This window comes from Watersipora subatra, chromosome 8 (assembly GCF_963576615.1).
Source record: "Watersipora subatra chromosome 8, tzWatSuba1.1, whole genome shotgun sequence".
Taxonomy (NCBI): Eukaryota; Metazoa; Bryozoa; class Gymnolaemata; order Cheilostomatida; family Watersiporidae; genus Watersipora; species Watersipora subatra.
In genome coordinates, this window is record NC_088715.1 from 33,227,360 (window position 1) to 33,299,448 (window position 72,089).

The 72,089-nt window shown below is 35.5% G+C and overlaps 1 protein-coding gene across 1 annotated transcript; it reads right to left on the reverse strand.

Annotated features, from left to right (window-relative positions):
• Positions 1–41,343: 41,343 nt before the first annotated feature.
• On the reverse strand, positions 41,344–53,321 carry LOC137402475 (uncharacterized). Its single transcript, XM_068088977.1, has 6 exons — positions 52,842–53,321; positions 50,720–52,691; positions 49,932–50,350; positions 49,003–49,811; positions 47,813–48,273; positions 41,344–41,420 (listed from the first exon to the last, which is right to left on the reverse strand). Exons 1-6 carry the CDS (start codon positions 53,319–53,321, stop codon positions 41,344–41,346), a joined length of 4,218 nt encoding a protein of 1,405 aa, XP_067945078.1.
• Between the last annotated feature and the right edge of the window lie 18,768 nt (positions 53,322–72,089).

A 72,089-nucleotide genomic window follows, 5' to 3' on the forward strand; every position in this document is an offset into this window, starting at 1 on the left:
ATAATTGTATACCTGAAATAAAATTTTTATATGTATGCAATAACAACTTATGAAGTTGAAACATTTGCTCTGTATTTGAAATAGAACTCATTAGAACTGTATAGAGTTGTACAAACAAACTTAGCATGGCAGAAGATAAAAAAGGTGTAAAATGTGTTTGCATGTTTATAATATTGACCAATACAGTAACAAACTTGTTAAAAATGTTGGAGATTGCCAGCTAATGACATTTCAAATCTTATTGTTGTTATTTAATAATTGCATTTTAATTAAATTTCAATAAAGTGAAAATGCAGAAGGTAGCTTTAAAATTTCTCCATAAATCTTAATAAGCTATTAAATATATGCATACATTTAGCATAGATTTAGCAATATTGTATTTGGTACTAAAAGTGTTCTGAATACTTTAGGTTGATAAGCTAAATTTTTATAATTTTTGTTAGTTTCAGTTGGAGTAAACAAACTACACAATTTATTGTGTAAATTTGTATTTAAGGAGCTCATAGTTGCAGATGAGAGTATAGTTCACTTCTGTACTGTGCAAAGTTTTTCGTCAGGTGCATCATTGTGTTTATTAGCTGGACTCACTCACCGATCCTATACATAAATAGTTATAAAGTTGTTGCAACTGTTGATTATTTTAAATGTTTGTAGTTAAAATGATTTTATCCACTCCATTCCATAGAACGTTTTTTTGTTGAATCACAATTTGGGCAATTGATGTGAATTTTAGATCATGCTCTAACGGAAATAGACATCCTAACAGACGGCTTGACATGCTGTGGATTTACTCTGCTCCAACTTCATGAAGGTTATGATGGAAGTCAACTAAATTTTAGTATCACCATACCGTGGCTATCTGCAATGCTTGAAGAGCTTTCTAGTCGCTGCGGCTTTTTCTTCCTCAGCTTCAGTATGCACGGGTTTCAAGGTCATCTCTGTGACGCAATTAGCCATGAAAGGATTCAACAGTTTGTGGAACTGGTTAACAAGCACCTCAAATGGACACCAAAAGTAATTTCTTGTTTCCTACTGCGTGATAAACTGTGTTTGAGTGTTTCAGCTTGTCTACTTACAGTGCATCGCTTTTTTTAAAATACTTTGTATGCAAAGTTATTAACAAATTGGCAAAAATTTTATTATGAGAATGTTTAGTAAAGTTTAGTCAAGTTTTTCAAGTTTTTAAAACTTTCTCAAATGTTGGTGCGCCATATAATAACATCTTAGTCATCTAAAAGATAAAAAAACATTTAAACTTTAAATTTTTAAAGTATGATATATGTATATCATATGATATATGTAAATGCATGCCCGAAAGGACAACACGATAGTCATAAAAGACTAATGATTTGGCTAGCACAGCTTGATGCAACACCCCATGTTTACCGGCTAGCAAAAATATAATCCACTGTTTTGGTGCTTTGAATGTTTCATCCTAGTCACTAAACTTTAGATACAACGGAGACAACTCCCAATCAAATGAATAGGTCACTTTTGATGCTATTTTCAGGTATAAACACATCTGCAACCACATATCTATATATATGAATCTCAAAGTTTGTTCTCTGTATGTCCTTCAATATGTCCAGGTATGGCCATTAAATTTTGGAATTAATAGCTCCATTTTTATTTGAACTCACGCAGAACGCAACCGAAGGTTAATAATCCAATTTCCTAACCACAATATATTGTATATATATGTCCTTTTTATTCGATTAGACGGGCTAAAGGACATATTACATGTAATTCTATTAACTCTATGAAACACAATGCTTTTTCTATGTTTTTGTGAACTTCTATTTCTGTTTTTTTCTAAGATTCAATTGCTAAATCGCAGTCAAGGCTTTTTACACAAACAATTGTATTATCTCGAGTAGGAATAGCCTCTACAGTCTTTCTCCATTCGGTCAGACAAAGAAAGTCTGACATCTCACTTTTACATTTGCACTAGTATCGAGAGGTACAAGTATCATCGTATTCAAAGTTTTAATAGATAGCTTCTGCTGGAACAATAACCTTTTTTACACGCACACATGCACACACACTCAAAGCAAAGTTTTAGAATGTATTTTTAACTATTTAGCTGAATTTCTACTTTTTATCACTAAAATGTTATCAGTTTCTGTCTAAGCTTTTACTATAACGCTTAGCAGATCAGTTAAAAACTTTCTTCAACCTAATTCAACACAAAAAAGCCCAAGCACTACTGTTTTCGTAATAAGTGGATTTTTTGCAGGTAAAGGTAAGTTGTCTAACCATCAAATTTTTGTATGAGGGATTGCAACTCCAACTTGGCTGCAAGTTTTAAATGGAAAATATTATCGTTTTACACATGAAAATTGCTGAACTCAAAAAAATTGCTTATTGTGCCTCTTTAACGTGTTGCAAAAATGTTTTCAGCGAAGCATTTTGGTGTCTTTGTTATTTTGACGTATGTAATAAGCACACTGACTGCCAAATTTTAACTTCGGTGAAAATTTTGTTGAACTCAGATGGTGAAAATAAATTGGTATGGTGAGATGAAAAACAATCATCACGTTCCACATTGTTAGGTGAGAAAAATGTATATAAGGGTAATCGTATCTTGAGGGTGCCTTGTAATAGCATAGCTGCCCATCTGACAGTGTGGATCTTCCAATAATTAATGTGATGGTAACACAAAAATATGCATCAAATATTTTCTCCAGCTGTTATAACAAAACTATGAAAATTCTACAGCTCAAATAAAAACAGTGAAATTTCATCATTTCACTGTTTCCAACAGGGTCCATAAAACCAGTAAAAATAAAAGCCTTGTGCGTCATAAGCTTTATATTGTTTGCTGGTCTATGTTACAGGTTGTGGCAATACAGGCGTGCAGGCATGTTCCTGATGACTGCTTTAGCGCCTACGACAGACAAAGGCTGAACACTATTAGCCATGAGCTAGAAACAGCTGTATACCTACAAACCAGAAACATGATGGTAATGATGGCAGAAGAGGTCGGAAAGAAGTATTATTCTCCTGAAGGCAAGAACAGCTATATCAGCAAGTTAGGAAAAGCAATGCTGCAGGCAACACGATACAACAAGCCGACCATGAACAAGTTTCATCTTCAAGCCCATGATGGAGACCAACTGAAAGCTGACAACTTAGCTTACCATTCTTATCCAGGACGGGATATTATTATGCCGCTAGTTGATATGTCCGTATTAGCATCTAATCAAGCGAATCCACAAGAACAATAAATCTTTACACTCTGTTATCTATGTTACTAATTAACCAAAGAACCTGACATTTTTATCTGTTCATACAATCTTTTATGTTTATATAGAAAGCTGTGAATATACGTACAATATATATATATATATATATATATATATATAAAAATTGTTTCCTCACCCCGGATACCCCGTATAGGTAGTAAATTCTGCTCTAACTCGGGTCTCCTACTAGAGACCTGGGAGTTTGAGCACTCGCCTCAAGATCTTAGCTGTTCCCGATAGCACACTTTTCTGCAACTCACCTGAGTTGATTGTTGTTGGTATTTGGGCAAGCCACATTTTATGCGCCGGTGTTATTGCGCCCAGTGCCCCAATGACTACTGGGATTACAGTTGTTCTTACATTACAGCATTTTTCAATTTCTTCTCCAAGAGGGAGATATTTTTCCACCTTTTCTTTTTCTTTGCTGGCTATATTGTAGACATTGGGTACTGCTATATCTATTATAGTAGCCCTCTTGTTCTCCTTGTCTACCACCACTATATCTGGTTGGTTTGCTAGGACATGCTTGTCAGTTTGGATGTAGAAGTCCCAGAGGATCTTAGCGCGGTCATTTTCATTGACCTTACCAGGAGCTTCCCACCAATGTTGTGGTTTATTAAGGCCATACTCATCACATAGACTTCTATACACAATATCTGCGACATGATTATGCCGCTCAGTGTATGCGTTCCCTGCTAGCTGCCTGCATCCACTGATGATGTGTTGGATGATCTCAGGTGCATCTTTGCACAGTCTGCATCTAAGATCGTCTCTAGTGTGATAGATTTTCGTTTGGAGTTGCCTTGTTGAGAGCACTTGCTCCTGGGCTGCCATGATTAGCGACTCTGTATTGGCCGTTAGGTTTCCTTTGTTCAGCCACATATATGTCTGGTGAAGATCGCCAACCTTAGATATTTGTTGGTGGTAAGCACCATGAAGAGGTTTCGCGTGTCAGTCAATTTCCTCATCATCAGGGCGTAGGTCCGTTGTAAGAGCAGCCGATTGAAATTCAGCTAGCAACTTATCTGAGATGGCCATGGATGCTGCATACGCTTTGATGCTTTGCTCCTCCTCTTTCACTGTCTGCTGTACACTTTTGAGTCCCCTACCGCCATCTTTCCTATCAAGATACAATCTACTAGTATCAGATTTTGGGTGGAGTGCTCCATGCATGGTCAGCAGTTTACGAGTTGCTATATCTGTTTCTTTGATGGCTTCCTCAGTCCACTGTATTATGCCTGTTGGATATTTTATTACTGGCAGTGCGTAGGTATTTATTGCCATGACTTGGTTCTTGGCATTGAGCTGGCTCCGTAAGACCTGCCGAAAGCGTTTCTTGTATTCGGTAATGGCTTTGTGACGTACCGCGGCTTCGTGGTTGATGTTGCTTTGCATAATCCCCAAGTACTTGTACCCTTCTTCTATATCTTTGATGGTACCATTTGGTATTCTTAGGCCATCTGTGAGCATAGAATGGCCTTTCTTAAGAATTAGCCTTCCACGTTTCTCAATACCAAAGGTCATTCCGATGTCCTTGCTGTATACCTGAGTGAGGTGTATTAGCGAATCAATGTCCCTTTCTTTGTTAGCGTACAGCATGATGTAATCCATGTAGAAGAGGTGGTTTATCTTGGTGCCACTCTTAAATTGGTACCCATATTGAGTCTCCTCCAGCATATTGCTTAGAGGGTTTAGGCATATGCAGAAGAGCAGCGGTGATAAGGAGTCACCTTGATAGATGCCTCGCTTAATTTGTACACTCGCCAGCTTTTTGCCATTAGCCTCCAGTTCCGTCTTCCATTTGGTCATTGACATCTTGATGAATGCCACAAGAGCAGGGTGAACATTGTACATACTGAGGCACTCAAGTATCCAACTATAGGGAATTGAGTCATAGGCCTTTTTGTAGTCAATCCTAGCCATGGCAAGATTGGTTTGCCTTTTCCTGCTGTCTTGACAGACCGTCCGATCCACCAGTGACTGATGTTTGGCTCCTCGGGTGTTGCGCTTAATTCCTTTCTGAGCACTGGTCATATAGTGACTCATGAGCTCTTCCAGTTTGTCTGCAACTATTCCTGAAAACAGTTTCCAGGTGGTGGGCAAGCACGTTATTGGTCGATAGTTTTTGGGAATCGGCCCCTGCTTTGGATCTTTTATCAGAAGTACAGTTCGTCCTTTGGTCAGCCATTTTGGATGGTCACTTTGTTCTATTAGGCATTCCATCTGCTTAGCCATTCTAGTGTGAAGTGATGTCAATTTCTTTAACCAGAAGGCTTGAATCATGTCATGGCCAGGTGCTGCCCAGTTCTTCATAAGCTGCACTCTGCACTTGATGTCCTCTTCGCTGATGGTGAGTCCTTGCTGAGCCACAGTGTGTTGATGGCTCTCTTTAAGCCTTTTCAGCCAATTTGCAGTGGTGTTATGGGTAGTCTCTTTCTCCCAGATGTCCTTCCAGAACTTTGAAATGCTACATCGGGGAGGCTCAGACATTGGCCTCTGCAGTTCACCTTTGAACTGGGAATACTCTCTAGATGGATTATTGATGAACAGTTTGTTCATTCTCTTGTTATCCCGTTCTTTGGTGTACTGCTTCAGTCGTGCCGAGAGTGCTACTAGCTGCTGTTTGGCAGATTCTAGAGCTTCTATTGTGGCTTCCCTTTTTGGACGCCCCAAACTGTGGTTAGATCTCTCGCTGAGCCTACTAACTTTCTTGCGCAAGTCTTTGATCTTGTTTTGTAGCCTCAGCTGCCAGGATGGAATGGCTTGAAGCCTTGTTGGCAGTGGCTCAATACCCATCTCCTCCAAGATGACAGTTGCTGTACTGTCTATTAGGGCATTCGTCTCACTTATTGATCCAGTTGAGATCGACTCCAGTGCCAAGTTAATGTCTTCTAACAGCTTCTTAGGTATGGCCTTGCTAACTCTTTGTAGTGTACCCTGCTTCCATAATCATTAGCAGCTGGCATCTTGTTGATGATATTTTCCGCAAGCTCCTTCACCCTTGAGTCAAGGTCCAAGTGCATGTTTTCTTCAACCCGTGAGTCAACACATGATCGTGTATGTGTGACAGTGTGTGTTGATATGCACTCCTCGTTCGTCGAGGTTACCTGGGTAAATTGTTCCCTAATTTCATCTACCTCAAGTTCCGATATGAGGTGCCGCTTGATATGTTACTCCTCTGATAACACGGACCTCTGAGCTACCAGTTGCTTAGCGGTTAGGGGCAATTCAGGGCGCATGTTTATCCACAGTTGACGCATCCTTCCCATGTAGTCCCACTTTTGAGGTTCACTTATAAAGTAGCACTGCATGAGGTCCGTGTTATCAGTCCGAGTCCATTTCATCCGTTTTGAACCAGTAGCCCATTTTTCACTGCCTTGTCCTGGTTCAGCTACAGGCAGCGCGGACCTTGTTTGACCAGGCGACGTCCGAGCCGGCATGGCTTTGGTTATTGCACTCATCATAGAAGTTGTAGATGTTATATAAGCAAGGGTCTTGTCTAAGGACCGCCAGAAAAGTGCAGTTGTTGGGATTTGAACCAAAGACCTAATGATCACGGTCCCGATACCTTACCAACTGCGCTATCTGTCCTGTATATATCTATATATATATATATATATATATATGTATATATATATATATATATATATATATGTATATATATATAAATATATATATATATACATATATATATATATATATGTATATAAAATATTTATAAGTGGAACTTCACTCTATAAGTTAAACATTTTATTACTAATAGTTTCATGTGGTACACTCAGTATCACACTCTTCAGATAAAATGTCTAAAATGAATTTCATACTCCAGTATTAAATACGCTGTTATGCAGAGTTAGATAAGCTGATAATTGGATGAGTGTACAGAAGCCAAAAGCCAAATAGTTAAGTGATACAATTACGTAGCAAGAACTTAGATGAATGTCTGCAAGATGATAATAGCTCGTTACGTTTATTGAGAGTGCCTAATGATGGTCTGTAAATAATAAAGAATTTCTCCCATAGGCATAAGTTACACTTGTTTGAGATAGTGTTGTATGCTTTAGCATACCGTAGGGTCTTCCATGATATTGCGTAGTTGGTATTATTGCCAATAATACCAACTACGCAATATCATGGAAGACCCTACGGTATGCTAAAGCATACAACACTATCTCAAACAAGTGTAACTTATGCCTATGGGAGAAATTCTTTATTATTTACAGACCATCATTAGGCACTCTCAATAAACGTAACGAGCTATTATCATCTTGCAGACATTCATCTAAGTTCTTGCTACGTAATTGTATCACTTAACTATTTGGCTTTTGGCTTCTGTACACTCATCCAATTATCAGCTTATCTAACTCTGCATAACAGCGTATTTAATACTGGAGTATGAAATTCATTTTAGACATTTTATCTGAAGAGTGTGATACTGAGTGTACCACATGAAACTATTAGTAATAAAATGTTTAACTTATAGAGTGAAGTTCCACTTATAAATATTTTATAATTTAGCTCTGATTTATCATTGAGCACTCTGTAACGAACTGTGCAGCGTCCACTTTGTCTATATATGTATATATATATATTTATATATATATATATATATATACATGTATATACTGTATGTATATATGTATATACTGTATATATATGTATATGATGTATATAATATATATGTATATATATACTAGCTGCATTACCCATGTTCGGGAACAGATTTACGCAAAGCAATAGTTTTATTGAGAGTTGTCTTTCATACCGTAAAACAACTCCAAATATGAAATCTACTGAAATTTTTGTGCTGATCTGACTGCATACACATATGCAGTTGTATATGTCAATAATGTTGGAGACCAATGGAAATATGCGATGTGTTTTACAGCTAGTCTACAATGCATCAGTCTCGAACCACTCAAATCGGAATTGTCCTAATTTTGTACACAGAACTGATAATGAAATTGACATTGCTAGGCAAACTGACGTTTTTCAAACTGGCAGTATTGAAAAGTTTTACATATTTTAATAAATTCTAGAAAATATTTTGCTATTGCACTGCTTAGCTATCGCCAGCATTTATTGAGTTGAGACTTCTGCATGTTTGAAACACTAATCATGACTCACCAGTTCATCGTTTATAGCTTGTGTTTTGACATGGTATATACAAAGTGTGCAGCAGTAATGCGGTTGTTGATAAAATTTATTATCAACAAAATCTACTATATAAGCTACATATATGGCCTCTCGCCTTTCCAACGTAAGGCATTACATCTGGAGCATTTTTGGACATTCATCCCATAAAAAAATTCAACCCTATACTGTGTTGCAGGACTGTAGTCAAGTGCGAAGTTTTCTGTCCATACATGGCGCCTGGTAGCAGCTGCTGTAGTTAGTGCATCTCGCTGTTGTCGCCGTTTCATCTGCTCTGAAAATTCAGCTCGCCGAGCAGCTGTTGTAGCTAGTGCATCATGTTCTAGTCGCCGCTGCATCTGCTCGGAGGTTTCTGCACGTCTGGCCGATGTAGCGGCTGCTCTGAGCCGCTTGAGCCGCTGCTGGGATCAGTTCAGTAGTCTCTGCACTTCTAGCGGCTGCAGCATCTATTCTGGCCTGCTCTCGATGTACCTGTGTTTGTTCGGCGGTTTCTGCTCTTCTAGCAGCTGCTATTCTGTTTCGTTGTAGGCGTAGCTGGGTTTGCTCTGCAGTTTCTGCACTTCTAGCAGATGCAGTAGCAGTTCCGCTTGGTTGTGGGCGTAGCTGCGTTTGCTCTGCAGTTTCTGCTTGTCTAGCTGCTGCTTTGCGAATTCGGTCTCTTTTTCTACGGGAATCAATCTGTTCTTGCATTTGGGCAGTAGGCTTTTTGGAAGGCATTGCACTGCTTCAAGCATTTCTAAAATTGAATGAGATGGTGTGCTTTTTTGTAATATACACTGCTCGCTTTCTTCTCACCGTCGCCTATCGCAACGCTCGGAGTGCCCGTGCAAGTTCTGTAGTAGCTGTAGATCTGTAGTACTTGTAGCTGGAAAAAAAGAGTAAAAGTAACTCAGCTGCGGATGGAAATAAACATGTTTACTATCACAAAAAGTGGCAAATACAACGTTTTCAACCCTTTCACCCAAGTAGACTCATTCATGCACTTTCCATGGTCGACCGCCGTAAACACATTTTTGCCACTTTCCCAGCAATTGCTAGCAACTGAATTTTATTATTCGTTGATAACATAACAAACGATCTTTAAGACTTTCATAGTAGTGACAGTGTTGTCTAAAGATTTCTCTATAAAATTAGCCTAAAATTTAATTTTAAATCTTTGTTTGAGAATTTCCAACTTGAAAACGAAGATTTTTTGTGCGAGTTCATTAAATGCGTCCGAGTTAAAAAACAAATAAATACTTATGTTGATGACACTATAGCCATTTCAGATTTTTGTGATTACACAGATAATTAAAATGCACAAAGTATAAACACAACGAATTTTTTGTATAAGTGCTTGTTAACATGTTGGCAAAATGAAGCATATAACCAAAACAAACATTCTAGATCGAGATTGAAATTGAAAAAATAATGTATACATATTAAGCAATATCGGCAAAATGGCTGGCAGTAGGCCGATAGCTAAATTTGTACACGGAAGCGAGTGAAAGGGTTATGTAGTGGAAGTGTGGCAATTCATATACAATACAACATTGATTAAGAAATACTTACCTTTTTTATGTAGAAATTTAGTAGGAGAGAACTGCGTTTTCCAGTGACCGCAAGAAACCAACGTTCACGTGACCTTCTCGGTACACGTTGGCAGTAAAAATTAATCGCATGTAAATTACTACTCATTAATATATTTTATTTAATGATTAGTACATTTGTATAGCTGTATAGGCAGCTGAATTCAGGATGGTGCTTTATAACACGGCAGCAAATTTACTGTTTCAAATGCGCCAGTGTCGTTGGGCGCCGTAATGAGGCACGCGCTAACCGAAGGTGACGTGATTTTGTGTAAAACCGATTAATAGGTAGGTTATGTATAGAGGCGTGTATTAACCGTCGATTTCCGTTAACGCGGCCTAGATACCTAGTAGCGGGTAATAGTCCGAAAAGTACGGTACTCTATAAGGCGGACAATCAATCACACACACACACACAACGATTGCCGTTTATATAGTAGATAATGTGTATACATATATGTATATATGTATATACTATATGTATATACTGTATGTATATATACTGTATATGTATATAAAGTATATATACATGCAGTATATATATACACTATACACTATACATACATTATATATATCCAGTATATATACATGCAGTAGATATATATATATATATATATATATATATATATATATTCATACCTCTAAGTTAGGAGTTGTCTACATATATATACCAGTTGAGAGGTTTCGGAATATAAGGGACTATGAGTTAACGCAAATATATAAGGACAAGCTTTCTACACGCTGTATTTTATTCACTTGGTAAATATATATATAGTAATTAAAAACAGGTGCAAAAGCCTATAAAAAGATAACCCTGCACTAAAAACCTAAAAGATTGATTGTGGAGTATGAATTGTTTGAAAAAAATATTAAGAAGAAAGTAAACTTTTGGTAATTGCGCTACAAATTTGTTTCATGGGTGCACTCATCAGACATGGTTGTACTGAAATGGAAAGCTATACTGAATAATCCAAAATGCTAGAAATGGGCTCGCTGTATTAATCATGTGATTCAGTGCTAAGTGTAACTGAGAAGATAACTCCTAGCATATCCGCAATTAGAAGTCAATTTATTTCTTTTATTTAATATGCTTAAGTGTGGTTTGGTATCCTTTATAAGACTATCATAACTTAATTATGCACTTTGTTTGGAAGGTTTTGCTCATTAGCTAAAGGGCCGCTAAACCTTGTTCTCCTTTAGCAACTTTTACCTGTAGCGATTTTTTTGACTTACTGCATGACATACCAGAAAAGTAACGAAATTATCTAAATACAGTTACAACATTCTATAATACAAGGTGCCATATTTTTGTACCTTTTGGTACGATCACGAGTTGAGGGTCAACTGGCCTCCGTTGCACATCTCCGCGTATATTTGGTTTTTCCAAAATATTTTTGTTGTTGTTAAAATTTATCTATTGCATAATATGTTAAATTATAAGGTGGTGGACAATAAACATGTAAATACAACAATAACTATGACTATGCTTGACACCAAATAATTAAATAGGTCAAGTACCATAAAACTGGTGTTGCTTAGTCACCAGATTAAATTTATTCAGACATCCAGTTTAAGGAGATATTACAAAAGCGGCAAAACATGAAAATCTGTTGCCAGTCTTTTTACGCAGCTTCCTTGAACAATATTTTGGCTTGGATGCCAATCATAATTATAATTTATAAGGCAGAATTTTTTGAATGGCATCCGAATCTGATCTTGTTAGTAGTTTGCCTAAACCTTATGACTTTTTTAGGATTAGTGATTTTGAACTCTTTTGAAAAAAATGATAGATACTGTAATCAATGATATACAGCCCCCCAAGAATAGCCGACGGCTATCATATGTGCGGGGTTTAATGATGGAGCTCTGTTAAGATTGTGATAGTCTGGGTTTCGGAGCAAACACAACTCTCGCGGGGTGGTCGCGTTGCCTTGTTAGGTTTTGGAAATCACGACTCGCTGTTATTATTTCCTTAGCTCATTCAGTCAGTAGACCCCGCGATTCACAATAGCAAACATTGAATTTCTACAATGTAGCGGTGATACCTAACCAAAATAATGGATCCATGCAAAATAAAACATTTCAAATTACCTACTTTTAGTAAATTTAAAATTGGTAAAGGTTGTAGTATATGCTTAAAGTTGAATATAATTTACCCAAACAACGGCGTTTTTTTCCTAGTTTTTGATTAATCTTTTGTCACCCCTAATATTAACTGGCCAATAAGATGGGACAGCGGGCAAAGCTGTGCAGTGTAGTTTTCATACTCAAAATCTAAATACAAAACCAAATTTGGGCTATTTTACGATTGTGACTATTAATATCACCAATGCTTGCGAATGGCAACTGACTGGTCATAATGGTGACAATATTGGGATACTATATTTGACAACAAAATGATTTCAACAGGCAAGTCAAATAACCACTATTCTGCCTACTAACCACTATTATTCAGCATATTTGTTTGTTCGGGTGCCGTGTTCGGGTTCATCCCAACAGAGCTCCATCATTAAACCTCGCCCATATGAGAGCTGTCGGCTATCCTTGGGGGCTGTATATCATTGCTGTAATAAGATTAAAGTCTATCAGTCTGTCTTAAGCAGCTCTTACAGCGTTAAGAAAAAACATTCCCTCGCTTGGGAATGGAACCTGGAGCATCAGATTCATAGACCATCACAATACCACAAAACCACTTGGTAGGTAATTTCTAAGCCACCCTATTGTATCTATAATATTGAATCTGCAATAATATCTATTATATTTACAATAATGTATAGTGAACCAAACGGAAACAACTATCTGCATACGTGGAGCCAATAAATATATATTAGCAACCTATCCTTAACCTCATTAGCCATTGGTCTTAAGATTGATAACGACGTTAAAGGAAGAAGTATGAATCATAATCATAGGCAGATCGTAAGCAGTAAATACAAGTGCTTAGTTCCTCTTTTTGTAGGACCGAAATTGTTCTCTTGCTTCATTGGTTTTTGTTTCTGTAAGGAATTGCTTATTGTAATAGCACAATAAAAACAGAAGCAGAATATATAAGCATGTAATTTCATGCTCACAATTGTAGCACACAAACTCAGATTTAGCCTAAGTATACTACCAAATTTCAAGTATACAACAAGTAAAAATGAGGATTTAAAATTTACCCCTACCTAAATGCCCATTGGATAGAGAAAAACAAGGCGTCATTGAGTTGCTTTAGGGTGGCTGCTGATGTCTTGAAATGAAAGAGCTAAAATCTTTAGTTTTTAGCAGTACAAAAATTAAATATTGTATTGGACAATATAGCAACATCTGTTGGCAGCTCACATATAGTAGTAAGTGCTGGGGGATTGTACTTATGGCAACCCAATTCTGGTAGTAAAAGCATTTTGGTTGCAAAATTGTGTAAACGCACAAGATTTCTGTACAATTAAAGAAGACCGGCTCCTCACATCACTGTCTATGTCACATTCAGCAAAGTTGTGATAATTTTTTTGCTGCATAGTCTGGGTCAGCATGGCTTTCAATTGGGTTTGACAATTACTGTGATTTGGCCGACGGTTAAAGTTGATCTGTCAAGAAACTGACCTCTTCGAGTTTTTTGCATCACACAGTTGCACTTCTAAAATGCCAATTTTTAACTCCAGAAGAAGTATTTAATCTCTCAGAGTCAGTGTCTGATTAGACCCATGCAAGAAATCTGATTATAATGTGCCACCAACAAGTATATATTACTGTAGCTTTATAATATTGCACACAGCATCAAACATACACCCAGTATGTACTACAGCAGCAATTGATGGTTTAATTATCCGTAAATCTACCTAGTCGAAGGACAAATGCTTGTCAAGCACAAAAAGACTTATGTTCACCAGATTACCCAGCATTTAGAGTAGACTGGCATCTAGCAACTTCAACAGTCAAAGCATTTCGCTGATGATTTGTATGCTCATGCTTCATAATTTTGGTCTGCATCATTGTCATTGCACTTTAATGAAATTGTAAATTTCAATCGCTACAAAATTGTCTAGAAACTAGTGACTGGCACTTGTATTTATGCTTCCAGGTTCTTCTACAAAGCCAGCTAGTATTAGTGAGCTCTCAAAATGTTGAGAATAGCAGTTGGCTTCTAAAATAAAAAAAATTCACATTTCGTTACTAGGAAGGCTATGGTCATTGACAGTTATTGAAATTGCACTTTGCTTACTGTACCTTACAGCCCGCTCAACTTGTTCACTGTAAAAAACAATCTGCTCACTGCTAAGTTTCATAAAAAGTTACCAAACTATTTCTGAGTCAACATTTAGGGTGCAAAATATATTTGGTTCCTGCGAACTAGAATTAGAATAAGTGTCCGGTTTATAACTAATTATTTTTAATCCGATAAATCTTCTTAATGCTAGCTGAAAACTGAAATAAATAGCAGTAGAGCATTTCATATATAATTATGCAACAGCAAGTGCTAAACGCCATTGAGCACAATAACTAGGAATAACAACAGTAGATTCCATTGTGGGGCTTATGCTACTGATTGAGATGTAGAAAATGGATTAGGTAAACAGCCAAAAATAGAACACACAGTGTAAAAGAATAGTTATAAAGTTTTATGTAGGCAAAGAACTAACGTATAATATCACTACCGAATTCCTTAGGAAAGCTTGATACCTTTGGCTAATAAGTCCAAGTGATCTGTTTATACCATATATCGCTATAATAGATAGAATATATCGCTAGTATTTAGTTTCGTGAGTAGCATATGTACATAGTAAAATTTCGCTGCAACTTAATTTCGCAGCTCTGATGAGTGCGAAAATATAGTGATGTGTAAATAAATGCAGTGGAACAAACATAATTAGATTCCTCAGGTTTCGGTTCACCGGTAAACAAATTTTTTCAATTTGGGACTATAGTTTGTAATTTTAAACCGCAGGTACAATTGTGCGGCCGAGATCGATAATGCAGTTTGATCGCTTGCTGCCATTTTTTTCTTGGAATATCAATAAACTAAGCTATTTAATTTCGCGTTTTCGCTTGTTCGTTATGACAGTTTAGTTTCGCTCATGAAATTTTCGCGAGAAGATGACACAGCGAAAACGCGAAAGTTTGATGAGGCAAATACATAAGTGTCCTAGGGTACTAAACAGTGACAGAATTTCTTGTTATGCAGCCTTACTTGGTTGTTTCAATTTTTAGAGAGTTTAATGCATTGGATGTTTAACCAAATATGAGTCTAGAATACACTAAGAGCACTGTCAACATTAACTGAATAGGACTGACAGCCCTTACTAAATATAATGCAGTGTTTAATTAAAATGTAACTTGTAAAAATGTTTTATTCTGTTTGTGGTAAGCATTCAGCAAAAAAGATTGTTTGCAAATAAATTATTATCGTATACTAGATACTTTTTGAAGCTATTAATCTTTTATAGTAGATTTTTTCTACAAACATCAATGGAAGTCAAAATAACTAATAAAAACCTTGCAGACCTCTTGAAAAACAACTGGACTTTGCTGCTACAAAAAAGTGACTAGACCTAAGGAAGAGTAGTTCATGGTCTATATCATTGGCATTTTAAAATAACTATTTAATGCAGCTCATATGCTACAAAAAATTCACTGCGTTGTTTGTAGTATATTCTGAAACTCCTAATACTTCATGTGTTTTAGATTTTAGAGTTGACATTCATAGTTGAGCACATCATGTATTAGTAAAACACTTGTTTCCGTCAGCAAAACAACTGCCTAGGTGCTGCTCAGATACCAAAGACCAAAAATTATTTATGCATATCGCTAATGTTTTTACCAATGATTTTGGTGTTTTGTTTTGTAATTTGTTTTTGAGCTACTGTATTAGAGATTGTAGCATCAATGAATTCTCCCAGTGTTTTAAACCTTTCTATTGCATTTTTTTGACAATCTGAAGTAACAATAAAAAGCCGTGAGTTGAATTTCTAACAAGCTATTAAATGCAAGTCATTGTGCTACTTCAATAGCGGCTTTTATATATTATTCACCATATTCACTGCCTTGAATCGTCAAACTTCCCTAAATCATTCAAAAGCAATACTTATATACTTGGTATCTCCTTGTATTGTTCTATAGCTTAAAAACACTAACAAACTACAGAATATGTCCATCTCGTAAATCTGAATACATTATCTCTAATCTGATAGCTACTCTCAGTGTTGACAGAATAACCCAGACTAGTAAAAGGTTAGGAAAAAAGGCCTTTCAAATTCCATAATTATGCAATAGCTAAGCCATTAATACCATGAAATATCAAGACTAGGAAGAGGAGTACTAGAGATCTTTGCTAGCCTACATTCCTTTGATTAGGTGAACCAGACATGTTATGCAACCATACGATAATAGAAAAATATAAGGCCTAGCATAAAAGATTATGTAAGCAAACAACACAATGCAACGAACAAAAAATGTTGACTTTTTCTAACTGCATCTATGGCTACAGCGAGATAAATGAAACTTGGCTTGTATACATATTAATTGTACAAGTTTAAGGCAGCTCATTGCAATATCAAATACTTTTGATTTGTTGTCTGCAAATCACCTTTTGGTGTTGGCCATCAATTTATGTTGCCCTGAACTTATGTAAAACAAATGCGTTATATATTACATGCTACTACAAAAAGAAACGACTTCTCTTGGGTACATTTGAGATTTTTACGTCTTGGATATACATGTATATGAAAGTTACAATTGAGCTACATTTTGAAATAAAATTATTTTGTGTTGGTATATCTAAAGTTTTGCCTATTATTTTAATCTTGCCAACAAGTCAAATTTTATTACATTTTTAAAAACCATTTAATTTCTATAATATTTTATAGTTTGTAATCTATAAATATATGTTTATAACTCCTATAAACTTTGTAAGATAAACCTTGATTAATTGGATGCGTTTTGGTACAAATCAACATTTAATTAGCAGCATGCCTTTTATAAGAAAACATTCAACTTTACATTATTTCATCAGCCATCTGGTGAATATAGTGCTAAGACGGTGTAACCAAGTTTCTATAAAAATAAAAAAGTCAATTTATATAGCGTTACCAGATACAGATAAAAGATGAATGCAAAATAAGCATTTTATTTCACATACTCCCAAACAGTTACTATATGCTTAATTGTTTGAAGTTAGCTTTTGGTGGACAAAAAAGCTTTTCTTGACCCATCCTTATCCACTTCCAACTACGCAAGCTCAGTTTTTGTTCGTCAACTGAAGTTAGAGCACGCACTGTTTCACAGAATTCTCTCTCTTCAGATTCCAGCTTTGAAAATGGCAGGTATGTATCATGTTTGTCCCTCCTCGAGAGGGACAGCATACCCCTTGCCTTCCTGTCAAGGAGTAGTCAATGGACGAGTTCTTTTATACTCCGAAATTGAAATTCTCTTACCTTGACTTGACTCGGTTGATTTGCACCCGACCTAACCTTCACCATGTCCTTTTGGAAGGAGGATACCCAGGTCGAAATCTCCTTGTCTCACCCTCTTTAGCTCGGAGCACATGCTTAAGCCTCTTTATGAGCTATCGGTGGGATATCTGTTATATCAGAAATACCTAACTGAAAGGTCTCTGTTTATAATGGGTTGTCACAGCTCTCCTGAATCAAGTTTCCGTATCGCTGTGTCTTGAAACTTGAGACGGGGGTCGTTACTTTGTTGTTAACAAATATGTCAGATCCTTCTCTTCTCTTTGACAGGCAATCAAGAAGCAGAAGACCAGCCTCAACCAGTGACCGTTGATGATGAGAACAGAACAGTGGAAGATGGCAAAAACATGTTCTTGAGGGAGTTGAAAAGGAAGATCTTTGAAGTACTCCCGGACTCCATACTACTCCCTCCAGATCACAAAGTAAAGAAGTATGGTAGCTTCTATGTATATCTAGTTGATATTGGCTATATTCCATGTTGATATTATGATAGATATAGTTGTTACATTGTCTTATAGATGTACATGATACATATCTATATGAATAGATATTTATGAGTACAAAACAACATTTTCTGTTCTCGTAGAGCCAAGACAATTGCCAAACAGATGTTATCTCAGGGCAGACCACAAGATGATGACAATACAGACTATAGTCTCCCCTTGTTCAGGTCATGACTTCAGCCATAGAAGAGGTTAAACACCAGAAACAAGGTTTCACATCAAAATATCCCAGAATAAGAGGGTTCCATGTATCAAACTACCAAGTACAGGGGGACACTCTCAAATCGTCTTACAGCCGCACTGATGATGACGCTGCTCTTCTGGGTAAGGCATCTAACAAAGCCCTCAATCCATGCAAATATATCGAGGAGATGGAGACCCTTACAAGGCAGTTGATGCTTTTTGCTAGCCATTCAGATTGGGTCCTTGGCAGCTCTGTTGCGCTTTTGCAACAGGGTGATATAGATGCAGTCATCAGATCGATTGAGAGCTTATGTCTTGCACAATCCTACACTGATGCTTTGCTTGTACTCTTACTTGCTAATTTGGTGCATGTCAGACAAGATCAGTTGGTCTCTACCTCTGCTCTTTCTTCGGCCACCAAGTCTTCTTTGCTAAAGCTTGCCATGCCACTTAATTCGCCACTATTTGAAAGAAAGTTGGCTGATTTGACCTCACAAGATGCATCAACAGCATCCAACAGAGCATTTATATCAATAGTCAAGCAGCAAAAATGGTCACTACAACCAGCTCAACCAAAATCAGAAAAAGAAGGTTACACCGGTAAAAAGTATAGCTTTCAAAGTAAAAGAAAGGCGCCACAGAAAGGCAAATCTTTCAAGATACCCAAGAAGACCGTCAAAAAAAGTAGGCGGCTGTCTCGCCAGTTACTGGCAGGTATGGAACAATCTGCCCAGTGCTTCTACTTGGCTAATAGATCTGTTAAAACACGGGCTACGTTTAAACACAAAAGCCCCTTTAATCTATCCAGTACCACAAACACTCTCAGAGGACTTGGTATCGGAGCTAATGGTTTTAGAGTACAAAGGTGCTGTAGAACCCGTCACAGGGGACCACAAGGGTTTCTACAACCAAATATTCTCAGTACCGAAGGCACACGGGCAGTTTAGAATAATTATAGACTTATCCAGACTGAACAAGTGGCTAACTGCACCCAAGTTCAATATGGAAAACATACAAACAGTACTAACTGCTCTGGACAAATCGATGTGGATGGTAAAGCTAGACCTCACCGATGCCTTTTTCCATATACCCATCTACACAGACAGCAGGAAGTTTTTACGGGTTATGGTGAACGAACGGCCATTGCAGTTCAAGGTTTTACCGTTCGGGTTATCTATAAGCCCTCACACCTTTATGAAGGTCATCTCAACAGTAGCGGCTCACCTACAACAATACACAAAAGAGCACTCACCCTGGTGGACCACAGAAAACCTCCAGCTAAGCACTCAAATGAATCCACTTCAAGCGGATTGCGTGCTACAATCAGACGCCTCTGCCTAAGATGGGAAGGTATAGTCGGTGCGGAAACAGCTCAAGGAAGGCGGGAAGTCGTGGAAAGAAACCTCCACATAAATGTTTTAGATTTTCTGGCACTCTATAAGTGCCTTCAAACTTTTCAGAAGAGTTTGCTCGGAAAAGTGGTCTTGTGCTAGATAGACAAAACAGTCGTTGCCTATGTAAAGAAACAAGGAGGAACCAGATTGCCACAGCTATGCATCCTAATCTGGGAAATCCTGCACTGGTGTGACGAGAAGAAGATTACACTGAAGACATGCCATCTACTCGGCAATCTAAATGTCGTAGCAGACATGTTGAGTCAGGTGACTTCACCAACAGAGTGGTCGCTACGCCCTCAGGTGGTCAAGATGATTTTCAAACAATGGGACACTCCGATGGTGGATCTGTTTGCAATCAAGTTGAACAACAAGCTACTGATATACTTCAGCCCTATGAAGGACCATCAGGCAGCAGGAGTGGACGGACTGAGTCTACCATGGACCGACTGTGGGGTTAAGCATATTCTCCCATAAACTTGCTTCCCCTGGTACTGAGGAAAATTCTCCAATCCCAAGATTGTCAGATCATGGTTATAGCTCCAAACAGGCCCAGTTGGAGTTGGTTCACAGTACTGTTAAACCAACTGGCAGCCAGATCGCAGGAACTTCCTACAATGGCAAAGAACTTGAAACAGAACGGAGTATACCATCAGGAGACAGACAGAAATGACAAGATGCAGACAAGATGCAAGGAAGGCATTTCTTGAAAAGCAGCCTTCTATGCCACAAAATGTGTCAGGAAGTCCTCATCAGCCGTCTATGATGGAAAATGGAAGGTGTACTCTGATTGGTGTATTAGAGAGGAGAAAAATCCTCTTGAGCCCACTATCTATGACGTAACTGACTTCCTTATCTATCTGCTAGAGAAGAGAAAGCTGTCCGTGAGTTCAATTAAAGGCTACAAGGCAGCACTGGTCAATACTTTAGGTAAGTCTTTGCCGACAGGGACCAAAGACATAATCAGGGAGATGCTGAAAAGCTTTGTCGCTTGCTCTCGTAAGACCATCAGAAGACAATTACCAAAGTGGGATCTCACGGTCATCCTCCAGCACCTCTCTAAGTCAAGCACAGATTTGAGGTAATTCTAGTTGCCTTACTCACTAATCCTGCTTGCTTGTTGCTTTTTATCAGCATGTTACAACGCTTGTACACACTACACACTAATGTGTACTGTGTACCACCTCTCTAAGTCAAGCACAAGTTTGAGGTAATTCTAGTTGCCTTACTCACTAATCCTGCTTGCCTGTTGCTTTCTATCAGCTCGTTACAACTTTTGTACTAACTTGGTGCTTACACAACAAGTTATAACTTGTATTATTTTTCAGGTCGCTATCCCTGAAATGTGTGTTTCTTCTAGCCCTGAACACTGGGAGAATGAGATCAGAGATCCACACCCTCACTAGAGAGTTCATCAAAATCTCTGAAGACACCATCCAACTCAGAGTTAATCGCGGCTTTACGGCCAAGACACAGAAGGCAAGTGATCTGGAGCTAAGAATCCTTGTTAAAGCTAACCCAGGAAATCCAGACCTGTGTCCTTATTTGACATTACTAGAATATCTGACAGTTATTAATGATTTATGTGACAATAATGGTAATCTGTTTCTTTCTTACATCAGACCTCATAAACCCACCACTCAAGATTCTGTGTCAAGATGGATTTGTTGTGCTATTAGAGACTCTTATAAAGTTTTAGATATGTCTTCTCTACCAGAAACCAATGCCCATGAGGTTAGGGCTATAGCGGCCCCTATGTTCATTTCAGATGATAATAATGTTGATGACATTTTAGCCACTGGCCTATGGTCAATCAAGTGGTCCTTTTTGGAACACTAAAAAGATACACCATGGGACCTGTCCCAACTTAAGTCACTGGTGGTCGTTAATAAAGGGTTGAAGCTCTAATCTACACCTTTATCACTTTATACCCAAGACCCTTACTATGATGATTGGGTCCTTTGGTGCATATTATCAGACACTCCACTAGTAGATAGCTTCCTTGGGTGAGGAGTCTTCCCCTCCTATCCCACCTTATGAAGAAAAGGGCTTGGGGTGATATCCTTTATTATCCCCTCTATTGACCCTTACATTTTAATCCGTTTAATGAATTCTGTATAAGACAACTCCTGCCCAGCCACCTGTGTCAGTGGGATTCTATTAAGCATGTAGTAACTGTATGGAAGTATGTGAAATAACATTCAAGATTTTTTATAGTAAAATTCAGTTTTATGATCATACTTACCGTACTGTTACTATAGACCTACCCTTCCTCCCCACGGGAGTTGTCTTCTCTCGGCGTGCAAGTTGACTCACAAAACTGAGCTTGCGTAGTCGGAAGCGGATAAGGATAGGTCAAGGAAAGCTTTTTTTGGCCGCCAAAAGCTAAATTCAAACAATTAAGCATATAGTAACTGTATGGTAAGTATGATCATAAAAATGGATTTTAGTATAAAAAATATTGAATTTTAGTTTATTAGTTAGGCTTTTGGGCAAACTTGTAATTCTGCCTCCTTTTACTTAAATTCAATGAAGCTGCAAAGCTTTCAATTGAATGCATTGCATGTTCTGCTACATAATTTCAAACTAAATACTAAAATTCAAACGGCGTCACTTACCCCATTTACTTGTTTATGTCTAACACATACAAAATTGCAACTAAAATACGTCAATTCTCACTATTTACTATAACAATAATACAATAACTGTGATCATAATAACAGTTTTAACTGTTTATCGGTATAAAAAACATCCAAAATTATTGTAATGATAATTGAAAAAAGAATTAAGTTGGGAAAATTAACAGAGTCACTGAAATAGCTATTAATTGTAAGCTGTCATGTCTGTGCTAATGTTACAGAACTACACGTACATGTATGTGTAACAGTAATAAAGTCCAAAATTAACATTTTATGAAAACTATTGGTATTCTCCTTTTTTTTTATTACAAAAAACTGAGGTTTCTCAAATTTTTTTATGCAGAATAATATCAGCAGTTTGATAACATGAACAAGTTACAAAAATATTAAAAAATGTCTGTGCTACATTCTTTAAAAAGTTTAATAATTGCTTTTTTCACACTAGTCCTAAGTCACAAGTAAAACTATTTTTTGTTACTTTTCTACAACAGTATAGTGTAAGTAAATAAATTGTAAACTGGCAAAAGAGCATGAGCAACTTACCGACTCTGAGGTGCTCACATAGTTCTTCTTCTGCGGCTACCAAGCTCTAGTTGCCTATACGTGTGAAAATCCAACAATCTCGGCAGCAAAAATTTTACTGGCAGGTTATACTTTTTCAATGCTCTGTAGCTGCTACATACTGTAGGTATACTTTTGCTGCTATACTTAACTGATTTAAAAGAAATCAAAATTTCTGACTTGAAAAACTATCTCTCAGGTAATGCGTTTGGATGCGAAGTTTAAAAATATATTTATCTTTTGGCCGGATGCCAAGGCTGCAATAAAATCTAAATAGTACCGCTTATAGATTTATTTAAGGTTTTCCTGCAGCAATGGCTAACATCGGTTAAAACCAAAGAGCTCAATCATTGTGAATTTATAAAAAAGAGTCATATCAGGTGGTATTAATCATATCACCTGATATTTCAGTGATGGCCCTTTTGATAATGGAACTTTTGTTTGATTAATGATGCCTGCATGTATTGTGTCCTTGCGTATATATGTTCCTATATGTTTTTGTGAATGAACCTCTGTTGGATTATTTTGGCTAATTACTTTTAAAGGTGAACTCACAATATTAAAGTGATTTACATGAAAATAATATAAATACAAAGCTAGAACATCAACCTGTCATTTAAGGTAACTTTTATGTTAGTAGGCCTACTCAGTTCAGGGCTATAATAGTTAGAATGAGATCCTTACTTTGAATGCTCAAATTCAAACCAAAGTGTGATTATGATGTTTATAGTAGCACTTCGGCAAAGATACATACATAATTGAAACATTAAACACTGCAACTTGACTGCAATTAAAATAGCTCAACAAATATTATCAACGCCTTTTGCTGGTTACATCTATTGAAAACCAAGGTTTTATCTTTTGTTATGTTTATTTTTTGAGCTCGAGCTTTTTTTTTAGAAATTAGCCGGTTGCTTTATAAACATTAGTTATTTACAAAAAGTTAACAAAGTTTTGCTTCTACGAAGTTTTGATGATTTTTAAAAAATTGATAATTAATACCTTGTTGATGTCTCAATAACTAACAATCAAGCAAAGATGGACTCGCCTTCACCTGTATAGTAATTCTCTATAATCAGATTTTATGCCAACCAAATCGTCGTTATGCATTGTTGCATTTGTCTACCCTACACATAAGCTATGTTCATCATGAAATATGCATCTCATTCATGTACATTAATGTAGTCGCAGTTTTACCTAAACACGATGTTTCAATGTCAAAGTAATCTGTTTACCATGCAAACTGCTATAGAAGTGTTGTGTTTGTGTATTTAGTAAAAGTAAATGAAGCGTATACTATAACACTAGCAAATATTGTCTGTATTCTTTGAAGCATGTACAGCTGCAGACTGAAAAAGCAATATGCTTGTGATTTGTGAACAGCAAAAAAACAGAAAGGTCCAACAGCACATAACTATCAACAAGATATACTGCAAGAGATTTTGCACAGACTGGTAGAGTTGTACAGAGACATGGGAGTAATGCTGTCATATTTTTATATCAAAGCACTAGTTTAAATTGTGTAAGCGTTAGGATGCAGGTTAGTAGGCAACCTGAATTCCCACAAGCTTAATAATCTGTATATATATATGTCTCAATGTATGTACGTGTATATGTCTGTCATTCTGGCTATCACTATTAAAACCTTGAAATAGTGAATCTGTACGGACAAAGATTTAATCTCGGACCATCTCATTTGCCAGTCCGACACCGTACCTTTTAGGCCACAGAGATTGATTCGTTCGCTAGCCGATATATGTTGCTTTTTGAGAGCAAATACCTAACGGCTTTGCATAGTACGCCGTATGCTAAGTTGATAGCAAGTGGCAGACAACTCTCATTACTTCTCATTGTTTATAAGCCATTTTTTAATACTCAGGCAACGTTAAAAACCACAGCTAGTTTAATCATAAACGTTAAGCGAACGAGGTGATCTAAAATATATCATCATATTCAAATAGTTGTTAGTGTTTTGCCTGTATTCCATTGAACACTGAATATCAGTTTAATTTAACATGTGTTATCATACATATTTAGTTTGTGGTATATTACTATGAACTTAGCTGTTTCTTGCAGTTCCTAGTTATGCCCCAGTAAATCTGACATCTATCGCTGATCTGGAATCAATAGCTGTGCATTGAGAAAGGCCCACACTGTTAAATCTGCATGACCAGTTGGCAGGCTACAGAGTCATCATTCACAGCATCAATAAGAGGCCTGGTGCGTACATATGTCTTGATGCAAATAGAATAGTTTGCCATTGAACTGTTGTACAGCAGCATTTTAAGCACAACAAAGGTTTAAAGGATGAAAGCCTAATGCTGATAGGCTCTCTGGCATGCTGACATATTGTTGTGAAACTTACAGACAGCTCGTTGACAACCTATAATATTAATCTAGTTATTTTATATAATCATTGTTTTTTCTTAAACACGTAGGTATGAGCAGACACATTTTCTTGGTACCTAAAACAAATCTGTAATAGGCTTGTATAATAAAGGTGACCTAGATAATAAACATAGGCGGTCTTATCAATTAGAGAAAATACACAACAATTGAATCTTATCGGGTGTTTACACTAGTGCTACGCACAGTTCACAGTTCACAGTGTAATGCGAAGCTGATTAGGTTGATATGTAAAAACTGCTATGGCTTTCAACTAACACACTGTCAGTACAAATATTTGAGAAAGGAACCTGAAGCGATAACGTTTAACCTATCAACCTACATTTGTTAATATGTAGCTAGCCCTTGAGTATACAGTATACATGGTCCATACAAACGGTAAGTTGGTCTACTTCTGATGTGTAAAACTGAATAAAAAGAGTAGGCCAGTAGCTAAAGCTTTATAGTAGTACTAAAAGTGAGTCAAAAGTTGTGTACATCTATTAACCAAAAAGGCAGCTCTTAGTGCATAGTAGTCTTTTAGAGTTGTCTAGATCGCTAGAGTTAGCTTAGTGGTATTATAAGTCATTCCAGGCTTAATGAACAAGCACATCAAAAACAGGTGTAAGTACCCATAATTTTTTAGACTTGTTTGTTCAACTCATTTAATAATCCCTGATTTCTGTAGTCTCTTGTTTTCCTTTTCTTATATCATTTAATGAAAAACATCATTTTTATTATTATTAATGACAATAAAAAGTTATACATACACAATGATAGAAATGACTTGTAAACTAAATAAAGCTCAGTCATATCAATATTTACCAATCGACATATCTGCCTGTGTACACACAAAAACAGCATCTACATGTATGTGCAGTACAGCTACAAAACTGGTTTGCCTGAAAAACTGAAGTTTTTTTACTGTCACTCAAATCGGTGCCGCTTGCCTTTTATAGAGACCTAACTCAGCCTTCTCCCAATATTTTGTTGGAGCTAGGACCGTGTCAAGGAATTTTTTTACTAGCTGATCTACAACAAACAAACCAGGATAAACATGACAGTTTTGATGTTGAAATTTAATACAATATGTAAGTATAGGAATCTGCCAAGCATGACTAGTCAACACATTGCATCTTCCTTATGATAATAACTGAAGGTCAACTTCTAATTAAATCATAAATGATAAATCTAAAACCTAATGAAGAAATATATCACAAGCTCTTTGTGACAAAAGGAAATTAAAAGAGCAAAGTTTATTGAGCATGAAGCTAGGTTTATTAAGCAACATTTAAGGTTTTTTTTCTTAGTTTGGCAAAATTATTCTTAGGATTTCAGAAGTAGCAAAAAGATCTATACATATTCTATACTTGCCTACTTGTTTTTGTGAATTAACTACATGAGTTACTTTGACTTAATATTTTTCAATGCATGTGCTTTTGAATTTCCCACATAAACATGGGTTGCTAGTGAGTAACCCATAGATGAGTCTTGACCACCTTGTAGGTTTATTTCAGTAGTAAATATACTGATGCTTGCATGCACTATGTGTTCATGTCATAGTTGATCAACAAGTTAGTGTCATACACAAGATAAATAGGACAAAAATACTTCAGTCAAGTGACTTGTAATAAGAATTTATGCAGAGAAATCTATTTGGTGTTCAACAAAACAGACCAAGGTGTCACACTGAGTGAGTATAGAATATAAATATGTGACTATAAATACTGTGGTAAAACAAGCCAGATGAGCATTGTGAGAAGGCAGCTAAGCTCACTAACAATTATCCGGCTGGCTGACCATCACTATCTGTCCAGTACACGTAGGCACAATTAGTCAAACAAGAGGAGGGAAGCCTACAGACCTATCTCATGGAAAGAGAGAGACAATCCTCAATACGTAGGGAAGTTTGCTGAAACAGTATCATGCCTGTCCGGAAGAGATTGGTTAAGCTCCAATTATCCTAGAGCCGAAATGGGGACTTGACATAAAAGGGACCAGACTACCTTTGAGTGAGAGAATACTGCCAAGAATGAAGCTGACAGTAAAAGACAGTCAACAATGATAATTAATGCCTGTACAGATGTTCTCAGTACTATCCAGTTTGTCTCTTTTCATCGAGCTGTGGGACAAAGCATTGCTTCAGATTAATTAAGGCACAACCCCAGCTCAACCTGGATCATGAGAAGGCTGGATTAGTCAAGGAACTAGATAGGTCAAAAAAGAGTGAATAGACTAGCACATCTTTCCATAGTGGTTTTGATTAGAACAAGAATATGTACCATGTCTCTATGTCTTTTACTTTCGTTCTATTCATGCTTCGCTGATTAGTTCCCATTAATAGCACACATATTTTAGTATTGTATATACAAAGTACAAAACAGGTATGCCATAGGTTTAAGGACATGTACATGTGCTGACACAAACAGCAATCGAAAATGCTTAGTAAGTAGTTGGTTTAGGTGTTCTGAATTGTTAAAATTGTGACGCATACTTAAATTACGCATACTTACATTGAAAATAAAATGAACAAATATTACCTCTATATAGCCCGCCTATTACAACTACTTGAGATTGGACCACCATAGGACAGGAGCTCTAATCAACTGAGCTAACCATGCATCAACTTTCATGTAATAGCACATTAGGTACACTCAGTTAATGAAATTACTCTAATGTTGGACTACATGGGCCTCAACCTCTTAAAACTCAACCTTAGGACTGGAGCTCTAACCAACTGAGCTAACCACCACCTTCTGGAGTCTCAGATTAAATGTTCAATTCAGAGTAAAACAATTGCTTTGCTTTTATCACTGTACCTTTATCAATGTACTTTTACCACTGTCATTTTATTACTGTACTTTTATCACTGTACTTTTATCACTGTAATTTTATCACTGTACTTTTATCACTGTACTTTTATCGCTGTACTTTTTATCACTGTACTTTTATCACTGTAATTTTATCACTGTACCTTTAATGCTATACTTTTTTTACTGTACTCTTTTTTCTGTACTTTTGTTACTGTGGTATCCTCATGGTACTTTTATTACTGTACCTTTATTGCTGTGCTTTACTTGAGGCACTTTTATTTCTGTACTTTTACTACTGTACTTTTGCCATGATAAAGTTGATTGACACATGTGTAAAGCATAAGAAGACTTTAGTCTATGTTGCTATGATTGACAACCTGCTATCAAATTTGCATAGTATCAACTATGCAGTCAAAACAAAAAGGCAACTTTGAACTACGAACTTTGAATGATGAATAATTGTTTCAGCAAAAGTGCAAGGATTTTTTGAACTTCTTTTTATTCCATAAATGATTTGTTATCATATCTTATATGTATTATCTTTATTTTTTAATCATATGGTATGAAGGTGTACATTTATAACTTTTTATTGAGGTATCCGCATCTCTATCCAAACATCCAAATTTCACTTATACTTACAGTAGTTGATGGTGAAAAATTGGTGCATAAAATACAATTTGCTTGCATAAATCGATAGTCAGACAAACGCTGTATATATACATCAAGCTACACGCTTCAGTTTATTAGAATGCATCATATTTTACTTAGTATACCCCGTGACTCTCAAACGTAAGTTTTTAAGCAACATTATTACCTGTTTATTGCAATATGTATAAAAAGGGATTTCTGTACTCTGTTTGAGCTGAAAATTGTTAAAGTAAGTGGTGCGGTAAAATATACATTGCATTCAGAGATGACCTTTCCTCGAAACAAGCTGGCAAGGTCGTCAAACAAGATCGTCTGGCCATGGTACTTGGGCACTATCTAGTAGAGCTTTAGATAATGAGCTATTTTGATAAGAAAACTATGCGTGTGGAAGATTAAGGTGCTGCAAAGAACGAAGCTGGTTTTCATGTATAACAACCACAATACTTTATTTACTAGGGAGAGTTCAAACATTTTTAATCCAGTCATTTTAGGGCATTTACCTTAAAAAAGGTGTATTGTGCTCTAGTGTTTCCTTAGGGCAATCATGCATAGCCTTGTCATTTTTATAAAGTTTGACACCTGCTCAGTATTTTTAACCTTACCAGCTCTTGAAGTTATTGTTGAAAGAAGTGGTGCATTTCATACTCTTTGTTTTTCTGAGTCTTGAAAAGAACCTCCATAATAGCAACTTTATCACTTCTGCTAACTCATAAAATCTAAAATACATTCACCAGTCATAGGTTTGGATAATGAAAGGAAAGTGATGTTAAAGACTTTTAAGCAAACAGGTTTGTCTCCATTTTAGCGACTTTAAAACTACGTGTCAAACGTTTTAGCAATGAAACAGCAATGAACTGATGAGAGCAGCTAAGTAAACAGTGGTCAAAGATTACTGCTTTTACAGGTGAGGTAACGCTGACTCTTGTTGAAAGGTAAACTCTAGTTGCACCAGCAAACAAATATTTTGTGGAATCTCTAACTAGAAATATCTTAGAAGAGCTGACCTAGTCATTGCAATAATAAGGTTAAGTCTTGCTGCTAGAAATTATATAAAAATATATATATATATTTTTTATTATATATATATTTATATATATAATAATATATATATACATGTATATATATTTTATATTTATTTTAAAATCATATTTTATATAATTTTATTATATAAAATTACATATATATATAATTTATATTTTATATAAATTATATAAAATATGTCTAAAATTGAGTAAAACAAAAATATATATTTACTATAGTAAGGACGGTGTCTGTTTGTGTACATCTGTTCAAAGTTATGATTAAACGCTGAGATAAATTATTGCATTCAATGAGACTCATGGTATCAAGCTTGTTAGGCTGACAGTCTAACACTTCCATCAAATCTCACTTTTTTGCATTTCCAAATTATTGAGTTGTTAATTTTTTTCTTTCTTATTTGCACATTTGACAATCTGTGGCAGCACCCTAGAATTTTACCAGTGAAATCTAAAACTAGCTATGTTAGAGGAGCAAAGCAGTGCTAAAGTGAAACATTAAGCATTATATAGTACTATGTCAGCTAGTAATATTGGTCTTACTACTGTTTGCGCTATTTTTTGATAAATGAAAACTCATATCTGATCAAGAATAGAAATGACAGCGGCTTTGCATGAAACTGACTTTTACACTAAAGAGCAGCAAAATTTACTATTTTTCTTCACATGATCGATTTACTAGGTATTCATCTGTTTGAGTGAAAGCTATGTAGATGCCCAAGTCACAGTGAGTTACAAAAATAACATAGCACAAGCATTGCAAAGCAACAATAAACTTGAACAGACATCTAGGGCAGTTTTTTTACTCACTTTCACAGTTGAGGACAGTCAAGAAAATCATCCAGAATTATTCTAGCCTATAAACTATGCAATAATTGAGTAAGCCTAGTTACAAGCTATTCCAAACTGCACAAAGATACATCTAAATCTTCTAACTGACTATCAGCTATTAAACTCAGTTAAACTGTAGTCTGAATTTTTCTATTACTCAGCAAATGGTTCAAAGGTTCAAATGAGGTTTCAATCAACGTTTGATAAGAAATACTTTCCTAAGACAATTTTGGCCTATGATATTGAACTTTTACTAATTACAACAACTTGATGAAAATCTATTTACCTGAACGAATTTGTCTATGTTGTCTATGTTGTACTGTACCATCATTGAATAAAAGCAATATGTTTTACAAATTATAAAGGGTTGCAAAAATAAAAGATTTTTAGCCAGGCAGATTGTAGTATAGTGATTGTTTGTAGGTGATTAACTGTAATGTATTATTACTTTTACATTATTTGACATAAAAAAAGGCTAAGACGCAAGAAAAAACACTAAATTTTTTGAAAATAAAAAGCTAGTGTTTAACCTGTTTTTATTCACAGGCAGAAGTGGAGAAGTTCAGAAGAATGAACTACAACATTGAGGAGAATTCTGAAGAATTTATCCAATGGTTAATAGCCAACCATGATTTAGTTCGCCAAAATCAGAAAAACTATCCAAATCGCACCCTTTTGAATTTTGCTCACGGGTTTGAACGGGATGGTGTCGATTTTGAAAGTAGGGTAGGTAATCTATGGAGCCTGTGTGACTATGTTAATCATTAGATGAAAGCATGGAGACAACATAATGACTTCGCTTTGCAAGATATTGCATGGTTTGACCATCGACTAGAGCATGAACGTATAATGGTACAATGGTGTGGAGAGGTTTGGTGGCTGTATCTAGCATCTCATTGCCGTAATGATAAAATCCACTTTTGGGCCACCAGTAACACTATGTTTTTCCGCAACATTTTTATCCGTAAACCATGTAGATTTTTAGAGATTGCTCGAGGAGATGTGTGTGATCTCCTAAGAACAGTGCTTCCACTTGAAGGGTTTGCAATTTGCCTTACAGACTACCTTTCAGTAGTTCAGCATATAGTCGATGTTGTGCAAAGGCAGAACAACTTGAGACAATGCATGTGGAGAATTCTGAAAGAATATTCTTCATATATAACTGGAGTAAAATTTCACAGAAACTCTGAATTCTACGCAATTCATCTGCCATATTTAGACACTTCAACAGGTCAAATATTGATCACAATTCCCAAACCCCTGTTTTCATATTCTATCGTTCTAATGATCTGTTCATTTAACCATGCTAAAAGTCACTAAATGTTTTTAAAATAATGATCACATTTTCTTGAAATGTAATTGACCGAAAAGAAGACTGTCCTATATGACACAAATTATTATGTTTTATAATTGTAAATAACAAAATTCATAATAAAAATTAAACTAATGGAGCAAGTTCCATTAAACTACTGACAAAAAAAATTGGAAATTAGCAAATAGTGATGTTGATCCAGTTTTTCAATTATTCTATTATTGTATTCTCATAACTTCACATTTTTGTTAAAGTTTATTGTAACACTAGCTGATAGCTGAAAGCAAGCACTATCATTACATATATTTCAGTGTTTGCATTGATTTTTCAAATGCATTGCTATATTTTGCTGCTGAGCTGTTGCCTCAACCCATGACGGTAAGCAATAAATTAAAAAACTTTGACCTTAACCATTTTGCTTTAGTCTATATTTCATTGTTTAAAATATGGTATCAGAATCTGATGTCCATAACAGATCTAAATAAAGACAACTGTCATCTATATGTCATTGTTTAACAATTTATTTTTTGAACATGCAGGATTAGCATGAAACTAAAGCTGTATTAGGTCGGACCTGTAAAATAGTGTATTTCTATCCATGTAAAGCTGAGATAAGCAATGGTACAATTAATCAACATCAATACACTTATCGACATTGCAACAAAATGGTTTGAATAAAAACAGTTGAATATTATTCTAGGCCTTTTGGTAAACTTTATTACTAAGAAATCTTTTTCTAAATCATAGCTTTTAAAATCTAACTCACAATTGGTTAAACTCTGGAGATAGGTTGTTAAATTTTACCTGAAAGTAATTTAATGTATGAAATCTACTGTAAAACCTCTATTTGAACACCATATCACTATGTTTTTTGCTTCTTTCTTATAGCGGCGTTTAGTTAGAGGTGCTATTAAAATAAATCATGGTCCTGTACTTTTTGACCAACTTGTCAGAATTTTGCGAACCAAATCTAACTTTATTTTGGGTGCATTGGGTGAAGCAATGTAAATTCCCCTATATTGTACGCTCTTTTTTAGGCAAATCAACATCAATGTCATCAGTTTCAGCATCTTTTTTAACAGTATTTCAATTGCGCCGAAGTATCCGACCAAATTAAACCTTGTACTGCTTTTATCATAAAATGTTAACATGGAACCGCTCTTAATTATTTTGATGATTTCATTCTCAAAGTTTTAAATAAAATTCATAAAGCTTTGAAGTAAGGATACGCCATAGCAATTGCTGCTATTAACGATGTATTATAATATTTTTTGGGCTCGGGCTATAGAGGCGTCAGAGGTAAAAAAGGTGCAGGTGGTTCCAGAAGTTAAAGTGAGTAGATAAAGCCTGTGGATTAGGTAGCATTAGACAGTATTGGGCGATCTTAGATAGTATATGAAAAAGTGAAAAGAAAGATGAGGAAGAATGACTTGATGAAGAGTGCTGATTTCACAAGGGATATGTTGAATGAGATCTTGAGGGCTTCTGAGATGGCAAATAATTTGGATAGATTTTTGAGAAGGAAGAGCGGAGGTGGTGGCTTGAGAAGTGAGTTTAAAAAAAAAGTAAGAAAAGTGTCAGAGTATGACAGCCATAGGCCTTACCCTAAGGTCTACAAGGAATATGATTCCTTGTAGATATTTCTTGAGAAGTAGTCCTAAAGGTAGTAGGAATTATTACAAAAATAGCAGTGATTAGCGTTTTGTTAGTAGGTATGGGACAAGGGTCAAGAGTAAACTAAGAACAAAGACAGTAAAAATTATAAAGGCAATATCACACAGAGGTATATCTCTAGATATGAGGCTAGTAGTAGAGAAGGTAATAGAGAAAGTTGGTGAAAGCAAGCATGCATGCATGGTAAAAGGTACTTTGACATTGAAAGTATGGATGCGATGGGAAGTCATTTATTATTGAATGTAATAATAGTGAGGACAGCAGTAAAAGCAGAAGTGTTAGATTCCCAGGCTTTTGGGATAAAAGTTAATGGTGAGAATCTCGATTGTATGGTTGATACTGGGGCTGAAGCATCAAAAGTAACTGAGGCAATGACCAATAGGTTAAACGTACGGTTAAAGGAGCCTTTAACAGCTTTACAAAATGCTATTGTTGGGTAGTTGAACTTGGTTGGAGTGGTAATAGTTCAACCAGAAAGTCAACGAAGCGCTGTGGGTGCTAAGATTTATGTGGTAAGATGATTGAGAACAAATCCTTTAGCAAAACTAAGTTGAATCAGCTAAATTATTGGTTGTTGTAAATATGTTGTGCAAACTCAAGTATAAGCCTGTCAAGGACTTCAGTGGTATTAGGCCACTTATGGCATTTTCATCAAGAGCCATTACTGCCAAATTAAATTGCTGTGTTTTGGAAGATGTCAAGTTGCAAAATCTGATAAATAAGTATGAAAGCGAGGACAATGTTAAAAAGAGCTTTACAGGTCTAGATTTATTGGCTGGTGAACCCGAAGAAATGACGAGTAAAAGAAGTCAAGTAATTGAAAGATATATCGGAAATCAACACAAAGACAGAGGTTGAGAGATTGGTCATCAAAAGAAGACAATCCAAGGCCACAAAAAGAAAAAAATGTCTATGAGGCATGATATGAAAAGCAGTCATGCTTAGGTGAATGAAGGTGCTAAAAAAGCTGAACTAGGACCTATTATGGGGAAAGTATGCGCCTTTTTAGTTGAGTAGTCCAGGAATAGAATGCTGGACAGAGATAGTTATAAGAGAAAAACAGCGGAGATTGAGAGAGAAAAAGAAGGGAAAAAAGAGCTAAGCTGAAAGCTGAGCGCAACGCAACAGTCACTGAGCTGGAGAAGGTCAGGGCATTCAGAGTGGCTAATGTATACTGCAGTTAGCCAAGGGTTGAAGGAGGATTGCAGGCAGTAAATCTGCACCCATCAGGAGAAGGCTTAAATAAATGTTGTAGGTATGAGCCTATTACAACACCATATTTGTGTCACCACTTTTTGTGCAGACAGTACTGCCCAGAAAGAGTTTTTCCATGGAATGATTGTCAAACTCATCTCTATTAGAGAGAGTGTGATTAAAATGAAGGAGACAGTAAATGAGGTTGAGTAATCATTTTTGACCAGACCAACAGGCTCTGGGCTAGTCAGTGGTAGTGTTGGTGATAATAGTGGAAGCGCTGGTAGTGACAGCAGTTACTGTGGCAGTGTTGATTGTGGTGGTTGTCAGGGTGATGGAAAAGCAAGTGAGTATTGGCAATGATGAGGGAATTAAAGATAAGAGTACTTTTCACAGGGGCACAGGGTCAGACAAGTTAAAATTACAGCTTATGAAGATGACCTTAACAGACCCGGATAACAAGCGTCACCAGTAAAATGAGTTACTATGTGTGGTTGGTGATGGTTGTGGTGTAATCAAAAAAGGAAGGGGCATGTTGTATTATAGGACTCATGTGGCTTGAGCTATATTGATATCTGCAGTAAAAGCAGTTGGAGGTAGTTGTATCAGTTATGGTGAGTAAAAAAAACTAGTAGATTAGGTAGTATTTGGCAGGAATGGTTGATATATAAGAAAGTTAAAAAAAGAACAGCTCTTTTATTATGCAATCAATGTAAGTAGAAACAAGTTTTTACAACAATTACGGTGTCCTGAAGAGTATTCTCATTGTTCATCAGAAAACTTGAAAGCCTTCAAGTAAGATGTTAAACTGAGTTATGGACCTGAAAATGATCAATATGATTTAAGCCGTAGTGACTTCGAATCAGAGTGCAGTTCTGATGAACTTGACTATCAATCTTTTCAGGTACAACTCACTAAAATCATAGCAGACAATACAGCAACCATGAAAACGTTGATTGTTATGATGTAACCGAGTTATTATTAGTTCTAGTTTGCAGACACTTTTTACTGATCTTTTTTTTATGGGCTCATAAAAATCAAAAAATGTCAGTGACGGCAAATAGAAGTGGCGTTCAACTGAAAGGGGGAGTTTTATTTTTTAACCCTGCTTCTATAGCGGCATTCTAATAGAGGTAGCAATAAAAAAATTGGTGTAGAAATATCAGTTTTGCGGATTATATATATAAACCTGTGTTTGTTTGCTGGTCATTTTGTGCCAAATTGTAGTAATAAAATTTTAGAAAAAAATTATATTTCACGCTGAAACTGATTTCGGAACCTCTAGTTCTGCAGACAAGAGTGCTATTCATTATTATCTTCTTCCAACTGGCAACACCATGGCATAATTTTCCACATCATACTTATTACACTTGTCAATATATAATGCTGATTGGCTAAAATAGCATGCTTCATGCCTCAGCTAGCACAAGTAAAGATCATGCTTGTGTGAGAGATCTTACCACAGTCCTTATTCCTAACTGTGGATTCAGAAGCAAACACAGTTTTCATATTAAACAAGTTTAAGTTACTCAAATTAGTTGGGTAAAGGCTTTTAGCCAATAAAAACATTTTTGTTAAAAAAACGTTTTTGTTACTCGTGCAATGACGGTTATTCATCTAATTGTAAATACAGCTTCATTATGTATTTCGTTATGTTATAAAAAAGAAAACAAGTATTTCAGTATTAATTTCATAATGAATTGGTTGAAACAGTGATGTAAACCATAAACTAATGTAGTGGATCAAAATACAAAAGTCAACTTTCCATCACTTGCAAATTTTGTATGCCTCTTTCGTAAGTAGCGTTTCTACTATATTGTTATAATATGATGACTTATACATGGCTATATCCTAATATAGCCACACAATCTATGAATTTGCATTTTATTTATTTATTTTAAATATTAATTTTCATTACCTTTGCTAAAAGCTTATATTTCCCTTTGCTTTTGATTGATCAAAAACTTTGAAAAATTGAAAAAAATGACAATGCCATCATTTTACAGCACACATAGTTGGCGGATATGTGCTGGAAATAGAACATCAACAATTGGAAATATAGTCCGAACCAACATTTACAGCTGTTTATCTTGGACTCAGGATGTGTCTATTCACTATTCACCCACCCTACTTGAAGTCAGATGCTATTTCTGGTTAATTTGAACATTCGAGAGCAAACTTCATTTTGACTCAGCTGTGGTATTACTGCTGTTATATGGTTAAACGATTTAGCTACTGAATATACCCTTAGTTTTCATATTAGTTAAAACAGCTGCCAATGTTAGTTTACTAACATTGGCAATTAATAGATTAATGAGAATAAACGTAAGAAAATGGAAAACGTGGAAAATCATCGATGATGAAACAATTTTTTTTTAGGATATAAATGTTTTTGATAACATTTGTTTCTTCACATTGAGTTACCACATAGCTCATCAAAATGACTCAGCCTCAGGCTAACAACTCATCTTTGTAAAATTGTTATCAGCTTTTTCTTTGGAGAGGGAAACACTCTACACTGTGACATTTCTATTAGTAGTAAGTGAACGATAATTTTCTAAAAAGTTTGTTTGGCAGTGTTAAATTTCAAAGCACTAAAAATCATTAAAAGTTTATCAAAACAAATAAAAACAAAACTATTACACACAAAAAGCTAGGAAAAAATAAACCTCAGATTTTGAGCAGGTTTTAAAATATTCCAAATAAGGAATGGCCACACAACTGCTGAAACAGTTTTGTTGTTGCTAAACAATGGCTTGGGGCTTGTAAAATACTGCCAAAAATTTAAAACTAAACATAAAAAAAGTTACTTAGCTAAACTAAGCTAAACAGATTACTAAACTTCCTTTGTTTTTTAACCTTTGAACCTGTTCAGTTCAGTAGCTTCTTCTTAGCAAATGCAACACATGCGCGATGTACATGCAACTTGCTTCATGATTTATTGACTCAGAATTTTGACATATGGTCTTAAAAATTGTTTTTCAGTCTCAGTAGTGCTTTTTGAATGTAAAATAAACTGTTCATGCAGATCACATAAAATGGTTTGGTTGATTTGTGTTAGAAACCTAATGTAAGTTGTATCAGGGACAAAAGTAGAGTTTGTACAGCCATTTTCATGGCTGAAAAAGTAGGAAGGCTTGAGTATCAGTCAGCTAAATATCTGATATTAAGAGCTCTCATGATATCCTGTTTTCTTCATATTATTCACTTAAAGTGGTGAGTAAAACTGCCGTAACACCAATCTTTAAGACATTAGAACAGTTCTCCTTGAATAAACTTATTTAGTTGTAAAAAGTTTAGCCAGAAAAAAACACTTGCTGTTCTGTAACTTGTGCGGAACCAATCCTTCATTGAGATCAGCCAGAGTTGTGCCAAAATGTGCTAAAAAGAGCAGGAAATAATGCAGCTTATAAACATTTTGCTGTCAATAGTTTTTTATAACTGATCAGATCCTGTTTTTTTATAACTGATCAGATTATTATATAATATTTCCTATATAAATCAGGCTTGCATACAGCAATCTATTTTGTAGCTGATCGTTTGCATCCAATCACATTAAGTAAGTTGCTTGTAATTATCTTACACAGTTTAAGCTAATACAATCTTTTAGAATAGGTTTTGATGATTTACATTTTGTAGAGTTTGTTGGAAACTCTAAATATTGAGTTCACTCCGGATTTTAAGAAAGACAATTTCACTGGTGAAGTGTGTGGTTCACAATCTTTATTTCGTACCGTGGAACCTGAAATAACAATTTTGTACCATTTTTATACCAACTTGCTAAACGCAACAAATATAAATGCAATTAAATATGAAAAGTTACAATATAATAGCAAGTAAAAGTACTGAAAATCAACTGAAATGCGACAAGAAACAATATAGCATGATATAATAAAATAAAACAGCATATGCAACTAACCTTAAATCTCTAATAAATAATCCCATGAAAATTGACAACTTCATAATTAAGAGTACTAATTCAAATATGATTGCCTTCTACAGAAACTAGAGAAACGTCATGGTATGAGTTAAGCAAAACCTTAGCTTATGGCTCAACGCCGGCAACTATCACTGGTCAGCATGGATTAGGCTAATTTGACTCGGCATGAACTCCAGGAATGTTAAACAAATAAACCTTTCCTACACTCCCATCTGATTTTTTTAAATTTATGTAATACGAAGTTATTTTTGTTTTGTTGTTTGTTTTTGGTTTGTTTATTGTTGAATAATTCATGCTAAGTTATTGATAATGATTAATCCTACATGATTGATAGTTGCTAATATTAGTACTCAGCAACACTACTACACTGTGTACCTACCTCTGCAGAACAGTTAGTGGGTGCATGGGTAAACCTTTTTCATCAAGAAATCAGTTCCCCATTTTGATTTTTAGGTTGCGCACTAAGCCGTCTGAGCCTAAAATAGTTTTGGTCACTCTACCTAGCTTCTAATCATTTCTAGCTCTCTGGTTGTTTTTAAAAATGACAATATCTCCTACTTACATTTGGTCCCGTTCTTGTCCTTTTCTGACAAGTTTTAATGCTGTTTAGATATTCAGTTTTCTATGTTTTCCAGAACTCCTCTGCTGCTGTTTGAGCTATCTTCCACCGTTTTCTGCTATATAAAAAAACTTCTGTGAAGTTGCCAGGTGGTGGTGCCCGTAAAGATTAACTTTTCATAGTCAAGATATGATTAGGTGTAATCAAATGATCATTGGGATTGCTTGTTGAGGTGGCAAAAACAATTCAATGTCTGTTCAATGCATGGTTTGCATGGTAACATTTTAAACCAAGTCGAAAGTGTAAAATTTCTGGGTGTTCACATTGATACAAATTTATCATGGAAGGTTCACATAGAAAAACTTTTTAATAGTGTTAGACCATTGTTAGGACTCTTATATAAAATGCTCAAGCTATTTACCCCACAAAATTTTGGTTTTAATTTACAACACATTTATTCATTCTAAATTCAGTTACTGTATTGAGGCTTGGGGGAACGCCCCAGGTAAATACTTAAACAAACTTCAACTTCCACAAAAACGAGTTCTCAGGATTTTATATAAAAAACCTAAGTTAGAACACACCCACCCACTTTTTCAAAAATCTTCAATTCTGACTGTGAATAAACTCTATAAATTTCGAACTCTCATCGCGTCTCATCAATTATTCTACAGCCTTAAATCACATTGCATTCATCATTATCCCACTCGCTGCTCTTCCTTAAATCTAAAGCTACCTCCCTCTAAATCTGCTTCGGGTCATCGCAGAATGTCATACCAGCAGTCAGCACAATGGAATGCTCTGCCTGATGAACTGCTTAGGGTTGTGAGTATGCCCACTTTTAGACGTGCCCTCAAGCTGTACCTGTTGAGCGGTGACTAAATAGTTTCTGGCTGCTTGCTGTTAACTTGTGGCCCAGCGCCTTGACTAGCAATGCTACTGCGCAGTTTGGGCCTCATCATTATTTCTTTTCTTTTTCTTGTTTTTCTGTTTTCATATTTTTTGATGAAATGAAACAAACAAACAAACAATGCAACTTCACTAAGTACATTAATGAGAAAAACATAAGACAATAGAAAACATGGAAAATAGATGATAAAACAATTTTTTTTCATAAAATAAATGTTTTTAATAAAACTTGTTTCTTTACCTTGAGCTACCACTTAGCTGATCAGAATGACCCAACCTCAGGGTAAAAACTCATCTTTGCAAAATACCATAGTTATCAGCTTTTTCTTTGAAGAAGAAAACACTATACACTTTCTGACACTTTCATTAGTCGTAAGTGAACGATCATTTTCTAGAAAGTTTTTTTGGCAGTGTTAAACTTCGAAAAACTAAAAATGATTTAAAAAATTATCAAAAAGTTATTTACTTATCGTAGATCAAAAGTTTTTCATTTGTTCTTGTTTATGTTAGAGTGTATGTTCAGTTGATCTTCAATAAATTGCTAAACTCCTGCTTGTTTGCTCAACTTACTCATACATTGATAGCCTAACATTTACGGTAGCTTAATTTAGGTAAAACCAATAAACTTCTTTGATTATGATAAAGGTTATCACAGTATTACCACATTATCACAATATTAATATTTAGTTCTTATAATATTATTATTACTCTATTAGCGTATGTTATAATGTAATAAAGTATAATATTGTAAAATGCCTGTGTTTTGTTACTAACGCCTGTGCAATTGACATTTAGCTAATACTTATATATTTAACCAATTGCTAAGAGATGTATTGCTCAAAAAGTTATTATGAAATAGTGAAATGTTTAGCTTTTCAACGGTCAAAATAATTTTTTTATTGAAATTTTAGATTACATATTATGTACCGAAGAAGATTTAATCTCGGACCAAACCACTCACCAGTCTTACGCCTAGCCCACAAGACTACGGAAGTTGAATTGCTAGCTTGCCAATATAAGTCATTATATCTGAGCAAAATCTAACTGCATTGCGTGTTACGCGGGTCATAGCATAACGTCACGAGAAGTTGTTTGCTCACAATATTAAACTGGCTAATAGCCAAACTCTCACTACTTCTCATTGCTTATAAGACAAAAAACTTTTCTCATGATATGTAGTTTGAAATTTAGAATGGCAAATGATGTTATATGTTAAATACAAATCAATTTTCTATTACAGGGACAATGCAGGGTGGCACAGCTAGTTGTTTTATATTTGCAAAACCTATTTGTTTTAATAGTGCAGATACCAAAAGTTTGAATTGAAATTGCTTAATTGTAAAAAAAATTCATAATACCATTTTCTTATAGGAACTAATTTTTTTACAAGCCAAATCTAAGTTTGTGGCAGAAATTGCAATCTTTGCTAAAAATGGCCTCTTATAAAATGTGCTACAATTGATTTTTTGCTAGTTTTACTTTTGAAATAAAATACCTGCCCGTTGACGAAGCAAAATCAGTTTGAAACTGGGTAAAACATGTGAAATAACTCTGGTATATTACATTTACCAACTTGCTAAATATCTAAGCTAACAGAAAATATTTTGAAGACTATTAATTTAATGCAAAGGTCAATTTATTATCTCATTTGAATCAGACCACCATTTGATTAAATATGAAAATAATATTGATGTCTAGCTGTCATGAAAAGCCCCATTTTATTAACTTGTTGTTACTAAATAATTTTTCTACAACAATTATCGTGACACTTACCAAGTTTCATTTCAATTCAATACGCAGTTGCCGATGGTAATGAAAAGTTTGACATACAGGGATATTGGCTTATTTGGCAATTCTTCAGATGTCCAAATGGGATTTGCACCAATCTCTGGTGCTAAAGTTTTTAACTGAAGTCTGTTGATATCATGTATAGGTTATCTGTATTAAAATTGTGCTTGCTATCTTTGCAAGAAAATGTTTTCAAATTTAACCGACTTATTTTACCTTGCTCTTGCTTTTATTGGATAGATGTGGATATAAAAAAATGTTGTAAAAATGTCTAAAAACTCGAATAGAGGAAAAATGGCTTGAGTGAAAGTAGTATCTTAATGCCAGTGTCCTAAATGTAACCTTGAAATGTCATTTTACACATTTTGACTGATGGTTGGATAAAATGGTCGCTGACTGACTTTCATAATTGCATCCTTTATGTAGACACCAATAAGCCTGGCAAACATCGCATCTGCCCTTGGAAAAGCTAAGTCGCTGTTTCGGAGCTCCGCAGTGAAAACATACGTTTGGATTTCCTTTCTCAAAATGGACTTTAGTCAAATGAACTGACAGATAGCCTTTGTCCTTTTGAGAATTGCCAAATTCACGCCCACATCCAGTCACGAGACACCATAACGCTCTACATTCTTTGCACTCTCCCATGAGTTGGCCAAATGAACGGTATTTTGGTTGGCCACAATTACAATTTCCAATTAGAACAGGCGCTTGGCCTAGCTGAGGCCCAGAACATGTTGACGTTAGAGAAGACGATTCTCTTGAGCGCTTTTCTGATCTCTCTAAACTTTCAGTAACTAAAGACCTCTTTTGACCTGATGATAATTGTCCAGTGTTTGGCAAAATTGTCGATGGCAAAAAGTTAACTGAAGCCCTTACTTCTGGCGTGCGTGTTGGTAGAGCAAGTCCTCCAGGTACAAATGTAGCTGGTACAAAAGTAGCTGGAACTGCTCCTTTTTGTGTGGGAACCTGTTGTAAACTTGAGCCTTGAAGAGTCGCTACTGTTGTACCAAGAATGATTATGGCTGCTGAAGATGTAGCCTGAGCTCCTGTTTGTTGTATAGGTGCTTGTGGATCGAATACACTGGGTACAAATGTTGCCGGGGCAATTGGTCTCTGTGGCCTTCTTACAGAAATATTTTTTTGTGTTGTATCAGCTTCAACAGGCAACTGATTTTGAGAACCAGACTCATCACAAGCTGTATCTTGAGTTTGAAGCCCATAGTTGCTCATATCTGTCATTAAATCATTCATGTAAGCAGTCAGTGCTCCTACCTAAAATGCAATCTCCACATTAATGCATGAGTTTATTAGTTTTCATCTTTAATATTGTGTGAATAAAAAAGTTTGTGAAACTTAAAGCTGGTACGCAAAGTGCAATGCAAAGATTTCCTTTTTTTAGGATATCAAAAATTTGAATGATTTTTTAAGCAATGTTTGAGAATTTTTTGTGTAATAATTTTCTTTAAAACAAAGTAAATAACCTTTCACACGAAAAATGCTGAGAAAATGGGGAGCAAGTGATCAGTCAATTTAATATAACTAGTTTAACATAACCTGAAACCTTTTATAAAAAAAATTCAGATTTTTTAAAAATTGTACGACAGTTATATGACATTTATAAAATGAGGCAATGAAACAGCAATTTTGACATATAGGCAGAGCTGCTTTTTGTCAAATAGCTCAAACATAATCTTACTGGTCATCAAATAATTAAGTTAAACTAAACAATATCGAAAAAGAAAACTGTGAAATGATATCAGAATTTTTGCAGATAATATTGTAGTTTATTTTGCGGTTACATGTATTTTAAAGGATGTCTGTTTTAAATAGTTTTTAGCCTTTATTTTATATCAAAGTTTTAGCTGCATCATAATACACAAAGCAAAATTATTAGTCAAATTTTATGATTGCTTCTTAGTAGCAAAATTGAACACATTTTATATAATCCAAACAACAAACATAGCAATATCTGACATCATCTCATGGCATACTGTTGTATACAATAACCAGGCTAGTTGAGAATCGTACTAAGTGAGCACTAAAATTGCAAGATTTTCAAAATCATTATGAAAAATGTTGACAAGTTTCATAGATGTTGTAAAAAAACATTGTGACTAGAAATTCCACTTTCATACAGCCCACTACCAAAGAGATGGCCAGAGATATTGGCAAAAAAATAAAGGGTACTGATGGTTGAGAAATGCAATATTAGCAATCAAATGGCTCTGCAGTGCAATAGAATAACTGCAATGGTAGCTGTAATGTACTGGGTGTGGGTGTTATTATATACAACAATAAGCAATAATGAATGGAAAAGATGTTTATATTTTCCCCCTGCAACAGGAGAAATGCAATATTGGCCAATATTAGAAGTAAAATGCACTGATATTCTTAGAATAATCAATTTTATTAATATAGTAATAATAGAAAACCAATACATAATTTTGTTTACATTTCAAAACGTCATAGGTAGCAATATCGAGAAGTTGTGGTATTTATATAGGTTTTTAGAAAATTTATTTAAAAAGTGTTTGGTCATGACAAACAACAACAATGAAAGGAAAATATTACACGTTTATATCTCTCCCTTGCAATAGGAGAAATGCAATGTTGGCCAATATTATAAGTAAAATGCACTGATATTATTAAAATAACCAATATTGTTAATATAGTAATAGAGCAATAATAGAAAACCTATGAGCGTTCATGCGTCTCGAAGATTTCTGCAAACTGCAGCAAAATAAAAGCTGTTATAAAAGTGTTATAAAGCTGTAGGCCTAATTTACTGCAATGTATGTAATTCAACAACAATAAAGAAATATGTTTATTATAACTCTGAAATGCAAAATTAGAAGTAAGATGGCAAGCTACTGTGTACTATACACAGTTTGAAAGTTGGTTGCGTTGAATGTAGAATGGTTTTGATAAGCGATCTTTAACAGAAAGCGGGTAGGAGCATTCACGCGTATAAAAATGTAGCAAAATAAAAAATGTTCTCATCATGAAGGGGCGTTGTAGTTCGCCCCTAGCTTGTACATAAGTTATAAAGAATTTCGGCTAACGTTTCAAATAATGAAACCTTCGGTGATTGGACAAAAAACACAGGCTGATAAACTGTGTACCACAATTTCGTACCTGTAAATCGGTCTACGCCTCAAACGGTCTACGTTTATTACAGAAACCTTCAAATAAACTCGAATACAAGTAAAAATGGCCATAGACTGATGAAATGAGCACGGTTTTCTCGTGAAATGCGCACTGCTAAATAGTTCTAAAATCGGTCGCACGGCTTTATTGGCGTTTCAATTTTCGGTCTTAACTTTTATTAAACCGAGCTTTTCAAGCTTTTTGTGGCAATTTTCGTTCAAATTAATCTGTCTATTTGTGTATAATCCGATCAGATGGGTAAGTTTTAATATAATACCGACGGTTTACAAAGACTTGGTAACATATTTAAATAGGTTTAAATGTGTTTTGTATCGTTATTATACTTTAACGACTTTACATTCCGATGCCTAAATTTTTTGATGAAATTTCTTGACGAGGGTTCGTCTCATTGTTGATGAATAATTTTCGTAAGTTGTGTGCACATGCAATTATCATAAAAACTCCCACACTTCCGCTCCGCTCGTGTGTTCGTGGGATAATGTGTATATTGTTAAGAACCAATTTCAGATGCTATGATGACATCATGGGGTCTGTTGAATGATACAAACAAGAAACTATGTATATCCTTCCTTTTTTATGTGTGTAATCGTTATATGTGTTATACCAGGTGAAAGCCCGGCATTGTATGAGTGACTAAAAATTAATTGAAATAACAAACAGGTAACAAAACTAAGTACACAAGAATAACCTGCTCTAACAAATTCTAAATAATGAATAAAATAAGGTGAAACTGCCAGATGGAAATCAAGTACCAGAGAAGACATCAAATGAACCTGTTTGCACAAGGGGGCAACCCAGTTAGCTTACAGATTATGAACTAAACCAGGTAACGTAAAGATTTATCATTAATAACCTCCTAAATCTATTCAAAAAAACCCTCAATGGGTAAAGACATTTTCATTGTCCCAGAGACACATTGTATAATAATTGGATTAGTGTTTTCTTCCTTGGGGAGGGAATCATGTGGCCTGGCACAAGAAACAAACCATACCCATTATTAATTATCTTTTTGGTGTGCGATTATCATATGTAGTTTATAACTTGGGAGTAGCCATTATATGTATAATAATATGTTAAGTGTAAGGCCTGTTTTCATTGTAGCTCCTATATGAATAGCCATCTTCTTCACTTTCTTGAATTTGTTAAGACCTGCCCTTTACCATATAGATACATCGGCATGTATAGTTATATTTGTTATTGCCCACAATACTGGACATACTGCAATCTTTGCTGGATCTTTTTACAAGTATAAACTATTTAGTAATTGTCTGCAGTGCATTTGCATTTATAGCGCGTCGGCAGGCATCAACATCAATAAGCAATTTCCTAAATCACACCAAAATTGCTGCGCACCAGTAAAAATCTTCTTCAATTAGAAACTAGGCTGGCAAAATATCAGATTGCATCACTTTCCCAGGTTGCACTACAATGACAGTGCATCCATAAACGTCATCGCCAATGAATTACTAGGTTAGCAATATATAAGGTTGCACAAGCATCTTAGATTGCATCAGCAAACCGGTGCACTACCAAACATTGCCTAAGAAAAGACAAGGTTGGCAATCTCCTAAATTGCACCAGAGACACAGTGCACCAGCGACACAGTGCACCGGCAAGCATCAATTTCAATAAACTGGGCTGGATTTTTTTTAAAGTTCACCAGCGTCATGATGCACCAGCAACACTATTTTATCTCTTTAGCCATTAATTTCCCTTTTCAAAACCTGGAAAAGTGGGATTTTTCTTTCAAAACCCAGTAGCAATTTAAAGTAGCAGTCCTTGCAAACGGATGATAAGTGATCAGACGACCTTCCTTAACATGCTAACTAATGTGAGCTTCCTCTTATTAGAAGTACACTATTTTGTTGCTTGTCAGTACAATATACTGTACCAGTACAGTGTACTGTACCAATACAGTGTACTGTACCTATAAAGTTCTTTGAACTTTAGAAGTTATTTATCATGCGTGTGTGTATATTTGTATTTAGAGTACTTCCCAAAGTACCACGGTGGTTAGATCTTTGTTGACTGTGACTTTATTTCCAACCGACCGTGAAACCTGAAAGGTTTTAAAAAACAAATTGATTCACAATCTTTAAAGCAAAATTGCTGTCTGAAGCAGAAAATGTTACGTAAATTACGTGATATCAAATGTTATAACCAGAAATATTAGATAAAAGACAAGTAAACACAAAACATACCTCTGCCATACTCCAGAATATACATATAAGTTTCTTGTCCGTAATATCGTTAGAATAATGTTTCTTTGTCAATGGCACACACGCAACTGACTTGATCGAGCCAGGTGTCAGACAGTCTTTTGTGTAGTTCTTTCGAAATAATGTCTGATGACAGTTTATAGGTGAAATGAGTAAAAAATGTTTATTGAACGACCACCATGGCAAGTGTAAAGGCCTGGAAAACTCATTAAATGTTTGGCGACTCGTGAGAAAAGGCAGCTGTTTTATTGTCTTTGTAAACAGGTCAATCAAGTTGTTCTACAGTCATTTTTTATGGCAAGCGATAATAAGTGCTGTACTATACATCCTAAGAACTGGTTTATTTTTGTAGATTTCGTGCTTTTGCAAACTTTACACTCTCCCACCTAAATTTTTCTAAAAAATTTACTAGTTCTATCTGAAGTTAACAAATCTAAATCTAGTATAATGTAATTGTACTGAGTGTATTCGTGTATACCTAAATAATTGATATTTGGTACTACTATGATAATATTTATGCAGGAAGAGAATAACATACGTTTGGTTAAGAACACTGCACGTTAGTACTTGGAGTTTATGCTAACCAATAGCAGTAGTTTCTGTATGGGTCTGTAAAGCATGTTAGGTTCCCCTTTCCGCTTGCCGGAACGCGTTATCTGTTCTGGGTTTGAGATTCTGACAGTAGCGGATCTGACCAACCCATCTCTACCTGTATTCACGGAGTCGACGGCTCCCACCTTCCACTGACTACGCCAAGTGTTTTCATCAACAACTGCGACAACGTCTCCCACCTTAAGGTTTTGGCATGGATTTCTCCATTTTTGTCGGGTCTCTACCTTTGTCAGGTAGTCCTGCCAGTGGCGCCAGAACTCATCGGCGAAACGTTGCGTCTTTTCAAACATGTTTTTTCCGTATACCTCGCCGTCTGGCACTTCACCTATCTCCTGATGTGTAGGTACTGACACAGGCTTCATGGTGATCAGATGATGTGGGGTTATAATTCCTTCATCGGGATTGTTCAGATTTGAACAGGTCAGTGGTTTCCCATTGATTATGCTGCAGATTTCGTACATGGCGGTCCGTAGTCCGGCGGTGTCCATCCTTGCGGAAAACCTGCCTTTCATTTGGTTGAATACATTCCTAATCATTCTTATTCCCCGTTCCCATACGCCGCCCTGGTGGCTAGCACCGGGAGTGTTTGTCTTGAAAGTTATTCTTGATTGAAGCATAGTCTTAGAACCCATGAAATTGGTTCCGTTATCGGAGAAAATTGTAACTACAGGCCCTCGTATGCTTTCAAGACACCTTAGCGCTTGTAGGAAACTCTCTGTGGATAAGTCACTTACGACTTCGATGTGGATCGCTCTGGAATACATACAGGTGAAGATGATACACCAGCGTTTCATCTCCTTCCTGCCTTCTTTGACGAGGAAGTGTCCAAATGTATCTACCCCTACATGGGTGAATGGAGGGCTATGTTCCACTCTTTCTTTGGGTAAGGATCCCATCTGTTGACGCAAGGGGGCACCTCTTAGGCGTTTGCAGCCTACGCAGGTTCTGAGTAATAATTTGATGAGGCCTTGTGCACCTATAATGTAGAAACCCGATTGTCTGATTGCAGACTGTGTAAAGATCCTCCCTTGATGGTGGACCTTCTCGTGGAAGTGTCTGATCAGTACTGTGGCTAGGTGACTGCGCTTATGTATGATTGCGGGTCGTAGCTCTTTGTCTGTGAGAATAGTTGAGGATTTTGCTCTACTGCCTATCCTTAGGATTCCTAGATCGTCTAAGTATGGTGACAGCTGTCTGAGACAACTTCCCTTGCTTACCTTTCCGTGTGCTTGGATGTCCAGTATTTCTGAATGGAAGTACTTTTGTTGATCAAGCCTGATGAGAAGAGCCTCTGCATCTTGAGAATGTTCTCTAGACATTTTTTCAAGTTTCCAGATTGGCTTCAGCTTGTCCTTGGCTCGTTTAGCGACTGCACGTAGTTGTGCTGTTGCCCTGATGAGATTGTCCCACTTTGAGAAGTTTTCGACTTTGATGGGGTAGGTAACCTGGTTCATATCTACCCTAATAGTTTTCCTCAGTTCTGGATCTGATGCAGGAACATTGAAGCGCGTAGGTTGATTGAGCAAGATGTCGTCAAGATTTTCCTTCCATAGGAAGTCTGGGCCTGAAAACCAGTGAGAGTTTGTCAGTTGATGTATGGTTGCGCCTCTGGAGGCCATATCAGCTGGATTGGCTATTCCAGGAACGTGGTTCCATTGTGCCAGCTTTGTTCTGTGTCTAATTTGGGTTGCTCTGTTTGCTACAAATGGAGAAAATCTTGATGTTTCATTTCTCATATAGCCCAGTACGATCATGCTGTTTGTCCAGAAGAACACTCCGTCTATTGGCATCCTCAGTTCCTCATGCAGTTTCCCTTGGAGTTTGGTAGCTAGCACCGCACCTTGAAGCTCCATACGAGGTATGGTCGTTCGGTTCAGGGGGGCCACTCTAGCCTTTGAGAGGACAAGTGCGCAGTGGATGCGATCTGTGGTATCGATAAGACGGATGTATGAGCATGCGCCATAACCATCTTCACTCGCGTCCGCAAAGTGATGAAGTTCGGCTCGTTTGATAGTTCCAAAATCCTTTGGCTTTATGCAGCGGTCAACTCTAATATCATGAATAGTGGCGAGTTGTCGCGTCCAGGCTTCCCATGACGAAGTAGTATCTAGATCGATCTGTTCATCCCAGTCAAGTCCTTTGCGACAGACAACTTGTAGCACATTCTTTCCCATTAGGGTAAAGGGCGAAACCAGACCAATCGGATCATATACCTGGGCTACGGTTGAGAGAATACCGCGTCTTGAGAGTGGTCTTGCGTCGATATTGCTGGTGAAGCAGAGCTGGTCACTCTGTAGACACCAACTAACTCCAAGTGTTCTTTGTGTCGGCATGATGCTGTTGAATGAGATAGCTTCCGTCTCTTTCTCGGATTCTGGCAAATCGGCAAGAGCTGCGGGCTCATTACTGACATACTTGTGTAGGCGAAGGTTGCCTTTAGAGCAAATTTCCCTCGCTGAATTCACCAGGTCTTTGGCAGTTCTGATGTCATCCACGCTGAATATTCCGTCGTCCACGTAAAAGTTGTCTTTGAGGAATTCTGCCGCACTTTTAGATATTTCTATGTTGTCTTCAGCCAGACGCCTCAGACCAAAGGTGGCTACCCCAGGCGAAGAGGTTGCGCCAAATATATGGACTCTCATGCGAAAGGTTTTCACTGTCGATAAGTCATCGCTATACCATACGAATCTTAGAAAGTTCCTATGATTTTGACTTACCCGAAAATTATAAAACATGGATTCTACATCACACGTTACTGCGACCTTCCCTGTGCGAAATCTGCATAAGATACCAAGTAAGTCATTGAGCTGATCTGGGCCAGTGAGAAGGTGATGGTTGAGGCACGTGTTGGCGTATTTTGCACTCCCGTCGAAGACCACACGTAATTTCCTTTTCTTTGGATGAAGCACTCCAAAGTGTGGTATATACCAGCACTTACCATCTTCTCTTACCATCTCTGAGACTGGGACTTCCTCCGCAAATCCCTTTTCGAATAGTGTGTTCATAAATTTTCGATAGTCTGCTTCATATGCTGAGTCCTTCAAGAGTTTGTTTTTGAGCAGTCCGAGTCTCTGCTCTGCTTGATGCCTGTTGTTTGGCAGTATTGGCATTGATGATGACTTGAAGGGCAGAGGCATGACGTAGCTCCCGTCCGGATCTTGGTGAATTCCTTCGTCAAGGATTTTAAGAAATTGCATGTCTTGTTGTGACAGGGGCTTACCTCCAGGGTCTTCAAAGTCTTGTTCCACTATGGGAAAGAGTGTGGCGTCCGTCTTAAAACTTGTTGCCAGTTTGGTTTTGAGCTTACCCCCGCATAGTGTCCATCCAAACATCGTCTTACAAGCTGATGTCTCCCCAGCTTCTCCTCTTTTTGTCAGGAGTGGTGTGATGATTTCTGGACTGTCTTTACCTATCATCAGTCCGATCGGGATGTCCAGCTTTGGTGGGAGATGCCTTGCAAGGGATCTTAAATGTGGTATCTTGCGGCACTTCTCATCTGTCGGTATGTTGTCTGAGTGGCACTTTATTTCTGGTCGTTCAACTGCGTCAATTGTTGAGATTTCATCGGTTAGGTATCCTCTGATTTGCAGTTTTTCATACCTCAATGTGGATGATCGGCTTATGGCGTTCATGGTTTCTAGGTTTAGGGTGTCGGGGATGCCACTTGCTCCAATCTCCATTGCGGTTTGCTTGTCAATGAAGGTGATATCGGACAATGTATCGAGGAGGGCATACACTAGTTTTTCATTGTTTCCAGCGGATACGTATACTGGTACCATCATACTGAAGCTAGATTGTCCGTAGACTCCAGTTGAATTGCATGTCTTAGTTTTTGTTTGTTCTTTGTCTTGGTTGCTGGTAGTAGGTTGTTGGCTGGAATTTCGTTGTGAGTCCGATTTTTCTGTGGGCTTCCAGTCGGGATCATGTAACATAGTCGGGTGCATTCTATGGCAGTTAGAACATGTCTGCTTGCGGTTACAGATGCTTGATCTATGTTTACCGTTCAGACAAGAGAAGCACAATCTCTTCCTGTGTACAAAGTCTTTTCTTTCCTTTAGTGATTTCTCGGCCAGTTTTCTGCAATCCCTTGTGTAGTGTCCTTTGTCGTTGCCGTTGCAGAAGTAGCAAAATGGTTCTCTTCTTGTTCGTTCAGTTTGGTATGATGCAGCCCTTCTGTTTGTCCTCTCTTCATATCTGCCCTTACTTTTAGGCTGATCATGCTTTTGATCCTTACTCTGTGATGCCATGATGTTGCTCATGTAGCAGTCCGCTTGCTCGAGAACAAACTCTGTGAAATCAGAAAATGACAAATTTCCTGTCCTCATTCGCTTAGCTCTACATACTCTCTGCGTCCAAGAGAACTTGGCACTGTCGGGTAGCTTTTGGCAAATGCGTTCGTTGTATAGCTCAGTGTTGAGGATCTGTAGGCCTTCTGTGGAGCTCATGCTTCTTCTGACTCGATCCAAGAAGTCGCCGAACTCTCTCATTTTCTTTCCGTCTCCGGAGCGTATGTTTGGCCAGTTTTCCAGCTTCTTCAACAGTATCCTTGCGATGCCGCCTTCCATACTGTATCGATCTCGCAGTTTTTCACGAGCTTCCTGATAGGAGTTATCGCTACTGTATGTCAATAAACCGATTATGGCCTTTTTTGCTTCGCCTGCAACAAATTTCTTCAGGTATCGCAGGGCCTCCCTGTCTGTTAGTCCTTCCTCGAAAACGAAGGCATCCATATCTACCTCCCAATCTGCAAATTCGAGGGTATCGCCAGAAAAGATGCTCGGTTCAACGGACTTCCTGTTTGGCTTCGACACACTAGCTGTCGATGAGTTCATTTTGGCATTGAACGATTCTGCTAGGTTGTCGGTGAAGGCTTTGAGGATGTGGCGGGTGCCAATTCCAACTTGCGGTTCCTCAGTTTGTGGTTGTTCGGCTTGTGGTTGTTGAGCTTGTGGTTGCTCAGCTTGTGGTTGTTGAGCTTGCAATTGCTCAGCTTGTGGTTGTTGAGCTTGTGATTGCTCGGCTTGTGGTTGTTGAGCTTGTGATTGCTCGGCTTGCGCTACCCTCAGGTTGATGCTATCGATTGCGCTTGGTGCTGAGGACGATTCGTATCTGTCGGTGTTAGGAGTTGAAGATGCTGTAGCCCTGATACTTGGACTGCTCAAACGACTTACCCTTACTGATGATGATTCCATCCTTCTCAGGAGATTTTGTCTTTTCACTGTGTAAGCTCGCATTTCTTCTTCCATTCTCCTTTTAGCATCTTCAAGTGCCTTCTCTTCAGCTAGGATTTCACTCTCTTCTTGGCACTGTTCCTCGATCTGGGTTTTGAATGACTTGACATCCGCTTGAAATTCATTTAAGAGTTGTTCATGGGTGGGGTTCTTCTCATTTTCATTTGTTTCAATAATTTTATTATATAAATTGCCTATATCTTTGACTTTCAAATCAAGGTTCTGAACAAAGGCATCAACAGCAGGTAGATCAATGACATGGGTGGCATTTTCAACAGCTTGTGTGAACTTGTCTAGGAAATCTATCATACTCTCAGACTGTCTACTTATTTCATTGATAAAATCACTGCCTAGTTGTAAAATAGTGCGCTCAGTCAGTTTTTGACTCCTTGCGAGCGCTCGTTGTGTTCTAGGGTTGTTTGATTCAGTTACCTCATCTAACTGTAGCTGCTCTTCCTCTACTCTACTTTCGCTCAAATCGGAATTTGAATTTAGCTCAAGGCTTTCGCTTTCCATGGTGACCAATTTAAATCACTGTTAATTGCTATTAATTTTGTTTAGGCCTTTTTACCCTTATTGTTGCTACAATCTTAATATGAGTACAATTATTTAAACCACTAAAGCTGTCTGGCTAAATTGGCTCGATCGTGGTTCAGTTTTACAACACAGTTTGATTTTTAAACAAAATTATGATAACAACTGTTTGCAAAAGAAAAATCCAAAAGTTGTGACAACTCCAAATTTACTTTACTATAATAGTGTTTATAGCGCACACTAGGTTGAGCAAGGAAATGTCAGTTAGATTGAGTAAGCAAACCTTTCAACACAGTACGTATACTTAGCTGACTGATGCAATGTGATGACTTCCTCGTTGCTGACTATCTGATATGCGGCTTGATGGCTAATAGGTATCTAATAGGTATCGCTTTTGCTTGGCTTGTTATTTGTGAACAGTGACGAGCAATGTTTGTTGTGTGGGTTAGTCTTTCTAAGCGACAGGCTTTCGACCTCGAAGTGTTATGATGTCTTGCAGTGCTGATGATTAACGTGAGTGAAGTATTGCGTAACCAAATCTATATCAACTGTTTGTTCCTTATCCTTGATTTGTTGACAGATGATGTCCGTATTTATAACGCAAACTCGGTTCGTCGATTGTCACCAGTTGTGTAGCAAAACTCAATCTTCAGACTTCGAGACCTTTTGTTTGAGGCTTAGTATTGAATTCAATAACTTCCGTGGCTTTGAATGAGGGTTATCGTCCATAAATAGCACTTAGGCTCCGTATTTCGATAACTTCCGTGATGAGTTTTTATGAAGGTTATTGACCGTAGATTAGCACTTAGGCTCCGTAGAATTGTATGATGTGAACACCTCAGTATGTTGTATGCTCAAGGTTTCACTATAAAGTTCTTTGAACTTTAGAAGTTATTTATCATGCGTGTGTGTATATTTGTATTTAGAGTACTTCCCAAAGTACAACGGTGGTTAGATCTTTGTTGACTGTGACTTTATTTCCAACCGACCGTGAAACCTGAAAGGTTTTAAAAAACAAATTGATTCACAATCTTTAAAGCAAAATTGCTGTCTGAAGCAGAAAATGCTACATAAATTACGTGATATCAAATGTTATAACCAGAAATATTAGATAAAAGACAAGTAAACACAAAACATACCTCTGCCATACTCCAGAATATACATATAAGTTTCTTGTCCGTAATATCGTTAGAATAATGTTTCTTTGTCCATGGCACACACGCAACTGACTTGATCGAGCCAGGTGTCAGACAGTCTTTTGTGTAGTTCTTTCGAAATAATGTCTGATGACAGTTTATAGGTGAAATGAGTAAAAAATGCTTATTGAACGACCACCATGGCAAGTGTAAAGGCCTGGAAAACTCATTAAATGTTTGGCGACTCGTGAGAAAAGGCAGCTGTTTTATTGTCTTTGTAAACAGGTCAATCAAGTTGTTCTACAGTCATTTTTTATGGCAAGCGATAATAAGTGCTGTACGTATACATCCTAAGAACTGGTTTATTTTTGTAGATTTCGTGCTTTTGCAAACTTTACAGTACCAATACAGTGTACTGTACCAATACAGTGCACTATACCAGTACAGTGTAATGTACCAGTACAGTTTAATGTAGCAGTACAGTGTTTGTAGCCGGTTTAACCTTTAAAAGCTTCTATTCAATATGAATACCCCTGGGTGACGCATTAACCATAAAATTCATTACTTTCTAAAATTATTTGAGTGTTTTTAGATGTTTAAAAGAACTAACTATTACTACAAAAAACATCAAATCATTGCAATAGCTGCCATCTCAAGGCATGTATTTGCATACAATAACAAGACTAGTAAGCAAGCGTTGAGCTAAAACCTATTCTTGACAATTGTATTTTACGGAGAACGTAGTGAGGACACTTACCCAGCCTCCTTGGACTTCAATCCATTCTGATGGTGCATACCGATGAGCACCAATAGAGTTGGTTGTTAACATTTCACACAGCCAACTGAAAGTCTGACCAGCGCCGTGTTTGTTACCTTGGTTTTCTAGATACATTATCATCTGCTTGACTGCAACTTCAATAAGCTAAACAAAATTCCGGATCACTAATTATGCATTAAAATAACTGATAAAATGGTAAGGAGTTCTATAAATTTTGTCTTGTAAATAACAAGTAAATGTTTTCAATAAATCAAACAGTAGTGTCTTTTTTGCTTAACTTCAGAAAAGGGGAGTATCTCCAAACTTTTTTCATATAATTTTGCTAAAGAACACTAGTATAGGATAATCCATGTTTTTATTGAACAATAAATAATATTTTGATGCAATGTAAAAATGTTAAACGGTTCTTATAATGACTTCTAGTAACACTTTGTTTGCATTTATTAAAATGTTAAACAGTTCTTATAATGACTTCGAGTAACACTTTGTTTGCGTTTATTCTAAATATAATGTCAGATGGTTCACTTCTTCCTCTGTCACTGATTCATAATTGTAACAAACCATCTGTGTATTTTACTTTATAATCAACAGGCCATTCTTAGAATGGTCTCAAAGAAGATTTCTGATTTAGATGTAAGTTAAACCAAAGTAAAAAGAGTCTCTCCTCAGAAAAAAAACTTAACACGACTATAAAATAACTATAATCTAAGTTTGAGCTTGAAATGCATAATTAGCGATCATGAAACCCTCTTTTCTAGAATTAATTTTTCTTTGGTTTTCTCTGGATCGTTCACAAAAAAAGATTAATTCATACAATTAATAGTTGCTGTGTTTCTGATCTTTTATTTTATGTTTTTGTATTTATGTCAAGTGGTAGTTTTAGTCACTGATAAAATTACTGTGTAATGTGCTTTTTGTACACAAAATAATTGGTTATACATGTAGTATTAAAAATTAAGGAGTATTATATATTTTTTCAAATTAAAAGTTGTATATGAATAGGCTTTACAATACATTTGAGCCAGATGCTTACAGAACGACTTTCTACCATCTCAATTTAAGAAAAGCTGATTGTAATGAATATTTATCATATCTATGATAAATAAATTACTCAAGGCTAGACACATTTTTGAAAAGCATGACGGTAATTGAAACAACCGAGTTTCTCTACTTGCTCTATAAAAATAAGACCACTTGAGTAAAAGGCAAATGAGTATATATTGAACAAATGTATGAATTCGTAGCCACATATTCAATAAGAATATAAGTGACTGCACAGTGTGGAAATACAGGGAGCTTTGATTTTGACTGCATTCAAAGTGCTTTATATAAATTCTAGCTATGGTTTGGCTGCACCCCTCAGTTTCAGGCTCACTCAGTAACTAAATCTCAGTTGACCAGAAGTGTTAACAAAAGCTGTGTTAACAAAAGCTGTGTCACGAATCAGCCCAGTCCTGGCACTGGTCTCTTTGTTGCTGATTATCTTTTCTAGCTTGGACCTGGCCCTGGGTATCGGACACGTTACAGTTTTTATTTTGGGAACTTATTTTGAAAATTCTACAGCAATGTTGTATTTTTGAAATGGAAACTTTTCTTTTTTTTAGGAAGATTTGACAAATTTGGCCATGTGTTGGATTTGTGGTGTTACCCAAATACCAGAATCCAATGCCAAAACTGACTAAATACCAAATTTTGGAACAATATATTCATATTTCAAAAAAGGAACCAGGGTCAACTAGGTTTCATACGATCTTGAAGCAAGACAAAACTAGATTAGTCAGTTCTGGTAACAAATGTTGGTTTGCGGTTGTCGGTTGAGCGGCAAATGCTCTGTTATCACATGATCACCAAAATATGTTTTAGTCCTTTGTTTTCTATTCTACTGAATGCAAAACATATTCTTTACTGTTGCAAAAGTATATATCAACTTACTGTTATTATTCTATACCAAGTTATTTCATCATCTGGAAATATAGTTGGAATAGCATTTGATCTCTCACTTTTTACTGCATAGGTTGCAAACCTTGTTGGTGGAGGGCAGATTTTTTCCTTTCCCTCTTTTCCTAAAAACGGTTACCTAATGTACGAATGTAGAAAAGTACTTATCAGTCTGCAAACTTTTTCTATACTAAAAACATGTCAATATATATCTCTGTACAAAGCAGTGCTAAGTGAATTACAAATAAGACTGCACTGCATAGAAACTCAATATGGATATTCACATTTGCCATTAAGTCCTGTACCACCTTTACTACTTTGCAACCTACAACCTTCACCTGTACTTTACTACTTTGCCACCTACAACGAGGTCCTGCACATGTGCGTGTATGCGCGTGCGTGTGTGGGTGTGTGTGTGCGTGTATGCGCATGTGTGTGTATGCGAATGTGCGCGTATGCGTGTGTGTGTGCCTGTGTGTGTGCGTGCGTGCGTGCGTGCGTGCGTGCGTGCGTGTGTGTGTGTGTGTGTGTGACCATTAGACGAGGAAGCAGTTTAATGTTAAGAAAAAGCATCATCAATGTTTCAAGCACCTGCCCTCAAGCTTCATGCATTGCAACACTAATCTTTGTGCCAATCACTGGCTTTGCAAAATCTTTATTTTTTGCATATACTTTTAGTAGTTGAAGGCTCAGCGTTGCAGGGTTAGCAAAAAGGTTTTTTTGTACAGAAAACTTACTTTGAATTAACATATTCAACACTTACAATTCTAACTTTTAAATGAAAATGTTTGGTTATTTATGTTTACTGTGCGATTTATGTTTATTGTGTTTATTAATGGGTAATTCATACCGAACAGGCTGTAGTGCCTACTACAGATCTACATGTATACTGATTGCACTAATTTTTTTGACTATTTGAGTTTACGCATGTTTTTTTATTTATTGGTATACATTTTTCTTTGGGTATGGCTTCACAGTCTTTGTTCTAGTATGGCTTTATGCAAAACGCTAACTGCAGTGTTTAACATGAAGCCATGAAAAATCAGGATATATTCCTAGTACAATCCAAATTTATTTCAAGGTAAAGCCAGTTGGAGAGTGAATTGTGTTGGAAAAATGGATGTTTGCCTAACTTGAGGGTGTATGTTCAAATCCAGTTCAGAGTGGCTATCTTTTTCATAAAGCTTTGCGGCTGTAGCTAGACAGATTGAACACCAGAAATACAGAAGTACAGATGAACTAACACTGAGATTTATACATATATACAAATATAACTATAATCTGAAAGTTACATTTTTTTATTTATTGCGGCTAAAGTTGTAAAGCTGCTTACGGGTTGTTTTTGTTTAAAAAAAACTTTTGTTTCTGTTTATATGGTTGCATTTAATTATGCATTTTTTTTGCCTAAAAATAGATAGCATATTTACATGATTAACAAAAAAAATGAAAGCAGAGGTACCTGCTAAGCAATGTCAAACGGAACCAGCAACATGGAGAAGTGAAGAACAAGGACCGGTCACATACTCACTGCTATTGCACTTAGCAAAAGAGAGATGTGTAAATATATGACTAAGGTATATAGGGCAGCAGCTGTGTACATCTGACTGCTTTCAAATTTTAACCAATTGTTTAATTTTCACTGCAAGGTTCAATATAGAGAATGATTTGAACAGTTAGCAAGTTTTTAGCAACAAACGTACAGTGGTGCAACCAACGCATACATTTATGCTTCACAAGAAAACCTAATGACATTACTGAATGTTCAGTATCTGTAGAGGGACATGTATTACCGGTCTTAGCTATTGTTCCTAAATGTTCTACAAGTTAAACTTTAGTTCACAATCAATTGCAAACTAGTTCCATGATTATCTTTTTTGCAAAAACACTTTTAGTTGACATGCACAAATTACTTGACTTAATAAAAGCTTCCTCAGGATCAAAAATGAACTGAAAGTAGCAAAGCGACATATTTCTTATTCTATCACAAACAAGGAACTAAAATCGCTTATAATCTATCTGCTACAATGAAGTGAGTGACAAAGAACTCAAGGGCCCTCCTTGAGGTTGATGATTTCTTAATTTCACAAGCTCAAATAACGATTGTGCAGGCTACTGCAAACTTTAAATTATTTAAATTGATATAAACTATAGTTGGATCCATTGAAATATAATTGTGTAACCCAAACCTGTTACGTGTATTTTAAACTAGTCGATATGATAATTTTATCAGGAGTTTGTTATTGGAAACGGCAGAATACAGCATCAATGAGTCACACCGAGATTGTTTAGTTTTTATTCCTATACCAGCATGAATTTACAGAATGAACACAACTTCATAAAAATAACTTTAACAAAACATTTTACTGATGTCTACCAGGTTTCAATACACTTAGAAATGGTATATTTGACCAAATAGTTTAAACAACAAATGCCATTACTTCATAATTTTATTGAAATTTGAGCAGTTTTTAAAACTGAAATAAAAAGTTTGAAATAAGTCATTGAGCAATTGTTTTTATTAAAAGTAACATGTTGTTTATTGTGACTTGTAGACTTGTGATCACCCTATATAGTTTCTTTTCAAGTATCTGTTTTTTACTTTTTGAAGTTAACTATTCCTTTCACAAGACAAATTATATTAGTTTGGCAAAGTAATTGAAAGAAAAAAGTTTATATTATTATATTTACTTGTGGGTTGTTTTGCCATGTATCACAACCATAATTTTTTTTTTATAATCTTTAGAGGAAATCTGATTTAACAGACTTCGCATAAAGACATCATAGTATATATGATATATATGATATATATATATATATATATGATATATATGATATATATATATATATATAAATATAAATATATATATATGTATATATATATATATAAATATATATATATGTATATATAGATACATATATAATACATATAGGGCCTATAAACAGTTACTGTATACTGATTTTATATCTAGTTGGAATTGACAGATAATTCTCCAGTCAGTTGTAGCATATATATATATATGTATACTTGACAGACTTCGCATAAAGCAGGCACTAAGAACTAATTTCTTATTGTTAATTTAAAAAAAAACCTATTTTAGTTCAGACACTACAAATTACACTGTTTGATTTTCACTTTTTTAATACATTAAATGTCATAGAAAAACACAAAAATTGGCATATTGAACCGGATACTGGACTTCAGAACTAGAAATCGCAATCACCTTGAAATGCTAGAGTTAGTTGAATAATAAAGTTTAATAATTAGTTTCATCGTAAATTTAAATAGAACAATCAGAGAGCATTAAGCATCATTGCTGTTGAAGAAAATAAATTATTTTCAGTTCAAAAATTTTCTTATCACTAATGGTGAGTTCTCCATGATTAACTTCACTGGAAAAAATAGGAAACCTCAAACTATTGGCATACTTAACAGAATACTAGCTATTTAAAAAATGGGCACAGCAACCACCCTAAAATACTTGAGTTACAAAAAACTTGAATATAAAATAGGAAATGCTTACTCATGTCACTGAGGGTTTGCACTGCAGATTGGATTTCTGTTTGAGTCATATCTGTTTTTGGTAACTTAGCACTGTTAGTAAACTTTGTTGTGTCACGTGCTGGTACAACCTCATTTATCCTGTGAATTATTTATAAAATTATAATAGTAATTGCTCCAATAAATACCTATCTGAAAATAAGAACAGGGAAACAATTTTTATACATATAATATTTTAGAAACTTGTCCATGTTGAGAAGCTACCTGAAACTCAAAATTTGCTATCTAGCTAAAATATAAAAATTATTCAGTTCTATTTACTGAACAATCTGAGCATGCCAAATAGTGTATAATATTGTTCACAGTTGGTTGATGAGCCAGGTTTTTCCCATTGCTCAAGATTTTGTATTTTTCCATTGTTGTAAATTGCCAAATCTGATCATTGTAAAAATTAGGAAATACGATATGTTTAAAACAAAATGTAGCAATTTGGCAGACTATAATCTAAAATTGTTATTGACAACTCAAATCGTATAGAAAAACCAAAATTAAGTTCCAACAGGTAGTGATGGATCATTGGTACTCTATGATACAACTATTATAATCATTGTTATTATATAACATCTGACCAAACACAATTGACAATTACACCATCCTGTTTATGAAGCTAAAATTTTAATGGTCTCGCAGCATCAAATTATCACAAAAATTTAAAATGTTCAATCATCTGATTTACAGTTACGAGCTATGACACAACGAAAAATTATTACCTGTATCAGCACCAAAATATTAACTGATGTTAAAGCTGTTGAATGTGATCAACAAAGAGTTTGTTAATCAACCGTTTATCAAATATAAGATATGCGCCTTCAGTGTTTTTTGATGATAATAAGTGTTATTGTTATTCTTGCTTGCAGAGAAAGTAGAAGCTAGCATGACTAACATGACTCAATGCATGCTGTTCGGCTGCTGTGGGCCAACATAGCGCATAACAAAAAGAACGAAAACTAAAATTTATTTGTAGGAAATAATTTAAACACTTAAAAGTAATGCACATTTTCTTCATAGTACTTTTTCTAAAGAACTATCTCTAACGATGACAGCGGCGGATAGTTTACAATCTTGTTACTTGCAGCCTTTTTGCTATAATCGTTTTAGAACAGAAATTGGAAAATGTGAAATTGAATAGATTTTTGAGAAGTTTACGATATGTGCAAAATATCTTCTAATAGCAATAAAAACATGAAAAAAGAAATGAAAAAGATGAAAACAGCAATAAAAAATATGACAATAGGTAAAATTGCAACAGAAAAACGAGTAGACAAGCTAACCATCAATGAAAATAATTTTAATGATTTTAACAGTTCAGACACTCTTGATTCATAATAGAAAACCCAAAAGGCTCAGCTTTGAATTGAGTAAAGATATTTTCATCAAATACAGTTTTATAGAACCAACTGACTCGATACCATCGAGAGATAACTGGCAGTAAAGAGTTATGTAGCCCTCTACATAAAATAAACCTGATGAGCAAAGCTATTCATACGAACAGTTTTTAATGATTCCATCTGAACTATCAGTTAAAAATAAAAACAATTTCATTTAATGACAATCAATGAAGCTAAAGCTTACAAATAGGAATATCAAAGAAATATTAATAAAAAGTAAAAACTATTTGTGTTTGATCACAAAGGCCGAAATGTACAAATTGACCATTATATGGTAGTTTAGAAAAAAACAGCAGGACAAATGTTTTAAAAAACTGTTCAACAATTGACTTGAAAAATTATTTAAGTTATCTAACGGATCTTTCTACACTGGTACATTATAACTCTACTAGATAAAAATTTATCTTATATTTTTTGCTGCTACAAGTACATTTTTGCATTTTGGACTGAATTTGTGCACATTGAAGCAGTAAAAGCACTGGTTCAACGAAAGCAGTTCAAACAACCAAACAACCAACAAATGAACAAATGACTCTAACTACTTTCTTACTTTCCTTAATTTTTTTAAACATGAAACATATTATCGGCTAATTTCAATTTCTAAATGATTGCAAAATTGTTTTGCCGTCAAGACAAAAGTCTACAATATTAAATGACTGTTAGTGAGGGTTAGAAAACAGAAGTAGGGAGCATAGGGAGTATAAAGAAGGTGTGCGTTCGTGCTAGTGTGTGTGATGTGTGTATGTGTGTATGTGCGTGGAAAGTGTGTAAAGTGGCGTAGCAGTAATTGTCACTTCACAAATATATTTTTGTTAGGCATCAAACACCATTGGCATAACTGCAACTTGAAAATAGGTTGCATCAAATTTATCTATGACTGGCCATAAGTATATTGATTGATATTATATGCTTAGTAGACAGTGTTTCAAAACCTACAGTGCTCATGCTGTAGTTGAAAAACTAATTTATGTTATAAAATCGTCCTTCATTTTTTCTTAAGCCATTACTGTAAGTCAGGACTCTCGCTTCTGTTGTAAATGATTTTCTAAACATCAAGTACATAAATTCTTTAGGTTTAAATTTGTTGGTAATTTTTGGCAGGAGTATAATAGGTCAAAATTAGCTGCCAAGTTACTACATATCATGCTACTGAATTAAAAAGTTGAACTGGCAAATCCTAAAGCTTATTTTAGGAGCAGACTTTTGATTGCAGACCTTGTGTACCTTTCTAGAACATAAGCATATGGAAAATTGTGTAATTTAGACACATATTTCTTAGTTTTTACTGGGTTAAAGATTTTCATTGCACGAAAAAAGACTGTTAGTATGTCATTGACTTCATACCACTTTCGAATAAAGTATTTACCTTTGTAGTACGTATGCGTACATAACATTCTGTAGATTATCACCAAGTATCTTTCGTTCATCTTTTGTGAACTTTCTTGGTCGACTCATCTTTATTCCTTTGGTTGAAGTACCATTGACAAAATTTTTTTTTGGTGCTTCCCAGCAGCATCCAGTAAAAAAAATAACTGCAATTTTAATTGCATCATCAATTTTTGGAAATGCTAACCTGGGTCAACAAGTTTCCACGGAATATGATGAAATTGGAAATTTTTATGTATTATTATATTCTAGTCGTAATTGAAAACCAACAATCTCAGGTATCTTGTAGAACACTTTATATTGGACAATTGAAAGCTTCTCACATTTTTATATGACATATCGTTTTTTGATATTTTATTATACATGATCAGGCTATACAGGATCAAGCTCGATGATATGCATAACGTTTCGCAAAACGTAACATAATTAGTAATTATTTTCAAAAATATGAGTTGAGCTGATTGGTTTGTGCTAATCTTTTGGAATAAAGCAGGTGAATTGTCATTCATTTTAATTTTGCTTCTTTTTATAATGTATTTTGGTAACACGGTAGTATCAAAAGTTATTTGACTTTTTGAGATCAAGAATAAGGTAGAAAGAATAGGTAGAAAATTCAAATTACTAGTGGTGAGTTTTATGCTTGACTAAATACTTTTGAAAATAGTTGAGTAGCTTCAAGAAGTCACTAATTTGCCAGAGTTTTTTTGTAGTTCATTTTGAGCCTGCTTTTTCAATTAAACAGAAATTGAAGTGAAAAGCGATGTTCAGTGTTTAAAACAAGAGTTGGTTTAGTATTCACATTTGATTCTCTCACATCATTCAAACTACCAAAAATTAGACTACTTTTGGAAAGTAAATCGTTTTTTGTTTAATTAGCCTGAATTAGAAAGCTATTATCTCTGATGAGTGTAATAACTGACGGGGCGGGTAATATAGGGGGCATTTGTGTCCGGTCTGTTGATTGACAGTGTGACACAGCTCAAAGTTACTATTAATGTTAATAAGATTGAGTTAGCTAAGATGGTCAGTAAAGTGTGTGTATTGCTTATGTCTACAGAAGACAATGATGATGCGGTGTTTGTAGATGTTAAACAAGTGATTTTTTCCAATGTTTTGCGTGTCTAAGATATAATATTGTTCTCGTGATTGGAGTGATAACAGACAGACAAACAAGTCCGTTCATGTTTGTGGCCGGCATGTCAGACCATGTTTTGGGTGTAAGTATTCTGATTGCTTGGCTAATAGGTATCCAAAAATGAGGCACTTGGCAATGAGCAGTAATTGTGTTAGGTACTCCCTCCACAATAAACCTTTATGTAAATGGTGTTTCCTGTTGATCTTTGGTTAATACAGGTTGCCAGAACACAATTATGACATCGGAAGTTTTTGATGCTTAAGGTGCTGAACATAACTCTGTGCCACATACTGTAACAGAATTGGATAGTGAAACTACTGTTTATGAAAATAAAGTGGATGTGTTCATACAAATAGAGAGTGGTTATGTGATGTTGCAATGATTTCTGACACCATCATTGGCTTGTAGTTTTTTGCTACTGTGGATATGGTTGCAGTAAAAGATTTAAAAAGATGTCTCGATAAGTCAGTGTCGTGCTTTTCATTTTGGAAGCCAAGCTTTAAGTTGTAATAGCCATTTGATGTGGCTGATAATGGACCTTTGAGCCTAAACTTGGAAGTTGACGATACTTAATTTGAAGCACGTTTTGATGACACGCTTCCAAAAGTTCCTGGAGCTAGAAAATAAGTGAGCCTGTTCTGATATAGCTGGTCCCAAGTATAAGACTCGCAGTGTGGTTGAACCAGATTATGAGAAAGAGGTTGATTCCTGAATTGAATGTTGCTAGTTACTTGAGTAAGACAAGTTCGAACATTGGAAAGTTAGATGTGTTGTACCCATGATAGCTGCAATCCAGTCAAATGAAGAGAGGAAAATCGGACCGGTGTTAATATATGGCAAAGAGTTGAATCAGCACATTATTAGCAATCTAGAAATAAATGAAGCTGTTTTTCAGAACAAGCTTGCTGAGTGGCATGGAAATTGTTGAAACAGTTCTACCCTCCATCAAAGAGTGGTGTATTTGCGACTGTATGTTGACGATGAGTTCCTTAACACTAAGGTGGTTCAGTTTAAAAGTGAGATCTATGCAAGGACAAGAATGCTGCTTTGAACAGAAATTCAAAGTTACTCAGTAATATAGTACTTTTTGCCAAGGGTGTCAGTTAATATTTAATAGAAGCTATACATGTTTTGCAAAACATTCATCTCTTGTTGGGTGGAGAGAACAATATCTGTTTTAGGTATATTCGTTGACTTCTCAAAGGTTTTTGATACAACTGATCAATCTACGTATTTTGATTAATGGGCTAAAGGAAATAGTTTTTTCTCATTCGATTGAGAAGTTCAATCCATTCTACTAGTGTATAAGGACACATGCCAATTGAGTTGGTAGTCAATCTGTTGAGCAGCCATCTAAAAGTCTCATTGGCTCCATCGGCATCATTCCTGTCTCTCAGGCAGAGAATAATCTGTTTGACTGCAAAATCAAGAAACTGAAAACAGAGAAAACAAAAAAAGTAGCTTTAATTAGAGGTTCATATAAACTCACGGTTTAAAAACTAACAAACTTCAAAGAATATATATTTCATTTTATTTGAATTACTGATTGAGAAAGATTACAACAAAATTATTTTGGTGTATTTTAAAAGTTCGCATGAGCACATCTTTTTTTACTTAATTTATTTGTTTAGAATGGGATAGTGAAATATGCTAACTTGTCATAAAAACTATTCAAACTAATTCAAAATTATCTATCTAATTGTTTTCTAAGTGTTGTACTATTTCAGGAAATATCCCAACCTTTATTATTTAAATGTGGAGTACCACAAAGATCCATCCTTGGACGAACATTTTTTTTGTTACATATAAGCGATTTTGCGAAGAGTAGTGACAAATCTAAAGCTATTTTTTGTTGTTGATAATATTACCTTATTTTATATCGCTAAAACTGGAATAAAGATATAGCTATAATAAACAATGAACTTAACTTGATAAAAAATTGGTGTGATTGCAACAAACTAACATTGTATGTTGACAAAAATATTTTCATAGCTATTCAAATCCACAAAATAAATTTAAATTAACAAAAAATATTTCCATGAACAAACAAAACATACAAATGACAGACAGCATAAAATCTTTAGGTGTTACAATAGATACTACACTAAATCAGTTAAATTACATAGAACTGTTTAGAAAACAACTGCAACAAAGCTTGAGACTTAGTTACTAGGTCCCATTGATCTCACCGAAAGAACCTCCTTTGCTTTTATATAATACTCTAACTACCAGTATAATAGTTTATTGCTTGGAAGAAATGCTCCAATGAGCTACTTAAACCAATACTTTGATCATCCAAAAGCCTCAAAATAGCCATGCTACTGCGCATATGAGCCCTCATTGCACCTTAATTTTCTCTATCATCTCGCTATTTTATGATTTAATATAAAACAAAAAAAACCAAGTATATTGTGTAAGTACTATTGGGAAAGTTATTGCATTATTATCAAACACTTTAGTTATGACCGTCTCTACCTTGAGATATATTAGTGATCAAAGGATGTGTCATACCACAGAATTGCCTAATAAAAATGACCTTTTGACTATTACCATTTATTAGGACCAAAACATATAGCAAAAGAGGACTTCATAAATATTGAGCCAGATAATAAGAACAATGTGAGTTTTGCTGAACCTGATCCAGTAAACTTTACCATAACCCGCAAAACCCCAGTGTCACAACAATAATTTGTATAACTAATAACATAACTGATTTTGAAATCATAGGAGCATGTAGCATACTATTTTGTACATCTATATGAAGACTTTTCACAATTGCACATGCAACATTTAATGTTTTTTTTATTCCATTATCCAGGGTCTGGCTTGATGCTATGCATTATGTTATGCATAACGTAAAGTAGTTAAGTGCTCCTCTTGAACTGGCTGAGTTCAGCTAGTTGTTCTTGGCTTTTGTTTGTTTTGTAATACAAAATGCATATTATCTTTCATTTTGATTTCGCTTCATTCAACAACATGATTGATTTCTCGAAAGTAAATTTGTTTGTGGTGTATAGTGATCACCGGACTAGCTTAGTCTCACTTCGACTTGAAAATAATTTTTTATATATTTTATCTAAAACCTGAAGTATTTTTCTATCGTCTGTGATTTTTTGATGCTTTGTTTAGGCTGACTGCCAAGAGGTTTCAAAATTACAATTGAAAAAACTTGACCATAATTGAAATGTTAAAATTTAGGATTTAGCTCACCAATTTTTAAAATTATACATATTCATCAATGATGTGGTTCTCGATTGCTACAATAAATCAATTTTGATAATTTTCTTTAAAATAATACCTTTTCAAAAACAATACCATGCTTAATTAGTCTTTTAACTGTAAGCGAGTCGTTTTATATGTCAGCTCAATGATTAATTTTGAGTTTATATTTGCTCTCAGAGAGAGCGAGTTTTCAGAACATTACATTGATCACAATTTCTTTCATTGTTGAGTTATAGATAAGTCGATAGTAAAGCAATTGCTATTGTAATATAGTATAAAATCTTACAGGCTAGAAAATTGCAAACCGCTGTTTGTCACTTCAACGTTTGCAAACAACTCTTAGTTGCTAAAAAACAGAAAACACTAAGATAATCAAAGATGCTGTGAAAACCCTCGATAACCAGAAGAAGTGTTTTGAATTTTGAGAGTTCAGTTTTTGCTTCACTCAAACAACTTGAGGTGGTTGCAATTCAATTTATGTCTGGTTTAGTCAATTGTGTTTTGTGCTATGTACTATTTAAGTTACAAATCCACAATCTTTTGGATTTAATTGCATTTCCTTTTTTCTTCAAAATAAGATATAAAATATGTATACATACTAAATAATTTTATTACAAATTGTCCATGAATAAAAACATGGAACAGTCATGCTTTTGGTTTCAAACAATTTTTATCTGTAGAAAATCTATAAAAACAGGAAAAATGTTGCAGTTATGTCTGTATAGGATCTGTGAGCACATTTGATGTTTTACTGAATTAATCAAAGTTAAGGTGTTATTCAACGTGACTATACAGTAATTATATGTCCCAGAAAATTCCAAGTATGTTTTGTTGTGAGAAATTTTCAGGTACACCAATTTTTTATTGTTTGGTACAGCACAGGCAATCAAGAGTGAAAACTAACTCAAATAACATAAAAATAGTTTCTAAAAATAGTATTAGTTGGTTTTAAATTTAGGATGACCATTTTCAAAACTCGGCTATGTTTACCTAAAGTAACTGTTTGTGAGTAGGACTAATATTTCTATACAAAAGTAATTTCATTATATTTGTTTTCAAGGTAAAATAAAACATTCTAGTTGCTATGACCATTGCTGTTATAATATACTATAATATAATATACAAAAAGAAACAGTCATTACTACAAATTATTGTTCGACAATGATTTTGTCAAACAAAAGCTAAAAATATAAAAATACAAAAACATCAAAATATATAAGAAAAATCAAAAACAAATGATATAAGGCAAATAAAATATAAATGTAGTTTTTGAAGATTCTCAAACGAGGATAACTCCACCAAACTACCGTAGTTTCACAGTTTTATGATGTGGCTAGGTCTAAGAATTGTGGCATACCAAGCGTTTTCTCAACTCTGATAACTTGACAATAAATCACTGACCAAATTATAATAAATCCTCAACTGACTAGATTCTATAGCTCGTACACTTCAAGTATTTTGCAACCACGAACCGCATAGTACAGCTCAACAAGAATTTGTGTTTGACCTAGAGCCACATTATGTGGGGTTAGCAGGCTTTGTAAAACTCATTTCTGATTAGTGAGGAGCTGATTAAATATTAATATTCGATTTTTACTGTAATTCAACGAAAAAGTATATGCATGTGTTTAGCCAGTAAAATAAGTTTAAGACTCGTTTACAGCGTAATATGATTTGCAAGAAGTTTACTTTTTTCACAGTTGTTTCTTTGCAAAGACCAGTCCTGTCAGATTAATTAAAGCTACAAAGTTTTCCAGGTCCCCAATTTTTAATCCGTGGACTTTGAGGGTTTTTTATTGAACAACAGTATTACAGAAAGTAATTTTTTCACTTTACCAGTAATAATAACACTATTTGAAGTAAGCTAAATGTATAAATCATTCTACGTGGGCAAGTTTAACCCTTTCGCAGGTGAGTTTTTGAGCCTATTTCAGATCGTCCTGGGTGAATTAATTTTTCAAAAAAATGAAAATTTTAAAACCTTATTGAAATAATATTTTTTGCTACACTATGGTTGTATGATAGGTTTGTATCATATAACAAGGCATATTACAAACAGTTTTACAACCTTTGTGCCTTTATGAGCTATTTAAACTACCCTTAAAATTTTAAATTTTTAAAAAAATTGAAAAATTTGATTGTTGTTGCGATAATGTTATATTGTTGAACAAAACATATTCTGTATTTGTTTTACAAATAAAGCATTTTACAATTAGAACCACACTGGAACTACAATGGGACTGGGAAAATCATTGACATTGGGGCATTTGTCATTGCTAAGGTTTCTAATTACAGTCCAAACCCTATCATTACTGATTGCATCTCATCGACCATCCCTTGGCCCAACAACAGAAGCATCATCATCACTAGACTCATTGCTTTTATTAAAGTTCATTAGATTGGCATCAGAAAAATTTGAGTCATTGTCTGAGTCATCAACTATAGAATCTGCTAAAACAAACTGGGCCCTTCGAGTTGATCTAGCAGGTCGTTGGGAAGATGAAACCATGATTTTAAAAATGTTTTTTGTGTTCTTAAAATATCAGTGCTTGGATCTCACTAAGTAAAAAAAGCACAAAGAAAGGGCATCGACGACGATTGTAAAGCATAAAAATCATTTCGGGGGAAAAAGGCTTAGTATCTTACTGAGTAAAATAACATCGGTATTGATAACGATTGCCCAAAACGTGTTGAAATGAAACGATACATGTCTACAATGTAGTTATTCAAGTCCTCACATGTATTCTTTTACTCTAAAAGTATTTAATTTGATAAAAAAACGAACACAGACCAATAGCGAGTCTTTTTGTTCACATAAAAGCATAAAATTCGATTCGAGGAAAAAAGCTTAGTATCTTACTGAGTAAAAAAAAACATTGGAGGACGTTTGATAACGATCGCCCCAAAACTAGTTGAAATGAAAAGATACATGTCTAAAATCTAGTTAGTTATTCAAGTCGTCACATGTGTTCTTCTACTTTATAATGTATTTAATTGAATAGAAAAATGAACACAGACCAGTAGTAAGTCTTAATACGTAGTTCGTACGATATCGACATTAATGTCGCACCACCCACTAGGATCGATATCGCAAAACGAAATTAATGTCGCACAACCTGCAAAAGGGTTAAGGTATTTTTGAATATTATGGGCAAAATGTGCAGCAAACTTGTGGCATTTTTATAACACCAGCTGATGTAAAGTTTTATGCTGATCATTATGGATCATGTGGTTAAAAAATTACGACAATTCAAACACATGCTGGTAGAACACTAAGTATTACCAAATATGCCAACATGTCTCGGTATAGAAAATAATTGGTTGCTATAGGGTAAGTTTAAGCTATAACGCATGAACATAATCTCTTGAACTTTTTCTTTTGCTCGGGTCTAAGATCAATAGATACATTAGCACATGCTAAAGCCTATACATGACCTAACATACGCCATACAATTGATGCAGACAGCAGATGTTTGTGGATCAACTTCAGTTATACCTGCACATTACAGTTAGTTTATGAGCATGTACATTTAAATATCATGAACAATAAGGCACTTGTTTTGGATAACTGATCTGTTGTGCTCAAAATGGAACATGTTGCCATTCTTAGGAGTAGCCTTAGGAGTAGTAACATAAAATAAATGATCATTAAGAGCTGGAATATGAAGAACATTGTTCACAGTTACCACTCTCTGGTTTTTCGCAGTTTACCCTAATTGAAAATTTGATATTACCGTTTACTGAGAACCTAAAACTTTGTGCCAACTTAAACAGCTAAACTCTTAGACTAGTCCAAACTGGCATACAGAAATTTCCTTTCAAGTCTCAAGGCTATTATGGCACTCTTACAACTGCGACTATGGGCTTGCAAGTAGCTTGTTCAGTTTCATATGTTATTGATGGTGTTTAAATTGAAATAATGTTACATTTGTGAGCGGCAGCACTAACAGAAAATAACTCACTATTAAGAGCTGCAAGAAAAAAACTGTTGGCAGTAACCA

Coding starts and splice junctions, on each gene's coding strand:
- LOC137402475 (XM_068088977.1), bottom strand. CDS start 53,321: ATGATAGATTTCCTAGACAAGTTCACACAAGCTGTTGAAAATGCCACC. Junction 52,692..52,841: donor TCGATAGCATCAACCTGAGG/GTAGCGCAAGCC, acceptor CCACAAACTGAG/GAACCGCAAGTTGGAATTGG. Junction 48,274..49,002: donor CTGGACATCCAAGCACACGG/AAAGGTAAGCAA, acceptor CAGGTTTTCCGC/AAGGATGGACACCGCCGGAC.